This window comes from Erythrolamprus reginae, chromosome 9, assembly GCF_031021105.1.
Source record: "Erythrolamprus reginae isolate rEryReg1 chromosome 9, rEryReg1.hap1, whole genome shotgun sequence".
Lineage (NCBI taxonomy): Eukaryota > Metazoa > Chordata > Lepidosauria > Squamata > Dipsadidae > Erythrolamprus > Erythrolamprus reginae.
In genome coordinates, this window is record NC_091958.1 from 49,504,841 (window position 1) to 49,568,239 (window position 63,399).

The 63,399-nt window shown below is 44.0% G+C and overlaps 2 protein-coding genes across 3 annotated transcripts; one reads left to right on the top strand and one right to left on the bottom strand.

Moving 5' to 3' along the window:
- Positions 1 to 929: 929 nt before the first annotated feature.
- On the bottom strand, positions 930 to 10,743 carry ERI2 (ERI1 exoribonuclease family member 2). The gene is made up of 9 exons (XM_070761226.1): positions 10,609 to 10,743; positions 9,499 to 9,569; positions 8,549 to 8,626; positions 7,730 to 7,857; positions 6,469 to 6,616; positions 5,107 to 5,207; positions 3,748 to 3,829; positions 2,743 to 2,831; positions 930 to 2,595 (listed from the first exon to the last, which is right to left on the bottom strand). The coding sequence occupies exons 1-9, from the start codon at positions 10,629 to 10,631 to the stop codon at positions 1,330 to 1,332; spliced, it is 1,986 nt and encodes a 661-aa protein (XP_070617327.1). The 5' UTR covers positions 10,632 to 10,743; the 3' UTR covers positions 930 to 1,329.
- Positions 10,744 to 10,829: 86 nt separating this feature from the next.
- Positions 10,830 to 48,495, top strand: REXO5 (RNA exonuclease 5). Of its 2 annotated transcripts, XM_070761185.1 has the most exons (20): positions 10,830 to 10,924; positions 12,237 to 12,400; positions 13,336 to 13,454; positions 15,199 to 15,325; positions 19,904 to 19,991; positions 21,991 to 22,098; positions 24,600 to 24,688; positions 25,978 to 26,093; positions 28,323 to 28,461; positions 29,900 to 29,994; positions 32,750 to 32,852; positions 33,990 to 34,114; positions 35,606 to 35,699; positions 37,641 to 37,751; positions 40,359 to 40,496; positions 41,406 to 41,498; positions 41,755 to 41,974; positions 44,434 to 44,609; positions 47,061 to 47,170; positions 48,289 to 48,495. In XM_070761185.1, the coding sequence occupies exons 2-20, from the start codon at positions 12,254 to 12,256 to the stop codon at positions 48,362 to 48,364; spliced, it is 2,274 nt and encodes a 757-aa protein (XP_070617286.1). In that variant the 5' UTR covers positions 10,830 to 10,924; positions 12,237 to 12,253; the 3' UTR covers positions 48,365 to 48,495. The 2 variants fall into 2 exon arrangements, with proteins under 2 accessions (XP_070617286.1, XP_070617287.1); XM_070761186.1 differs by lacking the exons at positions 10,830 to 10,924; positions 12,237 to 12,400 and adding an exon at positions 12,946 to 13,034.
- Positions 48,496 to 63,399: the final 14,904 nt, after the last annotated feature.

Consider the following 63,399-nt stretch of genomic DNA (forward strand, 5'->3'; position numbering starts at 1 on the left):
AACTGGGTATCATCTACGGACTGATACCTCACCCCGTGCCCCTGGATGATCTCACTCAACGGTTTCGTGTAGATATTGAATAGCAGGGGGGAGAGGACCGACCACCAATCCTTTCTTTATCTTTTGGATGCTGAATGCATAATCGTCATTGTTGCAGCGCAGGCAACATCCCCATACCATAATCCGTGCCAGCTCCTTCTGAATTCCAGAAAGATTCACCAAATTTCTACAGTCTGTGCAATGCTTCAGATATAATTGGAGAAAAATGCCCTACCAATACTCCAGTACATGAAAACAGCATCCTGTCTATGACTCCATTAAAGCAGCCGCATTGTTTTCGGGAATTTTATTCGTGCTGTGTGTTAAAAAACATAGAAACATAGAAGTCTGATGGCAGAAAAAGACCTCATGGTCCATCTAGTCTGCCTTTATACTATTTCCTATATTTTATCTTACAATGGATATATGTTTATCCCAGGCATGTTTAAATTCAGTTACTGTGGATTTACCAACCACGTCTGCTGGAAGTTTGTTCCAAGGATCTACTACTCTTTCAGTAAAATATTTTCTCATGTTGCTTCTGATCTTTTCCCCAACTAACTTCAGATTGTGTCCCCTTGTTCTTGTGTTCACTTTCCTATTAAAAACACTTCCCTCCTGAACCTTATTTAACCCTTTAACATATTTAAATGTTTCGATCATGTCCCCCCTTTTCCTTCTGTCCTCCAGACTATACAGATTGGGTTCATGAAGTCTTTCCTAATATGTTTTATGCTTAAGACCTTCCACCATTCTTGTAGCCCGTCTTTGGACCCGTTCAATTTTGTCAATATCTTTTTGTAGGTGAGGTCTCCAGAACTGAACACAGTATTCCAAAAACAGAAGTTTTCCTTCGTGGGAAGCGCCGTATTAAAATGGACAACACTTCATAAAATGAGGAGTTCGTTTTATTTCACTTCTCAGAATCCAAAGACAATTTTTAAAGGATACTTTAAAAGGACGTTTAAAAGCACGATGCAAGTTTTACAAGCCCGCTTTTAAAAAAAGCAATTGCTCAGCAGTCTGGCTTACAGATTTAAAGCATAGACAACATGATTCAAAAATAAAAAATTTAAAAGAAGTCAAAATTAGGAGCGTAGAACTCAGACGAGAAAGTACACACATAAAAGACAAGACAAGTTCGTAGTACTGCATTCAGACGAGACCAGATTCTAAATGCACATGTATTTCGGCGATGCTTCTAAATGTGATTACACTTCGTAGAAAAGACAGCTAACTTTCCATACTCCATTTTCGTAATAAAAGGCAGGGAAAAAAGAACCCTGCCTACTAGGTTCGCATGGAAGGCCGTAGATTCAGGGACTTGGGTTTATCATTTCCCAGGAAGGAATCCTGAGCTTTTAAAGGCTTTAAGCCTCCAGCCCCTAAAGTCGGAGTCCGAATGGCCATTTTCCCCTTTATAAGCGAATGCTCCCATTGGAAATAGTTGCAGCCCTTTGTCTTCCGTTCGCATTTTCTCACCGGGCAGCTATAAAAGGCTCTCCCCTGATTAGGGCCACCGTTCGAAACGTTCAACCTTCGAGCTCTCCGGCCGCAACGGCATAACGGAGGGGTTACCCTCCCGGTTTCCGGTACCCTGAAAGTTGGGTTGAAATTGCCCGAAGAGCTCGAGAGGGCAGGAGAGACGCCAGACGGATTCGCTCCTGGAGTCAGGAACCTATTCAACGTTGGGCTTCCGTCCTTATAGATTCGGAAAGGCGTTTTTTTGCTGGGAGGCCAAGATTTGGGGCTGGAGGGCTTCCGTTTGGTGGCCGGAGGTGCGAGAAGATTTCGGTCCGGTGGGTTGGGAGGAGATGCTTCTGCCGTTACAGCTGGGAGCTTAAACGTAGACACGTCCGAAGGTTTGTCGGGAGCTCGGCCCGCGTTATAAATCGTCGTGTTTGGACTCTTGTAGACAACGCCTTTCGGGAGTTCCCTACTCGGAGGAGCATCCACCCTACTTTCATCTCCCCAAATCATCAATTTGTTCCTATCTTCCGTCACTAATACGCGTTTAGTTGGGGGGTTATCTTTTGAGGAGGGGGATTCTGGATCCGAGTCGTCTTCCTTTTCTGCTATGATGGCGACGTCCTCCCAGTCGGTCAATGTAGACAAGCACTCTGTAGTGGTGCTGATGTCGGTCTCGGATATGTTGATGGTGGGAAGAGTCGTGGGGACCAACACTAGCCTTCGATTGGGCGTCGAAGGGTTTGAAAGGAGTTGGCCCTGTCTTCCCCAACTTTGAAGGCTGGAAGGTCTATAGCAGGAGTGTTGAAGATTACCCAAAAGCCAATGGGGTCTTCCTACGGATGACGTTAGATTCCGCTTGGTGCCACGACGTTCCTCAGTCTTCACGCTCGTTCTAGACGTAAGAGACGTGTCCTCAAACAAGCCCACGTGGACTATCTCTTGTGGTGGTGGTTCTTCCTCCTTCCTCTTGACTTCTGGAGGAACCTCCTTCCCGCTTTCGTCCAAAGGTGATGCTTTGACAAGGCGAGGGATTCCCAAAGGGCCACCACCTCCAAATCTGGCCGGGGAATTCTTCGCTGAAGGCGCCTAAGGGTTCCATAAAGAAAGGAGGTCAACCAAATTCCTAGCCAGCGTGGCTTTCAAACAAGATCCCAAGTCGAAAGTTCTGTCCGTGAAATCTCGCTGGCTCAACGTTGACCAGTCCTACAGGCGCCGAGTAGAGAACCCACTAACCTTATCTAGGGATTTTGTGATTTTCATTACACACCCATCGCAAATCATCTTCCAAGCAAGGCGAGCTGTATTCCGAGAATCGTGCAGGCCTGGGGAAAACAAGTTAGAAAGGACTAATAAAATTATTCATCATTATTCGTGGCAGCACACACACATATTTTTGGCCCGCAAACCAAAAAAGGTTCACCATCACCGGATTATAATATACAGTGATACCTCGTCTTACAAACGCCTCGTCATACAAACTTTTCTTACAAACTATTTTCACCTTACAAACCCACCGCCGCAGCTGGGAAACCCCACCTCCGGACTTCCATGTTTTTGTGATGCTGCAGGGGAATCCCAGCAAAGGAATCCCAGCAGCACAAAAACGGGCACTTCGCTGGCAACGGAAGTCCAAAGGTGGGGTTTCCCAGCGAGGGGAGCCTCAGTGAAATCACAGCATTGCAAAAACACAGAGGTCCAGAGGTGGGGTTTCGAGGACTTCGGTGTTTTTGCGATGCTGCGATTTCACTGATGCTCCCTTTGCTGGGAAACCCCACCTCCGGACTTCCGTTGCCAGTGAAGTGCCCATTATTGCACTGCTGGGATTCCCCTGCAGCATCTCAAAAACACAGAAGTTCAGAGGTGGGGTTTCCCATGGAGGGGAGCCTCAGGAGAATCCCAGCAGTGCAAAAACGAGCGCTTCGGCTGGCAAAATGGGTGAATTTTGGGCTTGCACGCATTAATCGCTTTTCCATTGATTCCTATGGGAAACATTGTTTCGTCTTACAAACTTTTCACCTTAAGAACCTCGTCCCGGAACCAATTAAGTTTGTAAGACAAGGTATCACTGTAGTTACTTGCTGGCAACGTTATGTATTAAAGTCCAGTTAAATTGCATTCGACTCCAATTCATTTTAACTCACTTCTGTGCTTGCCAGCCTTTTTTTCCTGCATAAATACAAGATTCACTTCTCTGGTTTTTTTCAGAGGTTTCCTGTGATACTACACATAAATACTCACCAGAGTGCTCCCGTCCTTCAAAAGTGATACCCACGTCTTTCAATGCGCCATTTAAACCTTGGGGCTTCCTAGAGTAAAAACTCTGAGAAACAAAAGGATGAACATAAAACCCTGGTTATATCTGCCGTTTGGCTCAATTAAATATTTTTATTTATTTATTTATTTTTATTTATTGGATTTGTATGCCTCCCCTCTCCGTAGACTCGGGGCGGCTAACAACAGTAACAAAAAACAGCATGTAAATCCAATACTAAAACAACTAAAAAACCCTTATTGTAAAACCAAACATCCATCCATACAAACATACCATGCATGAATTGTAAAGGCCTAGGGGGAAAGAATACCTCAGTTCCCCCATGCCTGATGGCAGGGGTGGGTTTTAAGGAGCTTACGAAAGGCAAGGAGGGTGGGGGCAATTCTAATCTCCGGGGGGAGTTGGTTCCAGAGGGCCGGGGCCACCACAGAGAAGGCTAAATTAAATTAAATATAAATTGCTGAGGGCTCTCTAGGCCAGTGTTTACTCAGTCTTGACCATGTTAAGATAGCTGGATGTTTCTGGATTAAATTCGACACCCCCCAGAGTCCCTCTTTGAGAGAGCTAGATTGTTAAGAAGTGGGAAATATAAACAAATAACATAGAAACATAGAAGATTGACGGCAGAAAAAGACCTCATAGTCCATCTAGTCTGCCCTTATACTATTTTCTGTATTATTATCTTAGGCTGGATAGATGTTTATCCCAGGCATGTCTAAATTCACTGTGGATTTGCCAACCCCGTCTGCTGGAAGTTTGTTCCAAGCATCTACTACTCTTTCGGTCAAATAATATTTTCTCACGTTGTTTCTGATCTTTCCCCCAACTAACCTCGGATTGTGCCTTGTTCTTGTGTTCACTTTCTATTAAAAACACTTCCCTCTTGAACCTTATTTAACCCTTTGACATATTTAAATGTTTCGATCTTATCCCCACTTTCCCTTCTGTCCTCCAGATTATACAGATAGAAACATAGAAACATAGAATTCTGACAGCAGAAAAAGACCTCCTGGTCCATCTAGTCTGCCCTTATACTATTTTCTGTATTTTGTCTTAGGATGGATATATGTTTATCCCAGGCATGTTTAAATTCAGTTACTGTGGATTTATCTACCACGTCTGCTGGAAGTTTATTCCATGGATCTACTACTCTTTCAGTAAAATAATATTTTCTCATGTTGCTTTTGATCTTTCCCCCGATTGAGTTCCTGAAGTTTTTCCTGATAAGTTTGATGCTTAAGACCTTCCACCATTTTTGTCGCCCATCTTTGGACCAGTTCAATTTTATCAGCGTGAATGTATAGCTTCTTGTTATGAAGGCTCACCTTGTAAGTGGCTCGTAGGTCAATCCAAGAATTTAAAATATTAGGCTTCCTTAGCTGTTTTCTTTTACATTCATAGTGCAGGCAAATTCCCAGGTCCCAATCTGCATAAAAACAAATGTTCATAAAGGCTTTCCATTTCCTTCCTTTCTTCCTTCCTTCCTTCCTTCCTTCTTTATTTATTTATTAGATTTGTATGCCGCCCCTCTCCGTAGACTCGGGGCGGCTCACAACACAATAAAACAGTTCATGACAAATCTAATAATTTACAATTTAAAATATTTTTAAAAATCCATTATTAAGCAGACATACATACAAACATACCAAACATAAATTATATAGGCCCGGGGGAAATATCTCAGTTCCCCCATGCCTGACGACAAAGGTGGGTTTTGAGGAGTTTACGAAAGGCAAGGAGGGTAGGGGCAGTCCCAATCTCTGGGGGGAGCTGGTTCCAGAGAGTCGGGGCCGCCACAGAGAAGGCTCTTCCCCTGGGGCCCGCCAACCGACATTGTTTAGTTTGATTGCCCCCTCCATCGTTTTTCACCCTCAGTGTGAAATTTTCCTTATGTGCAACGAGTCTGCGGAGAGGGGCGGCATACAAATCTAAATAATAAATAAAATAAATGATTCTGTGCAATAGAAACATGAAGACCAAAAGCAAGAGGAAGCGGTCTGATTTAGCCATCTGATTGCCCAGTCCACTTGTGAAGGGTGCACGACAATAATCCAAGTTCATAGAACAATGGAAACCTAAATAAAACCCACCACTTTCTGGGACATAATTCTGGAATTCACAATTCTTAAACCAAAGGTGCTTAGCAATGTAAATTATTTGTTTTCCTTTTTATACTGCACACTTATAGTCCTAATGTCAGATCATGCCATGTCTACAGGGCTAAAGGATTTCTGATTCCCTTGAGCAAGCTTCTAGTCCTTATGAAGGTGGGAAATCCATGAAAATACACAGCAAAGGGGGAATGCAGAGAGCAGCAACAGGGTTTTTACCAGCACCATTCGACGGTGGAACAATTAGTCCATGGAATAATTTTTCTCTAGACCTTTTGAATGCTCCAACATTGAAAGTTTTAAAGAAGATTGGACAAGCAGGGGGTTAGACTAGAAGACCTCCAAGGTCCTTTCCAGAAAAATAACCAATTATGGTTGGTCTCAAAAACTTAAGTGAAAGACAGAACTGGTTATTATTTGAATATTTCAAAATCTCTTTTGGAGTCAAAAGTCAAAAACCATCACAAAATAACAGTTTTTCCATTTTATTATCAGGGAAACCACAGTCTTTAATCTGAGCCTGCTGAGCAAGGAAGAAAGAGCAAAGTTTATCATAGATAAATGTTAGGAATTTACCTGACCACGTAACAAAGGCACATAATTTTTCTTCGGGTGCAGCAGAAGTCAAACCAAAAACAATACTTTTCTCCTGCTGGATCTTGTAAATCCACTTAGAAAATTGGGATAGGCTTATATGCAGTGGGACCCCTTCATCAACTTGATTCTTTATTCAAAGAAAAAAAGGTCATACTGATCACATTTAGAATCTAGATTTAAATTTGGGTTCATCGAGACCGATATTGATATTTCTGACTGGACCATAAAGTAAAGTTTTTCAGACATCGTGTAAGAAGCAAAAACCCCCAACAATCCTCTAATACACAAAATGGTGAAAACAACCAATACATATTGGTAAATAGGTCAGTAAAATGAGGACCCAGATTGTTGGGGGCAATATGCTTATTCTCTGTAAACCCTTAGAGAGGTCTGTAAAGCACTGTGAAGAGGTATATAAATCTAAATAATAATAATAATAATAATAATAATAATAATAATAATTTATTAGATTTGTATGCCGCCCCTCTCCGAAGACTCGGGGCAGCTCACAACAACGATAAAAACAATATTATAATGGCACAAATCTAATATTAAAAAACTAAAAACCCTATCATAATAAAAAACCAAACAGCCCATACATACCAAACATAAATTATAATAAGCCTGGGGGAAAGATGTCTCAAATCCCCCATGCCTGGCGGTATAGGTGGGTCTTAAGTAGTTTACGGAAGACAAGGAGGGTGGGAGCAGTTCTAATCTCCGGGGGGAGTTGATTCCAGAGGGCCAGGGCCGCCACAGATAAGGCTCTTCCCCTGGGGCCTGCCAGACGACATTGTTTAGTCGACAGGACCCAGAGAAGGCCAACTCTGTGGGACCTTATCGGCCGCTGGGATTCGTGCAGTAGCAGGCGGTTCCGGAGGTACTCTGGTCCAATGCCATGTAGGGCTTTAAATGCTAATGCTATTGCTATATCCATTTTTATTTTTATTTCCAAGATCTCAATTAATATAAATTAGGGCCACTTTAATAAAGAGAAATGAACAGCTGAGAATGGAAAGAATTTTAAATCAATTTTGAAAATGAATTAAAAATTAAAACTTTTTCAGTGGTTGCTATAAGCTGGAAGCATCAAGGAAAAGTCATATTGTGATGATAAAAGAAATACATTCAAGCCAGCAAGCAAATTCCTTCAAGAACATTCATCATAATTAAGGAAAGCAAGCTTCAAAATAAAATAAAACTAGCAAACTCTGACCACGATCTATTGAAATGATTATACCTGTTTTATTCCAGTTAGCTCAGTACAAAATTCAGAGAGAGTCGGATGTTCCTGGGGCTGGACGTACATATGAAATTCAGTCTCAATTTCTCCATTTGAGGTGTTCAAGAGAACTGCTGGAAATTCAACTACGAAAGAAAGAAAGAAAGAAAGAAAGAGAGAGAGAGAGAGAAAGGAAAGAAAGAGAGAAAGAAAGAAAGAAAGAAAGAAAGAAAGAGAGAGTGAGAAAGGAAAGAAAGAGAGAGAGAGAGAAAGAAAGAAAGAGAGAGAGAGAAAGGAAAGAAAGAGAGAGAGAAAGAAAGAGAAAGAAAGAAAGAAAGAAAGAAAGAAAGAAAGAAAGAAAGAAAGAAAGAAAGAAAGAAAGAAAGAAAGAAAAAGATTACAGGTAGTTCTCGATTTATGACATTTGTTAAGTTTTACAACTTTTCTTATAACAGTGAACTGAATAACTGCAAATCTTAAGTTAGTAATTTGTTTAAGTGAATCTGGTTTCCCCATTGATTTTACTTGTTCAGAAGGTCGCAAAAAGATATCATATGACCCCAGGAAAACGCAACCGTCGTAAATATAAACCAGCTGCCAAGCATTTAAATTTTGATTGCGTGATCAAGAAGATGCCATAATGGTCATTAAGTGTGAAAAACAGTCATTAAGTCACTTTTTAAAGTGTCATTGTAACTTTGAACGATCAGTAAATGAATGATATGTGTTAATAACTCCCTGCGTTTGCATGAACTACGTTCAAGCCTTCTCTTTCGTTTCTCCCCTCTCCCCAATTCATATGGAAGCAATTATTAAAACAATTAAAGCTTAGCTTACTTATTTCTTGACATCTCCGGACATCCTTCCAGCAGGTAGACTCAAAATCAATAATTATCAAGTAGTCAAACAGCTGCCCTGAAATAGCAATAACATTTAGACTTATATACCATTTCATAGTGCTTTTACAACCCTCTCTAAGCAGTTTACACAACATCATCATCATCATCATCATCATCATCATCATCATAATTTATTGGATTTGTATGCCGCCCCTCTCTGTAGACTCGGGGCGGCTAACAACAATGATAAAAACAGCAGGTGACAATCCAATAATAAAACAACTAAAAACCCTTATTATAAAACCAAACATACACACAGACATACCATGCATAACTTGTAATGGCCTAGGGGGAAGGAATATCTCAACTCCCCCATGCCTGGCGGTATAAATGAGTCTTGAGTAGTTTACGAAAGACAGGGAGGATGGGGGCAATTCAAATCTCCGGGGGGGATTTGTTTCCAGAGGGCCAGGGCCACCACAGAGAAGGCTCTTCCCCTGGGGCCCGCCAAATGACATTGTTTAGTCGACGGGACCCGGAGAAGGCCAACTCTGTGGGACCTTATCAGTCGCTGGGATTCAGACTCACCATATTGCCTCCAACAATCTGGGTCCTCATTTTACCCACCTCGGAAGGATGGAAGGCTGAGTCAACCTTGATTTGTACTTTGTATATTGTATTGTATATTGTATTGCTTTTGTTGGGAGCTACCCCAAGTCTTCGGAGAGGGGCGGCATACAAATCTAATAAAACTTAAACTTGAGCCGGTTCTGAACTGCTAAACTGCTGAACTACAGCTAGTAGTTAGCTGAAGTAGCCTGCAGTGCTGAACTCTAACCACTGCGCCACGCCAGCAACACCCCCCCCCCCCGCCCAAAATCATATTATTTCATTGTCATAACCCACAAAAAACAACAAACACTGGTTTTAAGAAATAAAAATACTCACGCAGCTTGCTTTGGTTGTGACTTTGGCCACCAGGAGAAGGTTTGGAAACACTTTGAATAATGCCTAGTTGCCTATCAAACCAAGAGATAAAATCAGTTATTCCAATTTTACAGCGTTAAAACAAAGTTTCCATCAGGATGCAATTCGAAGCCATTCCTGTTGATATTTTTCCATGGCAATTTTTAAGACCTGTGGACTTCAACTCCCAGAATTCCCCAGTAGCTCTGCTGCCTGGGGAATTCTGGGAATTGAAGTCCACAAGTCTTGCCCGGTTTGAGAAACCCTGCTCTAATGATAGGAGTTGGCTAGGAAGTTCTGGGAGTTTCAGGTCCCTAGTTGCTAAGGTTAGACAGATTAAAATGCAGTAAGGCCATTGCATTTTAATGAATTAGGGTCTGTGCTGCCCTGAGGGGGATTCTGGGAATTGAAGTCCACAAGTCTTAAAGTTGCCAAGAATAGACAACCCGGGTCTAAAAGTACAAAACTTGGCTGGTGAAATTCTGGGAGTGGAAGTCAAGGTTAGACAAGTTCAAATGCAGTAAGACTATTGCAATTGAATGAATTAGGGTCCATACTGTCCAGGGGATTCTGGGAATTGAAGTCCACAAGTCTTAAAAGTTGCCAAGAATAGACAGCGCCTGATCTAAAGTTACAAAACCCAGCTGGGGAAATTCTGGAAGTTGTCCTCAAATCTTAAAGTTGCTAAGTTTAGACAGATTAAAATGCAGTAGGGCTATTGCATTGTAATGAATTAGGGTCCATGCTGCCCGGGGGATTCTGGGAATTGAAGTCCACAAGTCTTAAAAGTGGCCTAGAATAGACAACCCTGGTCTAAAGATACAAAACCCAGCTGGGGAAATTCTGAGAGTTTGAGGTCCCCAAATCCTTAAAGTTGCCAAGATTGGACAAACCCTAATGTAAAGCTACTGCATTTTAATGAATTGGGGTGGGTGGGTTTCTTGCTGTCTGGGGGATTCTGGGAATTGAAGTCCACAGGTCTTAAAGGGCCGACAATTGGACCCTTGTGCCCTACAGCTCGGTCCAAACATGGGGGGGCGGAGGTGTCCCGTCTTCCTTGCAGCCCCAACAGACGCTACCTGAACCCCTTACCTGGCCAGCTGCCTGGTCGCCATGGCAACCGCCTCCCCGAGCCCTGCGCCCCACCCTGCTGGCTGGCTTTACTCCGCCATTTCAAACCTCCCGCCGCCGAGCAGGCCCCGCCTCCTCCTCCTCCTTCCCCTCGATGCTTTCGGCTGATTGACTAAGGAGGTCTGCCCGCCGCTTTTCGAATCCGAAAGGCGCTTCCTCCCCTAAGGCTCGTGAATGGGGAGTGGGGGTGGCTCAGACCCGGGCAGACGATCGCCGAGCAAGGATTCCTTCTCGATTGAGGAAAAGCTTCCTTTAAGAGTAGAGTGGAAGAATACAGGTCAGGCTTCCCATTATTTTCATTTATCCTCCTTTTTTTAAAAATAGGGAGAAAGGGTGTTTGCAAGGAAGGGTTCTCCCAGGTTCAGCGCTCGGAGGCGGTTGCTTTGCAAGGGAGAGAAGGAAGTGCGCAACTTCTCCCTTACACGTGTTTGCAGGCTCCCACATGGTTGCAAACCCCTAAACTAGAGCGTTGCACGGATGCAGCCAAAGGAATGATCCACGTACCAGTTGAAAGCAGCCTGCTTCCAGCTTTAAACCTGCTGCTTTTACAGTGCTGGGCCCTCTACTATCTCCATAAACCCTTAGCCAGATTTTAAAATCAAGAGGAATTTGTTGATCTCCCATCTGGCTGGGGATTATGGGACCTGTTACCCCCGCAGGCGAGGCTGGATGCTGAGAGCTGCTTTTTAAATTTTACATGCTGTATATTCCTCCTTGAAAATCTGGGGGTTTAATGTCCATCTTCTCTTTCCCCCCCCCTTGGCTTCATATTATTTCAAGGAGGTTATGGTCTGTCTGTCTGTCTGTCTGTTTGTCTATCTACCTATCTATCTATCTATCTATCTATCTATCTATCTATCTATCTATCTATCTATCTATCCAATCTATCTATCTATCTATCCTATCTATCTATCTATCTATCTATCTATCTATCTATCTATCTATCTTTAATTCGTCTTCTATGCTGTCCAATCCCGAAGCACCTCATTAAAAATCCATTACAGAACAATCGCTACAACTTTTATACATACCATTCATACGATTTAGCCATGATGGTTATTAGTTCATGGCACCCAGGCCTGCCGGCAAACCAGGTCTTCGTGGCCTTGCGTAAGGCCAGTAGGGTGGGAGCAGTAAGGACATCGGGGGGCAGTTGATTCCATAGAACCGGGGCAGCCCCCAAAAAGGCCCTCTCCTGCGGTCCCGCCAACCTGCATTGCTTAGTCAACGGGACCTGGAGGAGGCCAACTCTGAGATCTTATTGGTCTCTGGAAGATATGCGACAAGATGATTTGATGAAGAAAGTCATATTACTGTATGGAGGGGGAAAAAATATTTGCATCTCTGGTGGGATGGGTGGCAATAAAATTCGATAGGATTAGAGAAGACTAGATATTGATGGATGATATATAGATATGGATGGATGGAGACAAATAGATAGGTATAAATAGATGGTAGATAGATAAATAATTCCCCTTAATTTAAGTGATCCAACATTGCTGGTTGCCTTGCTTACAGATGTTTTCCCTTTAATTTATTCTTTTTTTAAAATCCTTTACTGTGTTGCTCTTTCTGTTTCACACCCGAAGAGAGATTTATAAATAAAATGGCGGCACAAACTCACGGAGTTGTAAAGAAAAGATGTTATGAAGATGAGGAAACTGCAGGAGAGAACCGGAAAGCTAAAAGAAAGAGGAAGATCGACAAAAATGACATTGATTCAAATCTTCAGAAAGTTAAACCTTCCAGTGAGGTAAGGTTTGTTTATGGATATATTATTCCAGAGTATTTGCAATTGTGGCATGTTTTAGTTTATTTTTTTTATATTAATGGGTTTTTAATTGTTTTTAGTATTATTGGATTATTATTGTACGCTGTTTTATGATTGCTGTTAGCCGCCCCGAGTCTTCGGAGAGGGGTGGCATATAAATCCAATAAATATAAATATATATTATATATATATATATATATATATATCCCCCCCATAAATTTTAAAAAATACCAATTTAATTATTAGGTAGAGTTTTCCAAATGTTTTTCTGGCTCTGTTTTAGTTCATGTCTTTTTTTAAAAAAAATGTATTCTTCTAAGTGGTTTGCTGTAGAGGGTTTTAGTCTGTGTTATATTTTTAATGCTTCACTTCATTGTTTATATCCATGAATCATTAAGTTATAATTAGAATGATGTGTTATTCCAGTAGGCTGCTTCTTGTATCTTTCTCAGCTTTGCATTATTTCGCCCACCCCACCCCCAAGTTTAATATCCAGAATTAGGCAGACATTTAATCACTTGAAGATTTGCAACCAAGATGCTAATATTCTTGATCTCAGAGTAGGAGACAAACAAAAAAATACTTACAAAGCTCCAGAAACTTTTAGAAGCTGCTGGTAATCTGTCCATAGCTGAATTTGTCAACGTGGGAGGACTGTTTATATAAAAATAACTTCTGGAACTAAAGTTGTTTGGCATTTGTTGTGTTTGTGTAAATATTGTCCAAGTTTTGTGAAGTTAATGCATGTCTAACGGTTACGACTATTAATTGTGTTTCTCCTTTGCACCTTGACCTGTTTTTTCATGGCATCTTTTTGCCAGAAATGAAGTGGATGTTGTTTGTGGGAACTTTGCCTTCAATCTGACATTTTCTTTGGGAATGTAAACACTCCTAAGTGAATTCTCTTGGTTTCCAAGGTGAAGACGCCCTCTTTGTCTACTCGAATGTTTGGAGAAAACCAAATCAGCTATGAGCAACTCTATGACTTCCTCAAGTATGCCATGCAGGGAAAACATCAAAATGTCACTCAACCCAGGTACTCTAAATCCTTATTTTTTTATTTTATTTTATTTTATTTTATTTGATTGATTGATTGATTGATTGATTGGATTTGTATGCCGCCCCTCTCCGTAGACTCGGGGCGGCTAACAACAGTAATAAAAAACATCATATAAATCCAATACTAAAACAACTAAAAAACCCTTATTGTATAACCAAACGTCCCTACAAACAAACATAACATGCATAAATTGTAAAGGCCAAGGGGGAAAGAATATCTCAGTTCCCCCATGCCTGACGTCAGAGGTGGGTTTTAAGGAGCTTATGAAAGGCAAGGAGGGTGGGGGCAATTCTAATCTCCGGGGGGAGTTGGTTCCAGAGGGTCGGGGCCGCCACAGAGAAGGCTTTTCCCCTGGGCCTGCCAAACGACATTGTTTTGTTGACGGGACCCGGAGAAGGCCCACTCTGTGGGACCTAACCGGTCACTGGGATTCATGCGGCAGAAGGCAGTCTCGTAGATACCCTGGTCCGGTGCCATGAAAGGCTTTATAGGTTATTTATTTATTTATTTTATTTTATTTTATTTGTCAACAAGTTTATTTACCAACAAAATGCATAGGTATGGTATATGTGGTACATTGCTCAACAGTAGTAACTACGAGAGGGACCTTGGAGAACATCCTTAGTAACTGTGAGAGGGACCTTGGAGAACTTCATGGACAACCATTTAAATAGGAGCCAGCCGTGTGCAGCAGCTGCCAAAAAGCCAACACAGTTCTAGGCTGCATTAACAGAGAGATAGAATCGAGATCACGCAAAGGGTTAACACCACTTTATAAGGCCTTGGTAAGGCCACGCTTGGAATACTGCATTCAGATATTCAAGAGCACAGATAATCAGGATCGAGCTGCTGGCAAAGTTAGCCTGCAATACTGCATTCTCACCACTGCGCCCCCACAGCTCTGAGATAGAGATAGATTAGGTAGATGGATAGATAAGATAAATGAGATAGATAAATAAGATAGGAGAAAGAGAGAGGGCACTTAAACTTATATACCACTTCATAGTGCTTTTCATCCCTTTCTAAGCAGTTTACAGAGTCAGCCTCTTGCCCCCAATAATCTGGGTCCTCATTTTACCCACCTCGGAAGGATGGAAGGCTGAGTCAATTTGCAGCCAGTCAAGATCAAGCTACTGGCAGTGGGCAGTGAATTAGCCTACAACAACAACAACAACAACAATAATAATAATAATAATAATAATTTATTGGATTTGTATGCTGCCCCTCTCCGTAGACTCAGGGCAGCTAACAACAATGATAAAAACAGCATGTGACAATCCAATAATAAAACAACTTTAAATAAAAATAAAAATAATAAATAATAATTTATTACAATACTGCATTCTCAACTACTGCCCCATGAGGGAGGGAAGGAAGGAAGGGCAAGAGCACTTAGACCTATATACCGCTTCACAGTGCTTTACAGCTCTTTCTATGCTGTTCCTAGACTCGGCCTATTTCCCCCAACAGTCTGGGTCCTCATTTTATTGACCTCAGAACGATGGATGGCTGAGTCAACCTTGAGCTAGTCAGGATCGAACTGCCCAACTGCTGGTAGCCGGCAGTCGGCAGAAGTAGCCTGCAGTACTGCATTCTAACCACTGCGCCACCACAGCTATAAATGTTTAGAAGCCTATATATTAACCTAGAAATACATTTGCATGGGCTTGGCCTGGTTAAAGGAACATACGAGATAATCTTGTGGGGTTTTTTGGTACAGTTGGTGTCGTCTCCACCACCAAAGGCGCGTGGCTGGCGTCATGGTGATAATTTTACATCACGTGGATCTGGTTCATTTCTACCAGTGCTACCTGCAGTTCAAACATCTCCGAAAGACCTTCAAACACGTAAGTCACCGAAGTTTATTTAACCGGTGGGATGGCTGATGTAGGAAATTTTGTATTATATGACAGACCTCGTAAAACAATGAGTCCAGCATTGGAGCTAAGTAACTCACAGTGGAGCGGAACAGGAGCATAAGAAGAGAAAAGGTCTATATTTATTTATTTAATTTATTTAATTTATTTAATTTATTTAATTTATTTATTTATTTTTATTTATTTATTTATTCATTCATTCATTCATTTATTTATTTATTTATTTATTTATTAGATTTGTGTGCCGCCCCTCTGCGTAGACTCGGGGCGGCTCACAGCAAATCTAATAATTTAAAAGAAACACTAAAAGCCCCATTATTAAAAGCAAACATACACACAAGCATACCATACATAAACTGTATAGGCCCCGGGGAGATGTTTCAATTCCCCCATGCCTGACGGCAAAGGTGGGTTTTAAGGAGTGTACGAAAGGCGAGGAGGGTGGGGGCAGTTCTAATCTCTGGGGGGGAGATGGTTCCAGAGGGTCGGGGCCGCCACAGAGAAGGCTCTTCCCCTGGGTCCCGCCAAGCGGCATTGTTTAGTTGACGGGACCAGGAGAAGGCCAACTCTGTGGGACCTAACCGGTCGCTGGGATTCGTGCAGCAGAAGGCGGTCCCTGAGATAGTCTGGTCCGGTGCCATGAAGGGCTTTATAGGTCATAACCAACACTTTGAATTGTGACCGGAAACTGATCGGCAACCAATGCAGACTGCGGAGTGTTGGTGTGACATGGGCATACCTAGGGGATGTTGTTAGAATCAAGATCACATGAAGTGTTAATACCACTTTATAAGGCCTTGGAAAGGCCACACTTGGAACACGGCATTCACTTTTGGTCGCCAGGATGCAAAAGCGATGTTGAGACTCTAGAAAATATGCAGAGAAGAGCAACAAAGTTGATTAGGAGACTAGAGGCTAAAACATATGAAGAATGGTGGCAGCAACCGATTAGATCCCACAGAGTCAGCCTTCTCCAGGTCCCGTCAACTAGACAATGTTGGTTGGTGGGGCCTAGGGGGAGAACCTTCTCTGTGGAGGCCCCGGCCCTTTGGAATCAGCTCCCTGCAGAGATTCGTACTGCCTCCATATTCCACAAGAGTCTAAAGACTCATTTATGCCACTGGGATTGGGCCCATTAAACTCTAGCACCCTGGCCGGTGAGTGTAGGTATGTTTGCTGTTGAAAGGGAATGAGTGATTTTTAAATGATATTAGGGTTTTTTAATTGAATTTAAATTAATTGGATTTTAGATCTTTGTACTGTGTATTGTGTTTCTCGACACAGTGGTACCACTACCTAGGAACGCCTCTACTTACGAACTTTTCTAGATAAGAACCGGGTGTTCAAGATTTTTTTTGCCTCTTCTCAAGAACCATTTTTCACTTACAAACACGAGCCTCCAAAACTGTAACCGGAAAAGGCAGGGAGAAGCCTCCGTGGGGACTCTCTAGGAATCTCCTGGGAGGAAACAGGGCTGGAAAAGGCAAGGAGAAGCCTCCGTGAGGCCTCTGTAGGAATCTCCTGGGAGGAAACAGGGCTGGAAAAGGCAGCGATAAGCCTCCATATGGTCTCTCTAGGAATCTCTAGGGAGGAAACAGGACCGGAAAAGGCAGGGAGAAGCCTCCATGGGGCCTCTCTAGGAATCTCCTGGGAGGAAACAGGGCCAGAAAAGGCAGGGAGAAGCCTCCGTGGGGCCTCTCTAGGAATCTCCTGGGAGGAAACAGGGCCAGAAAAGGCAGGGAGAAGCCTCCGTGGGGCCTCTCTAGGAATCTCCTGGGAGGAAACAGGGCCAGAAAAGGCGGGGAGAAGCCTCCGTATGGCCTCTCTAGGAATCTCCTGGGAGGAAACAGGGCCTCCACCCTCCCTGTGGTTTCCCCAATCACATGCGTTATTTGCTTTTACATTGATTCCTTTGGGAGAAAATTGCTTCGTCTTACAAACTTTTCTACTTAAGAACCTGATCACGGAACGAATTAAGTTCGTAAGTAGAGGTACCACTGTATGTTGTAAGCCGTCCAAATCCTCAGAGAGGGACGGCATATAAATCCAATCCATCCATCCATCCATCCATCCATCCAAGGGTTAAGTTTACCGGAGGTGGCATGCTTTATCGAGGCAAGCAAAAATTCCTCCTGAAATCACTGCTTCTTTCAGCAGAAGTAAACCCCACTTTTCCCCAACATCGTTATTGATATATATATTTTCCTGCCTCCTTGCCTGCTTTTTCAAGCCTCTGTTTAACAGGATGCTTCAAACCGGGGAGACTGACGGAGTGATGGGGAGGTAAACAACTTCCCTTGGCGCCACCAGGAAACACATGGCTCTGATTTACAGGGCATTCGAGACTTTCCAGGAACCAGTTAGCCTCCAATTCTTCTCAAGAATGAGCTTTCTTTTCTAATTTTTTGTTTCCAGCCGTTTCGTCTTTTTCCTCTCTGGCTGCTGCCTGGAAGCCGAGGTCATTAAAACGATGGCTGGGCTGGCACAAAAATAAGCTTGTTTTTCTTGGGAATTTCCCCCAGAAAGAGTTATCTCCATCTCTCTCACCTTTTCACCCCTTTTAAAACAAATCAGCCCACGGTTTAAGAAGGTTAGGAAAATGTAGAAGGCCACTGTTGTTATGACTGCCGGCTGAGGCTTTTCCAAATGAATTCATTGCTTCTTGGGTCATTTAAAAGGCCTGTTTCCCCCCTTCTCTCACACCCACAAAGGCACAAACACAGCTAAGACTTATCCATCGGAGCTGGCTCGTGTGTGATAACAACTGGCCCTTGCAAAATGCTTGAGAATTTCTCTAAGGAAGAACTGCAACCATAGTTCCCTCTAAGCTGAGCAGTGAGCAATCGCTCACTTAAAAATCATCATCAACTCAGAGTTTTCCAAACCTGCCCAGAAGCCGAGAGGGAAAGAGTGAGAGGGAAGGAGAGAGAGAGGAAGAGAGGAAGAGAGAGAAACAGATAGAAAAAAGAGAGGAAGGAAAAGAGAAAGAAAAAGAATGGGAGTAAGGAAGAGAGAAAGAAAATCAAAATCTAGTTTGAAACTAGCTCAACTATTTAAGTGGCATTTTGATATTGATAGAGTTGCCCTATTATGAGCTCACTGTTATAGACACACAGTACAGTATTTTATTTTGAAATTCTCTCAGGCAAAACAGGGTGGGTTTTTTGTTTGTTGGTTTGTTCGTTCGTTTGTTTGTTTATTTATTTATTTATTTATTTATTTATTTATTTATTTATTTATTTATTTATTATTTCTGTGCCGCCCAGTCCCAAAGGGACTGCCGCTCAGACACTATACTTTTCCGCCCACCCACCCCAAAAAATTAGAGGGAACACTGACTGCAACTATAAAAACAATAGCGGAGGGAGTTGTTAAAACGAAAGGGAAAACAATCCCTCGGAACTTCTAGCAAGAAAATGTTTGGAGCCCGTCTGAACATTGAATTATATCCAGTGCTCCTTAGTCTTAAATTTTTATTTATTTATTTATTTATTGGATTTGTATGCCGCCCTTCTCCATGGACTCGGGAGGGCTCACAACATGTCAATAAAACAATATACAAATTACAATTGGATCCAATTAATATAGATAATTAATTATCTAGATTAATAATATATTAATAATAATTAAGCGCGGGGATTCCCCTGAGGCTCCTCGCTGGGAAACCCCACCTCCAAACTTCCGTTGCTAACCGAAGCAGCGCCGGCAAAAATGAAGGGATTCCCTTCCATTTTTGCCAGTGCTGCTTTGAATCCCAGCGAGGGGAGCCTTAGGAGAATCCCCGCACTTTGGCTGACAGTGGGAGTCCGGAGATGGGGTTTCCCAGTGAGGGGAGCCTCAGGGGAATCCCCGCACTTTGGCTGACAGTGGGAGTCCAGAGATGGGGTTTCCCAGTGAGGGGAGCCTCAGGGGAATCCCCGCACTTTGGCTGACAGTGGGAGTCCGGAGATGGGGTTTCCCAGTGAGGGGAGCCTCAGGGGAATCCCCGCACTTTGGCTGACAGTGGGAGTCCAGAGATGGGGTTTCCCAGTGAGGGGAGCCTCAGGGGAATCCCCGCACTTTGGCTGACAGTGGGAGTCCGGAGATGGGGTTTCCCAGCGAGGGGAGCCTCAGGGGAATCCCCGCACTTTGGCTGACAGTGGGAGTCCGGAGACGGGGTTTCCCAGCGAGGGGAGCCTCAGGGGAATCCCCGCACTTTGGCTGACAGTGGGAGTCCGGAGATGGGGTTTCCCAGTGAGGGGAGCCTCAGGGGAATCCCCGCATTTTGGCTGACAATGGGAGTCCGGAGGCGGGGTTTCCCAGCGAGGGGAGCCTCAGGGGAATCCCCGCGCTTCGGCTGATAACGGAAGTTCGGAGGCGAGAGTAGCTCAGGTTCGTAAGGTGAAAATAGTTCGGAAGAAGAGGCAAAAAAATCTTAAACACTGGGTTCATATCTCGAAAAGATCGTATGAAGAGGCGTTCGTAAGACGAGGTATCACTGTATATGAAAAAGAATATGGTGTTTTGTCATTTTCTCTGTCTTTTTTCTCTCGTTTTGTCTTTTATCAGCGTTTCTTTCTGCCTGCCATTTCTGGAGACTTTATCAAAAAAACTGGTGGATTGGGCACAAACGACCATCAACAGCTCAGCAGGGAAGGTATAGATATATTCCTTTTTCAATTTCCTCATCCATACCTTTGTTATTTTCTGAAAGTCCAGTGGATAAGGCTGGTGTGCAAAGCATACAGCTAATCCTCAACTTATATCTGCAATGGTGGAATTTGGAATTTCTATCGAAAGCCATTGCAGTCATAAACCAAGTTGGACTCCATGGTCGTAAATTTAATATGACCCTGTTTTACGCCATTTGTGCAACAGTGGCAAACTAAATCCTCAGGGTGGTTAAAGCATCACCACGATTGAAAATGTGAGAATGGATCACAAGTAAGAGAACTGGACTTCATATAGCACCGCCGTAGCTTCAGACAGCCACAAAACAAATGGTCATAAGTTGAGGACTAGCTGTGTCGTCTACAATAGATACCTTTGTGCAAATCATTTGGCCGTTCATAAACCACAGGTGACTTTTTCCAGAAATAAAAAATAAAAATCAGCCAAATTGAACGCCTTTGTACAATTGAGCTGCTCTAAAATGGATTCATTTGAAAATTCCCTTATTTCTAAAATGCTTCGTTTCCAAGCAGAGAATAAATGGAATAAACTGTCTTATGCAAAACTTTATTAAATAACAAATATGGCATATGTGAAGAATGAAAATGTGGTATTATTATTACTCTTGTTGTTGTTGTTGTTGTTGTTGTTGTTATTATTATTATTATTATTATTATTATTATTATTGCATTGGCATCCTTCAGTCTCAGAAGACCATGGAATTATTCTCTGGATTCCCAAGACAACGATGATGATGATAATTCATTATTATTATTGTTGTTGTTGTTATTGTTGTTCAGTTGACTGAGTTTCATATTTAATGAATAAAAAAGATAATAATTTCTGACAGTCTCAAAATGGGTGAGCAGTGTGGTCGGGCAGTAGGAAAAGCAAGTAGGATGCTTGGCTGCATAGCTAGAGGTATAACAAGCAGGAAGAGGGAGATTGTGATCCCCTTATATAGAGCGCTGGTGAGACCACATTTGGAGTACTGTGTTCAGTTCTGGAGACCTCACCTACAAAAAGATATTGACAAAATTGAACGGGTCCAAAGACGGGCTACAAGAATGGTGGAAGGTCTTAAGCATAAAACGTATCAGGAAAGACTTCATGGACTCAATCTCTATAGTCTGGAGGACAGAAGGAAAAGGGGGGACATGATCGAAACATTTAAATATGTTCAAGGGTTAAATAAGGTTCAGGAGGGAAGTGTTTTTAATAGGAAAGTGAACACAAGAACAAGGGGACACAATCTGAAGTTAGTTGGGGGAAAGATCAAAGGCAACGTGAGAAAATATTATTTTACTGAAAGAGTAGTAGATCCTTGGAACAAACTTCCAGCAGACGTGGTTGGTCAATCCACAGTAACTGAATTTAAACATGCCTGGGATAAACATAAATCCATCCTAAGATAAAATACAGGAAATAGTATAAGGGCAGACTAGATGGACCATGAGGTCTTTTTCTGCCGTCAGTCTTCTATGTTTCTATGTTTCTATTATTATTGTTATTGTTGTTAGTATTTTATTATTATTATTATTATCATTATTATTATTATTATTATTATCATTATTATTATTATTATTATTATCTCTTTTATTCATTAAATATGAAGCTCAGTCAACTGAACATTTTAAAAAGTGGCACAAATACCACTGACTGGTGCTAATGGTTGCTGTGGGTTGCTGCCAGCATCTTTATTATTATTATTATTATTATTATTATTATTATTATTATTAGTCTTGCAGGTTGAGTTTATTTTAGTTATTTGTTTCACATTTCTAAAAGGCTTTGTGGTTCTATCATGCTTTAATTTTGCTTTTATTATACTGGCAATCTGCCATATAATCGTTGAATTGGTAGATAAGCAGCAGTTATAAATGTAAACCGTAACATCAATCCAATGATGTTGAAGAGACTGATGACAGAAAAGTTGCAAAAATTAATAATACGGATACTTAGAGCAAATGTGTCCTTGATTTCAGAGAGCGATAAAGTCCCCATAATTCAGAAACACGCAAAAAAGAGCCACAATCTCTCAAGTTATATTTTAACTCACAAGGAGATGCACGTCTACGATTATCCTATAGAAGGTAAGCTACCTTAGAATCCACATTGATGATCAAATTCTAGATATCTAGGAGGACAGATCATAACTTCAATAGTTAGAACTAGACTATCTGTGTCCTGTTGGGTCATTGCTTCAGAGATATGTCTTTACCTAAACAAAGAAACAAAATGACAGGCAGGCGAAAAGCAGTGGAAGTAGAAGCAGTGGAAGTAGAAGCTTCCGATTTCCCACTGGCTTCCCCATTGAGTTTTCTTTTGGGGAATCTGGCAGGGAGAATTAGAAATCTCCCCTGCCTTGCAGGCAGCTAAGTAGCAGCTCCTGAATGGTGGAGTGAGGGAGGGATTGCTAGAGTGCCTGGGAAACTGTCACAGAATGTTGAAACTGAAGCCCATTGGAGATACAGTGTTCCCTCGATTTTTGTGGGGGATGCGTTCCGAGACCGCCCGCGAAAGTTGAATTTCCACCAAGTAGAGATGCGGAAGTAAATACACCATTTTTGGCTACGAACAATATCACAAGCCATCCCTTAACACTTTAAACCCCTAAATTACCATTTCCCATTCCCTTAACAACCATTTACTCACCATTATTACTGGTGCTCACCATTGAATAAGACACTTAGTGACCCTGATATTTATAAACATAATTATTTATTAACAATAATTATTATTTTTTGTTATTTATTTGCAAAAAGTATTAGTTTACCGATGATGTATGATGTCATTGCGCGGGGGGAAACGTGGTATAGAAAAAAACCCCCGCGAAGTATTTTTTAATTAATATTTTTTGAAAAACCGTGATATAGGCTATTTGCGAAGTTCGAACCTGCAAAAATCGAGGGAACACTGTACCTTGAATCAAAAGCCGTTGTCCTACCATGGACCATTTCACCCCGTTAAAGGTCACAAGAATGAGAGGTTTAGTAGTACAGTAATACCTCATGATACAAACTTAATTGGTGCAAGGAGGAGGTTCGTATGACGAAAGGTTCGTAAGACGAAACATTGTTTCCCATAGGAAACAATGTAAAGTCAATTAATCCGTGCAACCAAAAAACCCCCGCAAAAAAACGGCTTTCGGCGACTGCTGGGAAGCGGCGCAGCTGTTTTAAAAGGTGACAGCCAGCCTGGGGGGCTTCCCAGCACCCCCGCGAACCCGGGTTTGGGGTTCGAGGGGGTGCTGGGAAGCCCCCCAGGCCGGCTGCGACCTTTTAAAACAGCCGCGCCGTTTCCCAGCTGTCTCCTGAAGCCGAACGCCAAAGCCGAACTTCCGCGTTCGGCTTCAGGAGACAGCTGGGAAGCGGCGCGGCTGTTTTAAAAGGTCGCAGCCGGCCTGGGGGGCTTCCCAGCAACCTCCCGAACCGAACCCGGGGTTCAGAAAAATTTTGCCTCTTCTTACGAACTTTGTTCGAGTTACGAACCGGCGTTCGGGAGGCTTCTGGGAAGCCCCGCCGCCCAGCTGTCACCTTTTAAAACAGCCGCGCGGCTTCCCAGCAGTCTCCGAACGCCGGTTCGTAACTCGAAAAAAGTTCGTAAGAAGAGGCAAAATTTTTCTGAATCCCGGGTTCGTATCACGAGTTGTTCGTAAGACGAGGAGTTCGTATCTTGAGGTACCACTGTATATATAAAGCCCTTCATGGCATCGGACCAGAATATCTCCGGGACCGCCTTCTGCCGCACGAATCCCAGCGACGGATTAGGTCCCACAGAGTCGGCCTTCTCCGGGTCCCGTCGACAAAACAATGCCGTCTGGTGGGACCCAGGGGAAGAGCCTTCTCTGTGGCGGCCCCAACCCTCTGGAACCAGCTCCCCCCTGAGATTAGAACTGCCCCCACCCTCCTTGCCTTTCGTAAACTCCTTAAACCCACCTCTGTCGTCAGGCATGAGGGAACTGATATAACTTCCCCAGGCCTATATTGTTTGATTATGGTATGTTGTGTGCATGTTTTTTTAAATTATGGGTTTTTAGTTTTAATTATTAGATTTGTATTTTACATTGTTTTTTCTATTACTGTTGTGAGCCGCCCCGAGTCTACGGAGAGGGGCAGCATACAAATTTAATAAATAAAAATAAATAAAATAAATAAAAATCGATAAATAAAACTATGCTCTTCATTCAAATTGTCTGTTCCTCTCAAAAACCTTTCGTAAGCTACTTAAAACCCACCTCTGCCGTCAGGCATGGGGGAATTGAGATCCTCTTTCCCCCTAGGCCTTTACAATTCTATGCATGGTATGTATGTATGCATGTTTGGTTTTTTATATTAATGGGTTTTTAAATCGTTTTTAGTATTAGATTACTATTGTACACTGTTTTATTGTTGCTGTTAACCGCCCCGAGTCTCCGGAGAGGAGCGGCATACAAATCCAATAAATAAATAAAATAAATAAATAACAGAATGCTAGTTCTAAGCTGGAGTTTTTTCTTCCCAGTCCACAATTAGCCCAAGAGTCTAAATTTCCACCATCCTTTTTATTTAGCTCACCTTTTGCAGATGTGACATTTGTTTCATTGCCTCTCCAGGTTCTGGTGACCGCAGCCATTTTGTCCACACGCTTTGCAACGGCCCGGTTACGGATACCAGCCCCCTCTTTGGACTGGATTGCGAAATGGTATTTATTTACTGTTGTGTTAACTCTCCTTCCCGTTGCAAAAGTTGGATCTCAGTAAATAAGAAACTATTTCTTACTTAAACATAGAAACATAGAAGACTGACGGCAGAAAAAGACCTCATGGTCCATCTAGTCTGTCCTAATACTATTTCCCGTATTTTATCTTAGGATGAATAGATGTTTATCCCAGGCATGTTTAAATTCAGTTACTGTGGATTTACCAACCACGTCTGCTGGGAGTTTGTTCCAAGGATCTACTACTCTTTCAGTGAAATAATATTTTCTCACGTTGCTGTTGATCTTTCCCCCAACTAACTTCAGATTGTGTCCCCTTGTTCTTGGGTTCACTTTCCTATTAAAAACACTTCCCTCCTGAACCTTATTTAACCCTTTAACATATGTTCTCCCCTTCTGGCTCTTCTCTCCTTCGTTTTACATAGAAATATAGAAGACTGGCGGCAGAAAAAGACCTCCTGGTCCATCTAGTCTGCCCTTATACTATTTCCTGTATTTTATCTTAGGGTAGATATAGTTATAGTTAGTTATAGTTTATTAGATTTGTATGCCGCCCCTTTCCGAAGACTCCGGATATATGTTTATCCCAGGCATGTTTAAATTCAGTTACTGTGGATTTACCAACCACGTCTGCTGGAAGTTTGTTCCAAGCATCTACTACTCTTTCAGTAAAGTTGCTTCTGATCTTTCCCCCCACTAACCTCAGATTGTGTCCCCTTGTTCTTGGGTTCACTTTCCTATTAAAAACACTTCCCTCCTGAACCTTATTTAACCCTTGAACATATTTAAATGTTTCGATCATAAAATACTTATTAAAAATTTAGCGATAACAATTGCATGTAGAGTTACATACCGCTTCATGGTGCTTTTACAGCTCTCTCTAAGTGGCCTCTTGCCCCCAACAATCTGGGTCCTCATTTGACCCACCTCAGAAGGATGGAAGGCTGAGTCAACCTTGAGCCGGTGGTGTGATTTGAACTGTTGAACTACAGCTAGAAGTTAGCTGAAGTAGCCTACAGTGCTGCACTCTGACCACTGACCACTGACCCACCCCGGCTCTTTTACCTTTACTTTTAAGTCTTTAGTTCTTGATTTGGGGTGTAGCACCATGCATGCCAAACTCCCTGACTTCAGCCAGAAAAGAGGAAAAAGACTACATTTGAAGGATGTTATCCTTCCGTAAAAGAATCCTGTCGGTTCACGGTATTGTAGGAGGATGACAAAGGACCACAGAGAACCATCAACCTTTCTTCACTCTTTCTTATTTTGACCAGTGTCTCACCGATAAGGGGTCAGAACTCACTCGAATTGCCGTGGTGGATGCCGCCGGGCACTGCATTATGAATGAGCTCGTCAAGCCGAAACGACCAATCAGGAATTATCTTACCTGGTATGTCACTTAAATAGAAAAGGTTAAGACGCTACCTGTTCTGTCGGGCTCTCTGGTAGAATCCTCCCGAAAATTCAAAGGTACAAATTTCAGACACACACACGTTTGAAAATTCAAAACAATGTTCTTTATAACGAAAATTCACTTAAACCAAGCCCTCTTTTGGTATATCAAGGAGCACTCGTCTCCAAACAAACTGGTGATTTGTACAAGTCCCTTATCAGTTCTGAGATACTTAGCTTGCAGCTGTGAGGCAATTCACAGTCCTTCTTCTTTCACAAAGTGAAACACACTTTGCTCTGGTTTAGTTTCAAAGCGGGGAAAAATCAGCACACAAAAGTCAGCAAGGCAGGCACAAAACACAACGATCAGATAATCCTCCACAATGGCCAAACCCACAGGCTGCTCTTTATAGCAGCCTCACTAATGACCACAGCCCCACCCAACCACAGGTGGCCTCATTTTCTTTGATAATAATCTCTCAGTTGTTGTTGCCTATGCATCACTCTCCGCATGCATGGATGTATCATTAACTCTTGTTCCGAATCCAATGAGGAGCTAGATAATTGATCTCCTTCTGAGCTGTCTGCCACACTCTACTCCTCCCTGTCACTCATGTCTTCTTGGTCAGAGGAGCCTTCATCATCAGATTCCACCGGGAGCAAAACAGGCCTGCGGCATGTAGATGTCTCCCCCACATCCACAGTCCTTGGGGCAGGAGCAGGGCCAGAGCTAACCACAACACTACCCAGAATTTGTAAAAAGTTAAGACGCTACCCAGAATTTTAAATATATATATATTTATATATGTGTGTGTGTGTGTATAGATGTATATATATATTCATATATATTCACCAAACATACACAAACATCCATGTTATATCATATTATTCAAGACATCCATAGTTATATATTTCTGTATGAAATATCATAAACATATATATCTTTGGTTTGTTAATCTGAGGGTCACCTAGAAAGTAATGCACCACATTTTTTTTATTCACCAATTATGTATTGAACACAATGAAACTTACACACAAGAAAGAATAAGGCTTCTTCTACACTCCCTATTTTTCCACGTAATCTCCGTTCTGTTCTATGGCCTTCCTCTAGCGAGACACAATGATGTAGCCGTCCCGAGTCTGCGGAGAGGGGCGGCATACAAATCCAATAAATAATAATAATAATAATAATAATAATTATTATTATTATTATAGTGCATGTTATACAGTGATCCCTCGAGTATCGCGAGGGTTACGTTCCAAGACCCCTCGCGATACTCGATTTTTCGCGATATAGTGGTGCGGAAGTAAAAACACCATCTGCGCATGCGCGCCCTTTTTCCATGGCCGCGCATGCGCAGATGGTGGAGTTTGCGTGGGCGGCGGGGAAGACCCAGGGAAGGTTTCTTCGGCCGCCCAGCAGCTGATCTGCTCGGCAGCGCGGCAGCAGCGAGGAGCCGAAGATCGGGGTTTCCCCGCCGCCCACGCAAAGGGGAAACCCCGATCTTCGGCTCCTCGCTGCTGCCACGCTGCTGAGCAGATCAGCTGCTGGGCGGCCGAAGAAACCTTCCCTGGGTCTTCCCCGCCGCCCACGCAAAGGGGAAACCCCGATCTTCGGCTCCTCGCTGCTGCCCCGCTGCCGAGCAGATCAGCTGCTGGGCGGCTGAAGAAACCTTCCCTGGGTCTTCCCCGCCGCCCAGGCAAAGGGGAAACCCCGATCTTCGGCTCCTCGCTGCTGCCCGCCCGCCGCTCGCCCGCCCGCCCGCCGCTCGAGAGCAAGAGGGGGAGAGATAGAGAAAGAGAGAGAAGGAAAGAAAGAGATGAGAGAGGGAGGAAGAGAGTGTGAGAGAGGAAGAAGCAAGATAGAGAAAGAGAGAAAGAAAGATGAGAAAGGAAGAGAGTGACATCATCGGGTGGGGAAAACCGCGGTATAGCAAAAAAACCGTGGAGTATTTTTTAATTAATATTTTTTGAACAATCGCGATATAGCGTTTCGCGAAGATCGAGATCGCGAAAATCGAGGGATCACTGTACTCCAAAAAATACCGTAATCAAAATTCAGAGACTTGTCAACCGACTCATATTTATGATGGTCACGGTGTCCCAGATCCTTGGGGCAGTCAGATTAGCTTAACAAGCATGTTAAGCAACTGCAGCAGATCAAAGCTCCCCTAACAACTTTCTAAATGAGACGGCCCTCAAATGTTCTCTTTGTTGTGTTTTGAAGTTACTCCGGAATCACGGAAACGCTGCTTAGGCCGGTGCAAACCACCCTCGCAGAAATCCAGAGCCGATTAAAGAATATTCTGCCTCCAGATGCCATTCTAGTGGGCCATTCGTTAGACGCCGACCTCCGAGCTCTGGAAGTGAGTACTCCACAGTATTTCCTTCTCCTCCACCAGATGTTGGCCTAAGGCAGTGGTCACACAAAGTTTTGGCAACTTTTAAGACTTGTGGACTCCAAACATGGAAGGACGCTTGTTAGGACTCCGTCCATAATGGTTAGGTTGGCAATACAGTGATACCTCGTCTTACAAACGCCTCGTCATACAAACTTTTCGAGATACAAACCCAGGGTTTAAGATTTTTTTGCCTCATCTTACAAACTATTTTCACCTTACAAACCCACTGCCGCCGCTGGGAAACCGCACCTCCGGACTTCCGTATTTTTGTGATGCAGCAGGGGAATCCGAGCAATGCAAAAACGGGCGCTTCGCTGGCAACGGAAGTCCAGAGGTGGGGTTTCCCAGCGAGGGGAGCCTCAGGGGAATCCCAGCAGCGCAAAACCACAGAGGTCTGGAGGTGGCGTTTCGAGGACTTCGGTGGTTTTGGGATGCTGCGATTTCACTGAAGATCCCTTCACTGGGAAAACCCACCCCTTTTGCCAGCGAAGCACTCGTTTTTGCGATGCTGGGATTCCCCTGCAGCATCGCAAAAACACAGAAGTCCAGAGGTGGGGTTTCCCGTAGAGAGGAGCCTCAGGGGAATCCCAGCAGCGCAAAAACGGTCGCTTCGGCTGGCAAAAGGGGTGGATTTTGGGCTTGCACGCATTAATCGCTTTTCCATTGATTCCTATGGGAAACATTGTTTCGTCTTACAAACTTTTCACCTTAAGAACCTCGTCCCGGAACCAATTAAGTTTGTAAGACAAGGTATCACTGTATATTGGCTGCAGGTGTTCGCAGGTTATTTCTCTGGAGTTTTCTGTTTGTTTCTCGTTGTCTGGCTATTCACAATTAATGGCTACTCAGTGTTAGGTTAGCTCTGCAATCTCTGTTTATTGTAGTCATGTATTATAGCTAAAATGTGTTCAGGCTTGATATCTTTGTTTGCTGATTACGACAAAGGGAACTGGTAAGAAAGACTTGGTAATATTTGGATTCTTATTCTGACTTATTATGTGTATGACTTTAGACTGTTTATCGGAAGATATTATTTCTCAAAGTAAACTTTAATTCAAGTTAGTATATCTGTGAGGGGCTGAGTAGTTATTCACAACTAATCTCAATCTAAACGTTTCTGTGTGCGCGCAACCTTGATAAACGAGGATTACTCTGCTCATACATGATGAGCACGTGACCCCATAATGCTGCAACTGTCATAAGTACATGCCAGTTTCCAAGCGCCTGAATTTTGATCACGTGACTGGAGGGGTTGTGACTGTTGTAAGTCCGAGGACTGGTCATAAGTCCCAAAAGGAACGGTCATAAGGGACAGTCATCCCTGGAGATGGTCAAAATGTCATTTTTATTTGTTGGTTTGTTTCAAAACGCCTTTCCTTTTTCTCTCTCTCAATATTTCCAGATGATTCACCCGAACGTTATAGACACTTCGATTCTCTACGCCCGGAAAGGGGGGAAAAGGTTCAAGCTGAAATTTTTAGCAGCTGCTGTTTTAGGGTAAGGAGGTTTGGGTTGAGTTTCCACCTAAGGGCATGTCTCCTCGCACTTTTTAATTAAGATATTTCGGAATGGCTCCGCCTGAGAGGGAACTCCTTTCCAAGGAAGGGTAGGGTTGTTGGCAGAGAATTCAAGAATTGCCAAGTCCTCCAAGTAAGTGTTGGTCATGACCTTTAAAGCCCTACATGGCATTGGACCAGAGTACCTCCGGAACCACCTGCTACCGCACGAATCCCAGCGGCCGATAAGGTCCCGCAGAGTTGGCCTTCTCCGGGTCCCGTCGACTAAACAATGTCGTCTGGCGGGCCCCAGGGGAAGAGCCTTCTCTGTGGCGGCCCCGGCCCTCTGGAATCAACTCCCCCCGGAGATTAGAACTGCTCCCACTCTCCTTGTCTTCCGTAAACTACTTAAGACCCACCTATACCGCCAGGCATGGGGGATTTGAGACATCTTTCCCCCAGGCTTATTATAATTTATGTTTGGTATGTATGTGCTGTTTGGTTTTTAATTATGATAGGGTTTTTAGGTTTTTTTAATATTAGATTTGTGCCATTATAATGTTGTTTTTATCGTTGTTGTGAGCCGCACCGAGTCTTCGGAGAGGGGCGGCATACAAATCTAATAAATTATTATTATTATTAATTATTATTATATCTGCTTAGGGCAAAGATGTCCAGCCTTGGCAATTTTAAGATCTGTAGACCAGTGTTTCCCAACCTTGGCAACTTGAAGATATCTGGACTTCAACTCCCAGAATTCCCCAGCCAGCGAATGCTGGCTGGGGAATTCTGGGAGTTGAAGTCCAGATATCTTCAAGTTGCCAAGGTTGGGAAACACTGCTGTAGGCTTCTAGAATTCCCCAGATTGAAATTGGCATGTGGGGTCCTTGAGGGTCTTTGGGTTTGGTTATTTCCTTGCAGACATTTCGTTACCAAACTAGGTAACATCATCAGTGCTGTACTTACCATAGTTTCAACTGGGAAAGTGTGATTATTCTAGACCAAGCTGTGTCTAAAAATACTAAAGAGTTCCTTGAAACAGTCAGAGAAATCAGCCATCAACAGGCACATAGAGATAGAGGGGAGCGTTTGCCCAGGTTCTCCTGGTGCACCAGTTGCGGCCCTACCTGGACCGGGAGTCCCTGCTCACAGTCACTCATGCCCTCATCACCTCGAGGCTCGACTACTGTAACGCTCTCTACATGGGGCTACCTTTGAAAAGTGTTCCGAAACTTCAGGTCGTGCAGAATGCAGCTGCGAGAGCAATCATGGGCTTCCCCAAATATGCCCATGTTACACCAACACTCCGCAGTCTGCGTTGGTTGCCGGTCACAATTCAAAGTGTTGGTTATGACCTATAAAGCCCTTCATGGCATCAGACCATAATACCGGCGGGAATGCCTTCTGCTGCACGAATCCCAGCGACTGATTAGGTCCCACAGAATTGGCCTTCTCTGGATCCCGTTGACAAAACTATGTCGTCTGGCAGGACCCAGAAGAAGAGCCTTCTCTTTGGTGACCCCGACACTCTGGAATCAACTCCCCCCGGAGATTAGGACTGCCCCCACTCTCCTTGCCTTTTGCAAACTGCTAAAAACCCACCTTTGTCGCCAGGCATGGGGGAATTGATTCCCCTCGGCCGCTCTTTTTTCTGTTTGGTTTTTTTGGGTTGCAGGAGTGTTTTTAATCAAGGGTTTTTAACTGTTTTGCTTTTTTAATCATTGGATTTGTATTTTGTATTCCTGTTCTGAGCTGCTCCGAGTCTTCGGAGAGGGGCGGCATACAAATTAAAGGAAGGAAGGAAGGAAGGAAGGAAGGAAGGAAGGAAGGAAGGAAGGAAGGAAGGAAGGAAGGAAGGAAAGGAGGGAAGATTAGATTTATTGGATTTATATGCCGCCCATCTCCGCAGACTCGGGGCGGCTCACAGCAATGGCAAAAACAGTACATAGTGACAAATCCAATACCCACCAATCCAATTACAGTTTTAAGTTAAGAATTCATAAAAACAACCCCAATATATATAAAGAACAAGCACACAATCAATCAAACACCAAAAACAACATGGGCAAGGGGGAGATGTTTCAGTTCCCCCATGCCTGACAGCAGAGGTGGGTTTTAAGGAGTTTACGAAAGGCAAGGAGGGTGGGGCCAATCCTAATCTCAGGGGGGAGCTGGTTCCAGAGGGTCGGAGCCACCACAGAGAAGGCTCTTCCCCTGGGTCCCGCCAGACGACATTGTTTAGTCGACGGGACCCGGAGAAGACCCACTCTGTGGGACCTAACTGGTCGCTGGGATTCGTGCAGCAGAAGGCGGTCCCTGAGATATTCTGCTCCGGTGCCATGAAGGGCTTTATAGGTCATAACCAACACTTTGAATTGTGACCGGAAACTGATCGGCAACCAATGCAGACTGCGGAGTGTTGGTGTGACATGGGCATATTTATGAAAGCCCATGATTGCTCTCGCAGCTGCATTCTGCACGATCTGAAGTTTCCGAACACTTTTCAAAGGTAGCCCCATGTAGAGAGCGTTACAGTAGTCGAGCCTCGAGGTGATGAGGGCATGGAAGGAAGGAAGGAAGGAAAGAAAGGAAGGAAGAAAGGAAGGAAGAAAGAACATCTACATACTATTCAAAAAAAAGTCAGAAAAACAAAGACGCCCAAATATTCTCCCTAAACCCACCTGCTGCTTTGCTAGACAATAGAGTATGTAAATGTTTGTGGATATACCAGTTGCATGGTTCCTTCTCCTCATTAGGAAAGAAATTCAGAACAAGGCCCAATTGGGTCACAACCCCACCGAAGATGCCCAGTGCGCCCTGGAACTGGCCCAGTACTTCATCGAACACGGACCCAGGAAAGTAGGTACCTTGGCTCTTTTAAGACAGTCGTTTAAGAACAGGAATAAATGCAGCTTTACCACTGACAGTGTCCTAACAGTGAAGACCAGCTTGACTCCAGAAACCGTGGGCACTCCACATGTGTGCCGAAAACCAGATGAGCAGCTGGCAACGGTGCCCCGCCCACCAGGGATGGGTTCTGTTGTGATTCAGCCTGAGGCTGCTCAGGGACCAGCTGTGTCTCTGCTGGCTCCATGCCCAGAGGAGGATGACAGTGCAGAGGAGGGGGCTGAACAGTCGGACGGAGGAGAGGAAAGTCAGGAATGGGATGAAGGAGAACAGCATGAGAGCCCCGGGGGGGGGGGGGGGGCCCTCTCCCCAGCCAGTAGCTTGGAGTCATTAGGTGATGAAGCACAAGCCGTCATTGACATGAGACAGAGACGTTCACAGCAACGAAAGGAGCAGTTAAAGAAATATTTTCACCATTGAATTAGAAACAGCTGGGTTTGGGTGTGGTCCTCATCAGCAGGGTTTAAAAGGCAGGCAAGGCCTTGAAGCCATGTGGGGTGTTATCAATTGGAGTTGCGGTGACCTGTTTTGGTTCTCAGCGTCTCTGATCTTGGCTTGTGGCCTCGCAGTCTGGAAGACTCGTGGGAGGCGTCTTTTTGCTATCTACAGCTTCGTCTTGGCAGCAAGAATCTGGTATTGCTTTATGGACTATTCCCTTCGTGTATATATTTGAAGTTCCAGCGTTTTTCCTGTTTGTAAGGACATTTTCTGTTACCTGTGTTTTCCTTGAATTATATAAACTGCCTTTGCCTTTTACCAGTGTGTCTGGCTTCTCTTTTTGGGTTGGTATTGGCTTCTGGAGTGACCCAGACAGAGCAGGTTCTAAATATTTTTACTCCTGGTTCGGTGGGAGTTTCTTATTTTGTGGGAGTGGCTTGATGGTCATGTGGTGAGCATAGCTTTGTGGTCAGGTGACTGAGCGGGCTTAGCTTCCTGGTCATGTGACTCGACAGGCGTGGCTTTGTGATCATGTGACTGGGTGAGTGTAGCTGGGTGATCTTGCAGTTCCCCAAACCACCAGCAGCTCCCGCTACCTGTTTGCCCAAACTGATAGTATTTAACCCCTGTTCTCTCCCCGCCCCTCCCCAGGTTGCAGAATTGAATCTGGAAGCCAAATTTTCAGAGCAAAGGAAGATGGAAGAGGCAGAGACCAGGGTCAGGGATCTAACGGCGGGATCCAACGACGGGATCCAGACGGGGGTACCAAACTCCAGGTGAGGGTAAATATATCGTGGCTGGAGAAAATTCCTGCAAATAAAAAATACCTGAAATTTGGTTATACTTATGACCGAATAATATCCGCTGCTAGTATTCACCGTAAGATAAACTAATGAGTTTAAACTAAGCTGTCAATAAGGCAGCGGGGGGGGGTGTTATGTAGAGTTTGTTTTTGTATTGTCTATGGTTTTCTCTTTCATTTACCTTTCATTGATTGTTTGGATGATGAATGTAAAGATGCTATGATCGAGAAAATGTTCTTTTAAATGTATAGAGCGGTATTTGAAATAAAATTCTTTTTTGTAAATTTTTATAAAAAGAGAAAATTCCTGCGGCGGCGTCTTCTCCAAAGTGTTAAAAAACCCAGGCAGCCACTGCTGGAAAGAAGATTATTATTATTATTATTATTATTATTATTATTATTATTATTATTATTATTTTATTGATTGATTGATTGATTGATTGATTGATTGGATTTGTATGCCGCCCCTCTCCGTAGACTCGGGGCGGCTAACAACAGTGGTAAAAACAACATGTGACAATCCAATACTAAAACAGCTAAAAAACCTTGTTCTAAAACCAATCATACATACAAACATACCATGCATAAATTGTAGAAGCCTAGGGGGAAAGAATATCTCAGTTCCCCCATGCCTGATGGCAGAGGTGGGTTTTAAGGAGCTTACGAAAGGCAAGGAACGTGGGGGCTATTCTAATTTCTGGGGGGAGTTGGTGCCAGAGGGCCGGGGCCGCCACAGAGAAGGCTCTTCCCCTGGGTCCCGCCAAATGACATTGTTTAGTTGACAGGACTCGGAGAAGTCCACTCTGTGGGGCCAAACTGGTCGCTGGGATTCGTGCGGCAGAAGGCGGTCCCGGAGATAATCTGGTCTGGTGCCATGAAGGGCTTTATAGCTCATAACCAACACTTTGAATTGTGACCGGAAACTGATCGGCAACCAATGTTATTATTATTATTTATTAAATTTGTATGCCGCCCCTCTCCGGAGACTCGGGGCGGCTAACAACAGTAATAAAACAATGTACAATAATAATCCAATAAATACTAAAAATGATTTAAAAAACCCATTAATATAAAAAAACCAAACATACATACAGACATACCACACATGAAATTGTAAAGGCCCAGGGGGAAAGAGCATCTCAATTCCCCCATGCCTGGCGGCAGAGGTGGGTTTTAAGGAGCTTACGAAAGGCAAGGAGGGTGGGGGCAATTCTAATCTCTGGGGGGAGTTGGTTCCAGAGGGCCGGGGCCGCCACAGAGAAGGCTGTTCCCCTGGGTCCCGCCAAGCGGCATTGTTTAGTTGACGGGACCCGGAGAAGACCCACTCTGTGGGACCTAAACGGTCGCTGTATGTAAAGGTTGTTAAAAATTGTCATTTCAACTTCAAATGATCACTGAATCAACTGTCGTTAAGTCGAGGGATTCAGGTTTGATTTAAAATCAGTTTTTCCTCTTTCCTTTTTAGCCTTTTAGAGAACGTACAGTGTGCCGGCGCAAAAACACTGCTTCCGGGAGAACAAAATAATGCTCACAATCATACCGCCTCCTTAAACGAGCAAGTGAGTTATGATTCGGTTGTTTTTATCTACCGTAGTTTTTAATTTTAAAAAGCTGATAGACCGGTGGCTCTGGTTCTTCTCGTTGAAAACCAAGTTATTGTGGATAATTTTGGGGTATAAGATTATTGTGAATAATCTTTTCCAACTCTACAAACTGTTTATATACACTGCTGAAAAAAAATAAAGGGAATATTCAAAGAACACATCCTAGATCTGAATGAATGAAATATTCTCCCAACTATTCCATTTGCACAACAGCATGTGGAATTGATTGTCAATCAGTGTTGCTTCCTAAGTGGACAGTTTGATTTCACAGAAGATTGATTGACTTGGAGTTATATTGTGTTGTTTAAATATTCCCTTTATTTTTTTGAAATATATATATATATATATATATATATATATATATATATATATATATATATATATATATGTGTGTGTGTCACATGTTTAAGCTGAATTTGAAAATTAAGGGAGACTAGGATAGATCTATTTCGGCCTTATTTTGGCCTCATCAGCTAGCCATATATATATATATGTTTTTTTATGTCAGATCACCCTCGTATATTTGAAGGAACGTCACAGCTCCTTTTTGCCTCTAGGCCCAACCCAGGGCCACTTCAAGGCAGTTAATTTATTTATAGCCGACAACTATATTCTGTATGTGTCAGCTAAAAAAAACATGTGACATATATATATATGTGTGTGTTTTCGTAGATTTTCACGGGTATATGTATGTAGATTGTTCTGAGTTTGGGTTTTGCCCCGTGTAATATTTTGAATGTCTATGCGACGTTTCGGTGAAATCACATTCACCATCATCAGGCTGAAGTTGTAAGCTTCGTGCTGCTATAAATATAGTTTGTTTGCAACTGCCATTTGTTCCTTATATATAGTGGTGGGGGTGGAGATCAATGTGATTCCACCAACCAATCAAATCATTAAAACATAGCCACCCAATCTATTTGCTACATTCAAACCAAATCTCCACCTTGTTCATATTTTGGGGATGTTTTTCTATCTCGAGATAGAAAAACAGTGTATAGAAAGAGATAGAAAAACATCCCCAAAATATGAACAAGCGGGATGATACCTCCCGCCTACCAGACATCTGGAAACCAGCCCTCAAACATAACCCAGCCATAAAAACTGAAACCAGACTCAGAACACACATTGCAAAACAATCAAGTAGCCTGCAAGCTCCAACTACTCAGGATATCATGCCTGATCTACAACCATTAACTAATCAGCATACCTCAGCTACATCAACGACCCCAGGTGTTACCCCACTGACTCACCAGGAAGTTTCTACACAGCAGGCAATTGCTGAGCCATCAAACCACACCCAGCCACCAGTATTTATAGAAGGAAGGCAGCTCAGGTCTCGCTGTGTTCGCCCTAGAACAAGGACAGACGCACCAGCCTGAAGATGACGAGTGGGACCTCGTCGAAGGGGGGGGGCTTGTGGAGAAGGGGGTAGAGGGGAGGAAGAGAAAGAGGAGGGGGAGAAAAAGGAGGAGAGGAAAAGGAAGGAGAACTGAAGGATTCTTGGAGCTCTCTGAACATAGTTGTCTTCTTGCAGATGTTTCGTGACATCAGTGCTAACACTATATACACTGCTCAGAAAAATAAAAATAAAGGAAACACTCAAATAACACATCCTAGACCCGAAGGAATGAAATATTCTCATTGAATATTTCATTCGCTCAACTCTTCCATTTGCACAACAGCGTGTGACATAGATTGTCAATCAGTGTAGCTTCCTAAGTGGACAGTTTGATTTCACAGAAGTTTGGTTTACTGGGAGTTACAGTGTGTTGTTTAAGGGTTTCCTTTATTATTATTTTTTTGAGCAGTATATATGTTTTCGAAGCATCTCGCCTTCCTTCAATGCACAGGTGTCCCAAAATATCACCCAATTCCATTGTTACTCTTTTCCAGATTCTCCAGAAAGCCCTGGAAGAGATCCCTAAATCTGCCCTTAACGTAATTCAATTGGTTTTGGATTCGAATTACGTCACGGCTGACCTCTATACGGAAACCACTTCAAAGGTGAGCAGATTTTCCCAGATCCCCAAAACAGGGCAAAGCTCACTTAAAAAACGTCTTGCTTAGCAACAGATGTTTGGGGCTTTAAGTCGAGGACTGCCGGCAACCTGGTTGGTTCCATCTTCTTTTGTCAGAAATAAGTTTGTTTCTGGAGATAATATTACAATGGTTTGGAACCATAGGAAAGCCTGATGTAAGCCATGATCAGTATGTAATCATGGGTTTGCTAACTGTGCTGCAACCTGATTGGCTGTAACCTATATAGAAACATAGAAGTCTGACGGCAGAAAAAGACCTCATGGTCCATCTAGTCTGCCCTTATACTTTTTCTGTGTTTTATCTTAGGATGGATATATGTTTATCCCAGGCATGTTTAAATTCAGTTACTGTGGATTTATCTACCACGTCTGCTGGAAGTTTGTTCCAAGGATCTACTACTCTTTCAGTCAAATAATATTTTCTCATGTTACATAGAAACATAGAAGTCTGACGGCAGAAAAAGACCTCATGGTCCATCTAGTCTGCCCTTATACTTTTTCTGTATTTTATCTTAGGATGGATAGATGTTTATCCCAGGCATGTTTAAAATTCAGTTACTGTGGATTTATCTACCACGTCTGCTGGAAGTTTGTTCCAAGGATCTACTACTCTTTCAATAAAATAATATTTTCTCATGTTGCTTTTGATCTTTCCCCCAACTAACTTCAGATTGTGTCCCCTTGTTCTTGTGTTCAGTTTTCTATTAAAAACACTTCCCTCCTGGACCTTATTTAACCCTTTAATATATTTAAATGTTTCGATCATGTCCCCCCTTTTCCTTCTGTCCTCCAGACTATACAGATTGAGTTCATTAAGTCTTTCCTGATACGTTTTATGCTTAAGACCTTCCACCATTCTTGTAGCCCGTCTTTGGACCCGTTCAATTTTGTCAATATCTTTTTGTAGGTGAGGTCTCCAGAACTGAACACAGTATTCCAAATGTGGTCTCACCAGCACTCTATATAGCGGGATCATAATCTCCCTCTTCCTGCTTGTTATACCTCTAGCTATGCAGCCAAGCATCCTACTTGCTTTCCCTACCGCCTGACTGAGTAACACCCTTGCATGAGTGTGGTTTCTTATAGAGTGGTTTGTGCTGTGTGGTTTTGTAATGAGTGGTTTGTTACAGTGATTTTGTGACTTGGCGGTTTAGTGCTTAGTGGTTTGCGGGTGGTTGCGGTGGCGGATGTAATACTAGTGTATGATAATACAGTGGTGCCTCTACTTGCGAACTTAATTCGTTCCGTGACCAGGTTCTTAAGTAGAAAAGTTTGTAAGAAGAAGCAATTTTTCCCATAGGAATCAATGTAAAAACAAATAATGTCTGTGATTGGGGAAACCACAGGGAGGGTGAAGGCCCTGTTTCTTCCCAGGAGAGGCCCCACAGAGGCTTCTCCCTGCCTTTTCCGGCTCTGTTTCCTTCCAGGAGATTCCTAGAGAGACCTCACGGAGGCTTCTCCCCGCCTTTTCTGGCCCTGTTTCCTCCCTGGAGATTCCTAGAGAGGCCCCACGGAGGCTTCTCCCTGCCTTTTCCGGCCCTGTTTCCTTCCAGGAGATTCCTAGAGAGGCCCCACGGAGGTTTCTCCCCGCCTTTTCCGGCCCTGTTTCCTCCCTGGAGATTCCTAGAGAGGCCCCACGGAGGCTTCTCCCTGCCTTTTCCAGCCCTGTTTCCTCCCTGGAGATTCCTAGAGAGGCCCCACAGAGGCTTCTCCCCGCCTTTTCCGGCCCTGTTTCCTCCCTGGAGATTCTTAGAAGAGGCCCCATGGAGGCTTGTCTCTGCCTTTTCTGGCCCTGTTTCCTCCCAGGAGATTCCTAGAGAGGCCCCACGGAGGCTTCTCCCTGCCTTTTCCAGCCCTGTTTCCTCCCTGGAGATTCTTAGAAGAGGCCCCAAGGAGGCTTCTCCCTGCCTTTTCTGGCCCTGTTTCCTCCCAGGAGATTCCTACAGAGGCCCCACAGAGGTTTCTTCCTGCCTTTTCCGGCCCTGTTTCCTCCCTGGAGATTCCTAGAGAGGCCCCACGGAGGCTTCTCCTTGCCTTTTCTGGCCCTGTTTCCTCCCTGGAGATTCTTAGAAGAGGCCCCACGGAGGCTTCTCCTTGCCTTTTCTGGCCCTGTTTCCTCCCTGGAGATTCTTAGAAGAGGCCCCACGGAGGCTTCTCCTTGCCTTTTCCGGCCCTGTTTCCTCCCAGGAGATTCCTAGAGAGGCCCCACGGAGGCTTCTCCCTGCCTTTTCCGGCCCTGTTTCCTCCCAGGAGATTCCTAGAGAGGCCCCACGGAGGCTTCTCCCTGCCTTTTCCAATTATTGTTTTGGAGGCTCGGTTTTGTAAGTGAAAAATGGTTCTTGAGAAGAGGCAAAAAAATCTTGAACACCTGGTTCTTATCAAGAAAAGTTCGTAAGTAGAGGCCTTCGTAGGTAGAGGTACCACTGTATTGTGATAATTTATTTAGAGACGTCTTTTGCTAAGAAGAAAAGTAAAATATATTTTTACAAGAAAGCCTGCTGCAGTATTTTTCATTGAAGACTTCAACTAGGTATAGTGCGCGCAAAACTCTCCCCCAACATCTTTTTCCTAGATGAGGGCCAAGCTTTCGGACCTGCTGACCGTCTACGTAGGCCCTTTGACCAAAGACGTTTGTCTGGAGACTGTGGACGAAGCCTTTAGGAAATGTGGCCCCATTCAGACGATCCGGGTCATTTCAGAAACGTTGAAGGCAAGTAGTCAAAACTATTTTTGCTCTTCCGGGACCGCGGCTGGGGCAAATCTCAGGAGGGGAAGCGAGGCTGCCGAATTCCTCTGTCCACCCTCCCATCTCTGGTTGATCTTCGGTTTCCTAAAACAGGTTCTTGAACTTTTTTCTGACTTGGGATTCCCCAAACCACGAAGCAGCCTCTCCTTGTCCCGACAAAAAAACCCTTTTTGTTAAGTGACTGTAAATTCTTCTCTTTAAAAAAAAATATTGAAATTTAAACATTAAAAAATAATAATACACGAAAAAGACATAAACAAATATTAACAGAAGCACATCTGCAAAACAAATAGGAGGGGGAAAGAAGGAGAGGAAGGAAGGGGGGAAAGGAAGGAAGGAATTTAGCGGAAGGAAGGGAAAAATTATAAAGGAAGGAAAAGAAAGGAAGGAATTTAACAGGAGGAAGGAAGGAAGGAGAAGAAGGAAGGAAGGGGGAAAAGGAAGGAAGGAATTTAGCAGGAAGGAAGGAAAAAATTATAAAGGAAGGAAAAGGAAGGAAGGAATTTAACAGGAGGAAGGAAGGAAGGGGGAAAAGGAAGGAAGGAATTTAGCAGGAAGGAAGGAAAAAATTATAAAGGAAGGAAAAGGAAGGAAGGAATTTAACAGGAAAAGGAAGGCAGGAGAAGAAGGAAGGAAGGGAAGGAAGGAAGGAAGGAATTTAGCAGGAAGGAAAAAATTATAAAGGAAGGAAAAGGAAGGAAGGAATTTAACAGGAGGAAGGAAGGAAGGAAGGGGGAAAGGAAGGAAGGAATTTAGCAGGAAAGAGGGAGGGAGGGAGGAAGGAATTTAGCAGGATGAAAAGAAGCATTAAAGTATTGGGAAGCACCAAACCCCTCATTTAACTGCTGGGGGCTGTTTTTGTCTCTCCTAAAGCCTCATCTCTGTATTCAATACGAAGTCTTGGAAAGTGTCCAGCTGGCTTTGGAAGGCCTGAACGGAGCAGAAATCGGAGGCTCTGCCCTCAAGGTAGGCTCAGAGCTCACCTTGATCAATTCCAGAGTGGAGAGAGAACGAAGTCTGCAAAAATCTCAGGCCTTTCATTTCTTTCTGTCCTCTAATTCAGTGTTTCCCAACCTTGGCAGCTTGAAGATATCTGGACTTCAACTCCCAGAATTCCCCAGCCAGCATTCGCTGGCTGGGGAATTCTGGGAGTTGAAGTCCAAATATCTTCAAGTTTCCACGGTTGGGAAACACTGCTCTATTTTGGTTTCCTCTGTCTCAGGTTCAGAGGCCGGTCACTGAGATGACCCTCGAAGGGGAGATGCTGCTGCGAGAGCTGGAAAGAGATCCCGAAAACGAAGGCGTCCTCTACGTGGCCGGCTTCAGGGAATGCCAGGGGGAGACGGAACTGCAGGAACAGCTGGGCCCTTTGGAAGGCTTGCGGTCCATTTTCTGGCCCAAAGATCAGCAGACTGGAAGGCAGAGGAACGACTGCTTTCTGAGTAAGCGTGGCCCCCAATAAGGCCTCTTCTCCAAAGACGATGTTCTCCTCTTCTGGCTCTTCTCTCCTTCGTTTTACATAGAAACATAGAAGGTTGGCGGCAGAAAAAGACCTCCTGGTCCATCTAGTCTGCCCTTATACTATTTCCTGTATTTTATCTTAGGGTGGATATAGTTATAGTTAGTTATAGTTTATTAGATTTGTATGCCGCCCCCTCTCCCAAGACTCTGGATCTATGTTTATCCCAGGCACGTTTAAATTCAGTTACTGTGGATTTACCAACCACGTCTGCTGGAAGTTTGTTCCAAGCATCTACTACTCTTTCAGTAAAGTAATATTTTCTCACGTTGCTTCTGATCTTTCCCCCCACTAACCTCAGGTTGTGTCCCCTTGTTCTTGTGTTCACTTTCCTATTAAAAACACTTCCCTCCTGAACCTTATTTAACCCTTTAACATATTTAAATGTTTTGATCATGTCCCCCCTTTCCCTTCTGTCCTCCAGACCAGTGATTTTCAACCTTTTTTTGAGCTGCGGCACATTTTTTACATATACAAAATCATGGGGCACATTGAGCGGGGGGGGGGGAGTGTGTGTGGGCTAAAAAAAGTTTGGACAAAAAAATTCTCTCTCTCTCTCTTCCTCCCTTTCTCTCTATTTCTCTCCCTCTTTCTCTCTCTTCCTTCCTTCCTCTCTCTCTCCATCCCTCTTCCTTTCTCTTATTCCTTCCTCTCTTTTTTGCTCTTTCTATCGCTCCCTCCTTCCCTGCCACTCTTTCTCTCTCTCTCTCTCTTGCTTTCTTTCTCTCTCTTTCTCTCTTTCTCTCTCTTTCTCTTGCTTTCTCTCTCTCCCTCCTTCCCTGCCTCTCTTTCTCTCTCTCTCGCTTTCTTTTTCTCTTTCTCTCTTTCTCTCTTTCTCTTGCTTTCTCTCTCTCCCTCCTTCCCTGCCTTTCTTTCTCTCTCTTTATCTCTTTCTCTTGCTTTCTCTCTCTCTCTCTTTTGCTGAACTTCGCGGCACACCTGACCATGTCTCGCGGCACACTAGTGTGCCATGGCACACTGGTTGAAAAACACTGCTCCAGACTATGCAGATTGAGTTCATTAAGCCTTACGTTTTCTCTTTGGGTTCCCTCCTCCCCTGGTTTGACAGCCCCCCAAAGTACCCTCACTCTTACAGCTAGTCCTAGACCTTCAGGACCCATCTGATGGCCTTTTTGTGTTGGTCATAAGGAAGGAAAGGGAAGATGGGGAATGGAGAAGGGAGGGGAGAGAAGGGAAGGGAGCGGAGGAAGGAAGGAAGCAGAAGGAAAGGAAAGGAAAGAAAAAAGAAAAAAGGTGGTGAATGGAGAAGAAAAGGAGGGGAGGGGAAAGAAAGGAAAGGAAGGAGGGAGGAAAAAAGGAAAGTTGATGAATGGATAAGGAGAGGGGAAGAAAGGAAAGGAAAAGAAAAGAAAGGTGAATGGATAAGAGAGGGAAGGGAGGGGAAGGAAAAGGAAGCAAGCTGGCAAGGGAAAGGAAGGGAAGGAAGGAGGGAGGAAAAAAGGAAAAGGAAGAATTAATGGATAAAGGAGGGGGAGGGGAGGGAGGAAAAGAAAGGAAAAACGTAAAGTTGGGGAATGGATAAGAGGGGGTGGGGAGGAAGAAGGAAAAGAGAGGAAAGGACAAGAAAGGAAAGAGGAAAGGGAAAAAAGGAAAAGAGAAGGAAAGGGAAAGAAGAAAGGAACGAGAAAAGCAAGAAGGGAAAGGAAAAAGGAAGGAAAGGAAAGGACAGGAAATGAGGAAAGCAGGAAAGGAAAAGAAAAGAAAGGAAAAGAAAAGAAAGGGAAAAAAAGAAAGGAAAGGAAAAGAAAGGAAAAGAAAGGAAAGGAAAAGAAAGGAAAAGAAAGGAAAGGAAAAGAAAAGAAAGGGAAAAAAAGAAAGGAAAGGAAAAGAAAGGAAAGGAAAAGAAAGGAAAAGAAAGGAAAGGAAAAGAAAGGAAAAGAAAGGAAAGGAAAGGAAAGGAAAAGAAAGGAAAAGAAAAGAAAAGAAAGGAAAGGAAAAGAAAGAAAAAGAAAAGAAAGGGGAAAAAAGAAAGGAAAGGAAAAGAAAGGAAAAGAAAAGAAAGGGGGTGAATGGATAAGAGGGGGAAGGAAAGGAAGCAAGCAAGGGAGTGGAAAAAAGAAAACTTGGTGAATGATAACAGGGGGAGGAGAAGGAAAGGAAGCAAGGGAAGAAAAGGAGGGAGGAGAGGAAAGCTGGTGAACAGTTAAGCAGGGTAAGGAAAGGAAAGGAAGCAAGGGAAGGAAGCAGGGAGGGAAAGAAAAAAGAAAGGCGAATGGATAAAGGAGGAAGGAAAGGGAAGCAATTACAAGGAAGGTCTTAACTTAAACCGTTTTCTCCGGGGCTGCCCCTGCACGATTCTCAAGGCCACCGGTCTCATTCCCCAGCGCATTAATTGGCATTATTTGGGGGTCTCCCTGCCAGGATTCCAGAGCCCGGAATGTGCCTCCAAGGCCCTCCAAGCCCTCCACGGGAGCCCCTTCCGAAGCCGGAGAGCCCTCACGTCTCCCACCTTCCTCCAGGGGGCCTGCCTGGTGAACGAAAAGGACCACGCAGGGGCAGAAGTGCCGGAGACGCAGCGGCAGCAAAGCTTGGATCGGGTGAGCGCCTGGCCTTGAAGCGAGCCAAGGTTACAAGGGGCGGAAGAAGGAAGGCGAGAGCCGGAGCCTCTCCCCTTTCAGTTCCGGGACGAGTGAAGCTTTAGCTGATCGCTGCAGGGTGCAGTGGTTAAAACGCAGGACGGTAGTCCTCACTGCACGAGCACAAACTGACACACACACACAGCAAATTTCCATCGCTGAGTAAGAAGATAGTTGAGTTTTGCAACAGTCATCAGTGTTAGTACTGCGGTTGATGGAGAGGAGGAGGAGGGGGAGAGGAAGGAGGCGGCCCGAAGGGTCCTTGGTGCTCTCGGAGCACGGTGGTTTTCATGCAGATGTTTCATTATTATTTATTTATTAGGTTTGTATGCCGCCCCTCTCCGCTGACTCGGAGCGGCTAACAGCAGTAAAAAAAGACAAATATAACAAATCTAATATAAAAACTAATTTTAAAAACCCCAATTTAAGAGACCAATCATACAAACAGACATTCCATGCATAAATTTTATAAGCCTAGGGGGGGAGGGAATATCTCAGTTCCCCCATGCCTGACGACAGAGGTGGGTTTTAAGCAGCTTACTAAAGGCAAGGAGGGTGGGGGCAACCCTGAGATTGATTGATTGATTGGATTTGTATGCCACCCCTCTCCAGAGACACGGGGCAGCTAACAGCAATAATAAAACAGCATATAACAATAATCCAATACTAAAAACGATTAAAAACCCATTAATATAAAAACCAAACATACATACAGACATACCATGCATAAAATTGTAAAGGCCTAGGGGGAAAGAGTATCTCAATTCCCCCATGCCTGGTGGCAGAGGTGGGTTTTAAGTAGCTTACGAAAGGCAAGGAGGGTGGGGGCAACCCTGATATCCAGGGGGAGTTGGTTCCAGAGGGTCGGGGCTGCCACAGAGAAGGCTCTTCCCCTGGGTCCCGCCAAATGACATTGTTTAGTCGACGGGACCCGGAGAACGCCAACTCTGTGGGACCTAACCAGTCGCTGGGATTCGTGCAGCAGAAGGCGGTCTCGGAGATATTCTGGTCCGATGCCATGAAGGGCTTTATAGGTCATAACTCGGGGCAACTCACAACATATCAGAACAACATAACAATGCAACTAAAAATCCAATTAATATAGATAAAAAGACTTAAAGACTCTAAAAAGCATTCATCACCATTCATTCAACCAAACATACTAAACGTTCGTTGATCAGGGGCTAAGATCTAGTGGCCCCAAGCCTGGCGGCATAAATGGGTCTTTTTTACGGAAGGCGAGGAGGATGGGAGCAGTATGAATCTCCAGGAGGAGCTGATTCCAGAGGGCCAGGCCCCCACAGAGAAGGCTCTTTCCCTAGGTCCCGCCAAGCGACATTGTCTAGTTGACGGGACCGGGAGAAGGCCAACTCTGTGGGACCTGAGCGGTCGCTGGGACTCATGCGGCAGAAGACGGTCCCGTAGATATTCTTGGTGGAGAGGAGGCAAAGGGGAGTAAAAGATGAAGGAGGAGGATTGAGGAGATCTTTTGTCCTGTCTGAGCTTGCTTGTTTTCTTGATGACGTTTCATTACCCAACTAGGCAACATCATCAAGGCTAGGAGTAGGGTTGGTGGAGAGGAAGAGGAGGAGGAAGGGAAGGAGGAGGACTGAGGGGTCCTTGGCCCTCTCTGAGTTTGGATGGTTTTTGTTGTGGTTAGCTCTGGCCCAGCTCCTGCCCCAAGGACTGTGGATGTGGGGGAGACATCCACATGCTGCAGGCCTGTTTTGCCCCCGGTGGAATCGGCTGATGAAGGCTCCTCTGACCAAGAAGACAGGAGTGACAGGGAGGAGGAGAGTGTGGCAGACAGCTCAGAAGGAGATCAATTATCTAGCTCCTCCTTGGCTTCAGAACAAGAGTTAATGATACAGCCACGCATGCGGAGAGCGATGCATGGGCAACAACAACTGAGAGATTATTATCAAAGAAAATGAGGCCACCTGTGGTTGGGTGGGGCTGTGGTCATTAGTGAGGCTGCTATAAATAGCAGCCTGTGGGTTTGGCCATTGTGGAGGATTATCTGATCGTTGTGTTTCCTGACTGCTTTACTGACTTTGACCTTTTGTGTGCTGATGTTTCCCCGCTTTGAAACTAAACCAGAGCAAAGTGTGTGTCACTTTGTGAAAGAAGAAGGACTGTGAATTGCCTCACAGCTGCAAGCTAAGTATCACAGGACTGATCAGGGACTTGTACAAATTACCAGTTTGTTTGGAGACAGTGCTCTTTGCTATACCAAAAGAGGGCTTGGTTTAAGTGAATTTTCATTATAAAGAACATTGTTTTGAATTTTCAAACGTGTGTGTGTCTGAAATTTGTACCTGTGAATTTTTGGGAGGAGTCTACTAGAGAGTTCGACAGAACAGCTTGCTTTGCTCTCTCTCAACAAAAGCCTTTGCCTCGATTTCTCTGCAGGAATTTGGTTTCAAGAAAGCCATCAAGAAACTGGACCGTACCGTCAAAACACTCTATGAACGGGTCCCGGAGAATACACTTTGCCTCGTTCTGTTACCAGGCACCGACAGGTGAACACAAACCTTATGATTTCTCTCTTCTCTCACCCTACACACAAAGGAGTCACAACAACAGCCAAATTGTATGAATATTTAGTATGCATGTTGGGTTAGTTTATTATGTTTATTAGGGTTTTTAATGAATGGTTTTATAACTTAGTTTTTATATTTGACTTCTTTTTATTGTCTCATAGTTTATATAGTTGTAAGCTGCCCCGAGTCTTTGGAGAGGGGCGGCATACAAATCTAATAAATAATAATAATAATAATAATAATAATAATTATTATTATTATTATTATTATTATTATTATTATTATTATTATTATTATTATTATAGAAATAAAGAAGATTGACGGCAGAAAAAGACCTCATGGTCCATCTAGTCTGCCCTTATACTACTTTCTGTATTTTATCTTAGGATGGATCTATGTTTATCCCAGGCATGTTTAAATTCAGTTACTGTGGATTTATCTACCAAGTCTGCTGGAAGTTTGTTCCAAGGATCTACTACTCTTTCAGTAAAATATTATTTTCTCATGCTGCTTCTGATCTTTCCCCCAACTAACTTCAGATTGTGCCCCCTTGCTCTTGGCTTCACTTTCCTATCTAAAACACTTCCCTCCTGAACCTTATTTAACCCTTTAACATATTTAAATGTTTCGATCCTGTCCCCTCTTTCCCTTCTGTCCTCCAGACTCTACAGATGGAGTCCATGAAGTCTTTCCTGATACGTTTTATGCTCAAGACCTTCCACCATTCTTGTAGCCCGTCTTTGGACCCGTTCAATTTTATCAATGTCTCTTTGTAGGCGAGGTCTCCAGAACTGAACACAGTATTATTCCAAATGTGGTCTCACCAGCGCTCCATACAGCGGGATCACAATCTCCCTCTTCCTGCTTGTTGTACCTCTAGCTATGCAGCCAAGCATTCAACTCGCTTTCCCCTACCGCCTGACCGCACTGAATGAATGAATGAATGACTAACTAACTAACTATAGTTAGTCGAGGATCACCTGTAATTCAAATTAACCTGCTCAGTTTTCTCTGTTCCTGCAATTCACGTGATTAATAATAAGCGACATTCCCTAAAGAAAAATAACACACATTTTTTTTCTCTCTTTGTCTTGCAGGCTCTCAGGCTCTTTAAACAGCCTCAGCCTTTTGGGAATCAAAGGCAGAAAAAAGAACATTTCTACCTCCTGCTAAAAATTTTTATTTGGGGGGGAGGGAAGAAAACTCCCCATCTCGCTCAAGCCTCCTGAACACCTCCGAGCGATGCCAAGCATCTTCTTTTAAAAAAAACAAAAACCAGGCATTAAATTATTTTTTTAAGGCAACCAACCCTCTGAAGAATTCAATTCCATTGTTAAGGCAGGAAACAATTTTTTTTTTTTAAAGGTCTCCCTGCAGACTGCCAGATGTCGGTGGAATTTCTGGAAGTGTGGGAGGGAGGGCAGCAGAAAAGAGGGTAGTTGGCACCGAATTCAGCCACGAAGCCTGACTTTGGAAAAGTTTCCGTGCCGTTTCTTGGACACCAACATTTTAAAGGGTTGGCTTTAGATATATTTTTTATTATTTTTTTATTTTTTAAAAAAGAGAGGACAGAATGGTTCAACCCAGTATCAGATTGCTACCCGTACGGATAAGGTACAAGTAGCGAAAATTGAGCTCCATGTGCAATGTTGCTTCTGCTTTGGCTGTGCGTGCGAGAATTTCTGAAAACTCATGCGCGTTTGTGTCCACTCATGCCCTCATCACCTCGAGGCTCGACTACTGTAACGCTCTCTACATGGGGCTACCTTTGAAAAGTGTTCGGAAACTTCAGATCGTGCAGAATGCAGCTGCAAGAGCAGTCATGGGCTTTCCCAAATATGCCCATGTTACACCAACAATTCAAAGTGTTGGTTATGACCTATAAAGCCCTTCATGGCACCGGACCAGATTATCTCAGGGACGGCCTTCTGCTGCACGAATCCCAGCGACCAGTTAGGTCCCACAGAGTGGGTCTTCTCCGGGTCCCGTCGACTAAACAATGCCGCTTGGCGGGACCCAGGGGAAGAGCCTTCTCTGTGGCGGCCCCGACCCTTTGGAACCAACTCCCCCCAGATATCAGAGTTGCCCCCACCCTCCTAGCCTTTCGTAAGCTCCTTAAAACCCACCTCTGTCGTCAGGCATGGGGGAATTGACATTTTCCCTCCCCATAGGCTTATAAAATTTATGCATGGTATGCTAGTATGTATGATTGGTTTCTAAATTGGGTTTTTTAAAATTAACTTAAATATTAGATTCGTTTACATTGTATTATTGTTGCTGTGAGCCGCCCCGAGTCTGCGGAGAGGGGCGGCATACAAATCTGATAAATAAATAAATAAATAAATAAATTGGTTGCCAGTCAGTTTCCGGTCACAATTCAAAGTGTTGGTTATGACCTATAAAGCCCTTCATGGCACCGGACCAGATTATCTCAGGGACCGCCTTCTGCCGCACAAATACCAGCGACCAGGTTAGGTCCCACAGAGTGGGTCTTCTCCGGGTCCCGTCAACTAAACAATGCCGCTTGGTGGGACCCAGGGGAAGAGCCTTCTCTGTGGCGGCCCCGGCCCTCTGGAACCAACTCCCCCCAGAGATTAGAATTGCCCCCACCCTCCTTGCCTTTCGTAAGCTGCTTAAAAACCCACCTCTGCCGACAGGCATGGGGGAATTGAGATATTCTTTCCCCTAGGCATTTACAATTTTATGCATGGTATGTCTGTATGTATGTTTGGTTTTTTATAATAATGGGTTTTTAATTGTTTTTAGTATTGGATTATTATTATATGCTGTTTTATTATTGCTGTTAGCCACCCCTAGCCTCTGGAGAGGGGCGGCATACAAATCCAATAAATAAACAAACAAACAAATAAATAAATAAATAAATAAGAAGCAAAATCTTGCGGGGGCGCACGGGCACGCCCATAGCGAAAGCAAAGCTGCGTTCACAGTGCATAGATAGCAGCGGAATCGGAAATCCACCCCTGGTTCAACCCCTGCCAAATTTAGTCCTCGATTTACGACCACAATTGAGCCCCAATTTCCATTGCCAGGCGAGAGACGGTTCTTAAGTGAGGTTTGCTTCATTTTAACACCTTTCTTGCCACAGTGGTTCGGTGAATCACCGCAGTGGTTAAATCAGTGACACCGTCGTTAAGTGAATCTGGCTTCTAAGTTGGCTTTGCTTGTCCAAAGATCGCTAAAGGGGATTACGTGACCAACCCACCCACCCCGGGCCACAACAAACCCATCGTAATAAATAGGAGTCGGTGGCCAAGCGCATTCATTTTGACCCAAAATGGCCATGGGGATGTCGCTTAGAGTCGTTAAGCATGAAAAACAGTCATGTTACTTTTTTTCCAGCGCCGTTGTAACTTCGGTCACTAAATAAACTGTTGTAAGTCGAGGACTAGCCATGAAACAGAAACTATAGCTTCACATCCCACAGATGAAACATTTAAATATGTTAAAGGGTTAAATAAGGCTCAGGAGGGAAGTATTTTTAATAGAAAGTGAACCCAAGAACAAGGGGACACAATCTGAGGTGAGTTGGGGGAAAGATCAGAAGCAACGTGAGAAAATATTCTTTCACTGAAAGAGTCATAGATACTTGGAACAAACTTCCAGCAGACGTGGTTGGTAAATCCACAGTCACTGAATCTAAACATGCCTGGGATGAACATATATGACCTATAGGTTATGACCTATAAAGCCCTTCATGGCACTGGACCAGATTATCTCAGGGACCGTCTTCTGCTGCACGAATCCCAGGGACCAGTTAGGTCCCACAGAGGATCTTCTCCGGGTCCTGTCAACTAAACAATGTCGCTTGGCGGGACCCAGGGGAAGAGCCTTCTCTGTGGCGGCCCCGGCCCTCTGGAACCAACTCCCCCCCGGAGATTAGAACTGCTCCCACCCTCCTTGTCTTTCGTAAACTACTCAAGACCCTCCTATACGGCCAGGCATGGGGGATTTGAGACATCTTTTCCCCAGGCTCCTTATAATTTATGTTTGGTATGTATGTGTTGTTTGGTTTTAATATGACCCACCATTATTATAGCAAAGACATATTCTTTTGTCATGTTTCAATAACATCTCAGAAATAGAAGAAATATTTTGGTCTGCAAGGTTTAATTTTAATTGTTTTCAACCAAGTTTCTAGTATCCTCAAGAAAAATGCTTGAAGATTCCTCCCAGATGGAATATATTAATGGTTTAAGTTAGAAGGGTTTACCCTTTCAGTCAAATGTGGGAGCTGATTGCAAGGTCAAACCAAACATCTCTTGTCATCATCATCATCATTTATTAGATTTGTATGCTGCCCCTCTCCAAGGACTCGGAGCCCAGGGGAAGAGCCTTCTCTGTGGCGGCCCTGGACCTCTGGAACCAACTCCCCCCAGATATCAGAGTTGCCCCCACCCTCCTTGCCTTTCGTAAGCTACTTAACACCCACCTCTGCCGTCAGGCATGGGGGAATTGAGATCCTCTTTCCCCCTAGGCCTTTACAATTCTATGCAAATGTATGTATGTATGTTTGGTTTTTATATTAATGGATTTTTAATCGTTTTAGTATTGGATTACTATTGTACACTGTTTTATTGTTGCTGTTAGCCGCCCCGAGTCTCTGGAGAGGGGCGGCATACAAATCCAATAAATAAATAAATAAATCCATCCTAAGATAAAATACAGGAAATATATAAGGGCAGACTAGATGGACCAGGAGGTCTTTTTCTGCCGTCAATCAAGAGAGAGAGAGAAAGCATGGTGAACTTTTGTCTGAAAAAACAGCAAAAGATGGCAGATTCTTTTATTATTAATGGGTATAGTTGGGGATGGTGGCTGTGAAAACATTTTGCCAGATATTCTGCTAAGAAAGGACAGGATCTAGCAATTCAAGGGGGGGGGGATTCCCAGAACACGTGGTGTATTGCAGGGGCGGGAATTCTTCCAATTCAGTTCAAGGTCAGAGATAATCTCTGTGTTGGTGACATTCAATTCCAAAAATGGTGAATGACTTTGATTTTTGCCCTGGTTCCTGACAGCGGTTGGATGGGAAGGCTGGTCAGGCCCCTGGTACAGGCAATGTATAATATCCCATCAATCTTTTTAAATGTAACTTTTAATCTAATGCCAACCGTATCTCGATGAATACTACCTATTTACATGTGGTAAGCTGCCCCGAGTCCTCGGAAAGGGGCGGCATATAAATCTAATTAATAGTAATAATAATAACTGTAATAAGTGCTAACTGTAGATCTGTAGGTCAGCAGTTCAAATCTCATCACCAGCTCAAGGTTGACTCAGCCTTCCATCCTTCCGAGGTGGGTAAAATGAGGACCTGGATTGTGGGGGCAATATGTTGGCTCTGTTCAAAAGTGCTATTGCTAACATGTAAGTTACCCTGAGTCTAAGGAGAAGGGCAGCATAAAAACTGAATGAATTAATTATTATTATTATTATTAATAGTAATAATAATAACAACAACAATAACAATAATAATAAAAAAACCAAGAAGAGAAGGCGCAGAAGCAAAAAACATTTTGGCAGTTTTTTGCTTTGCACCTCTTTTTAAATTATTATTATTATTATTATTATTATTATTATTATTATTATTATTATTATTATTATTATGTCAATACAACACAGCAAATGAGATCACTATGCTGGATTTCGTATTTCATCACCAGTCAGGTGCTTCCCAAGCATCTAGGACTGCGTGATGTAGCGGCGAATTATATTTGCCGATCCCAGTAAAGCGGCCTTTTGCAATTGACAGATGGAGATTTTGTCAATTCCGATGGTTTTCAAATGTCCGCTGAGATCCTTTGGCACTGCGCCCAGCGTGCCAAGTACCACTGGGACCCCTTTCACTGGCTTATGCCAGAGTCGTTGCAGCTCGATTTTTAGATCTTCGTATTTCATTAATTTCTCTAGCTGCTTCTCCTCAATTCTGCTGTCCCCTGGGATTACGATGTCGATGATCCATACTTTCTTTTTCTCCACGATCACAATGTCTGGTGTGTTATGCTTCAGAATTCGGTCAGTCTGAAGTCGGAAGTCCCACAGTAGTTTTGCCTGCACATTTTCGACCACTTTTTCGGGCTTATGATCCCACCAAAAAAAAGGGGGTCAAAAATGAGCAAGCATATTATTATTATTATTATTATTATTATTATTATTATTATTATTATTATTATTATTATCTCATGCACGCACATCCCCTCATAAGATTGCAGGAGAACAGAAGCAGTGCACGCAGCGCAACTTTCACTACTGGTGTGCAGTCCTAAACTACCAGTAGCAACCCACTACCGGTTCTGGAGGTTCTGACGGCCCTGACCGAATCTCTTCTTCTGGCACCGAATCCTCTCCAGCCTTCTCACTGTTCCAGCTCAGATGCCCACTGCGCATCGATTTACGAGATAAATGGTCAAAGCAATGGAAACTGCAGTTTAATGTTACCAAATGTGAAATAATGCACTTGGGGAAAAGGAATCCTCAGTCCGAGTATTGTATTGGCAGTTCTGCGTTAGCAAAAACTTCAGAAGAGAAGGATTTAGGGGTAGTGATTTCTGACAGTCTCAAAATGGGTGAGCAGTGTGGTCGGGCAGTAGGAAAAGCAAGTAGGATGCTTGGCTGCATAGCAAGAGCTATAACAAGCAGGAAGAGGGAGATTATGATCCCGCTATATAGAGTGCTGGTGAGACCACATTTGGAATACTGTGTTCAGTTCTGGAGACCTCACCTACAAAAAGATATTGACAAAATTGAACGGGTCCAAAGACGGGCTACAAGAATGGTGGAAGGTCTTAAGCATAAAACGTATCAGGAAAGACTGAATGAACTCAATCTGTATAGTCTGGAGGACAGAAGGAAAAGGGGGGACATGATCGAAACATTTAAATATGTTAAAGGGTTAAATAAGGTCCAGGAGGGAAGTGTTTTTAATAGGAAAGTGAACACAAGAACAAAGGGACACAATCTGAAGTTAGTTGAGGGAAAGATCAAAAGCAACATGAGAAAATATTATAGTAGTAGAGTAGTAGATCCTTGGAACAAACTTCCAGCAGACGTGGTAGATAAATCCACAGTAACTGAATTTAAACATGCCTGGGATAAACATATATCCATCCTAAGATAAAATACAGAAAATAGTATAAGGGCAGACTAGATGGACCATGAGGTCTTTTTCTGCCGTCAGTCTTCTATGTTTCTATCACCACATCAGCCTCTCCGCTGTCGGAATCCACTACCAGCCGCACGGGCCACAACAACCCTTGAGTTTGCCACCTCTGCAACAGCTCCAAACTATTGTCCCCCGAAAGCCACAATACACAAAAAGCAGATTGTGTATTCCTAAAGGCATCCCTCTCTCTCTTTCTCTCTCGGGCCCACCGGGTTCTCATAATTGAGCTTTTCATAAACCCGTGGCCATGCTGCTTTTCCCTGCCGCCTAACAGGGAAGACGAAGCGTATACCGTTTGGTCTGGAGGAGGCGTCAGGCTTTACTTGACCCCCTGGAAAAAATAGAACCTCTGAATCACTCCTCTTGGTGGCTTTCCATTTTCTTCATAAAAGGCAAAAGATTTCAGCTGGAAGCTGGCAGGGGAAGGATGCAGGAATGCACCCAGATGGGAAATCTTGACAAATGCCGGATGGGGTTTGCTCGTGTCATCCTGTTCCCTGCTTGGCACAGAGGAGGTTCTGGAGACCTCACCTACAAAAAGATATTGACAAAATTGAACGGGTCCAAAGACGGGCTACAAGAATGGTGGAAGGTCTTCAGCATAAAACGTATCAGGAAAGACTGAATGAACTCAATCTGTATAGTCTGGAGGACAGAAGGAAAAAGAGGGACATGATCGAAACATTTAAATATGTTAAAGGGTTTTAAATAAGGTTCAGGAGGGAAGTGTTTTTAGTAGGAAAGTGAACACAAGAACAAGGGGACACAATCTGAAGTTAGTTGGAGGAAAGATCAAAAGCAACATGAGAAAATATTATTTCACTGAAAGAGTAGTAGATCCTTGGAACAAACTTCCAGCAGACGTGGTTGGTAAATCCACAGTAACTGAAATTAAACATGCCTGGGATAAACATAGATCCATCCTAAGATAAAATACAGGAAATAGTATAAGGGCAGGCTAGATGGACCATGAGGTCTTTTTCTGCCATGAGGTCTTTTTCTTCCAAAAAAACTGGCATTCATACACTGAAAAGTCCAGGCGATCATCCTTCCAAGGGTTAATTGCAGGAACAGACCTTATCGGATATTTGCCAGGCCAGGAGCTTCCGGTGGCAAAGCGGTAAATTAATTCCTGGCAAGAACTCTGGAGGTGACGAACCAGGGTTAGCAAATCTTCCCACGGAGTTTTGTCTCCGGCAACTACCTCTCCCCTTTTGTTTCTAGGGATGGGAGAGGCCTTTCGTCATTGTTCACATGTGCCTTGCTTCCCAAATCAGCTCCATGTCCTCAGCTGTCTCCTCTCTTAACAGCTGTGTGTATGCCTGCATTGGAACAGGCCCCAGCTGTTCCTCTCCTCCACGTACAGTGGTACCTCTACCTAAGAATGCCTCTACTTGGAGTTATATTGTGTTGTTTTAAGTGTTCCCCCTTTTTTTTTTTGAGCAATGTATTTATATTGCTGTATTTGGTTGTAAGCCATCCAGAGTTTTTCAGGAACGGGGTGGCAAATAAATGCAAATTATAAATAAATGAATAAACGCACACAAGGGACGGTGTGTTGCTGACGGCAGAAAAAAGACCTCATGGTCCATCTAGTCTGCCCTTATACTATTTTCTGTATTTTATCTTAGGATGGATATGTTTATCCCAGGCATGTTTAAATTCAGTTACTGTGGATTTATCTACCACGTCTGCTGGAAGTTTGTTCTACTCTTTCAGTAAAATAATATTTTCTCATGTTGCTTTTGATCTTTCCCCCAACTAACCTCAGATTGTGTCCCCTTGTTCTTGGGTTCACTTTCCTATTAAAAACACTTCCCTCCTGGACCTTATTTAACCCTTTAATATATTTAAATGTTTTGACCATGTCCCCCCTTTTCCTTCTGCCCTCCAGACTATACAGATTGAGTTCATGAAGTCTTTCCTGATAGGTTTTATGCTTAAGACCTTCCACCATTCTTGTAGCCCATCTGTGGACCCGTTCAATCTCTCTCCATCTCTGGGTGTATGTATGTGTGATGGGGAGTGTGTGTTTCTTGCACACCCTTCTTTCCCTTGGAACAAAGGCTGGAGTTTATAGTCACCGGCAGTCGCTCTTCCCAGACTGTTTTAGCTGATTGGAATTTAATGTGATTCCCATTAATGTTCCTCTCTCTCCCTTTGAGGTCTCGGAACGGCGGTTGAAAATTTTATATTAAGGGATCTATTACCCTTGGCCTCCTGGGAACGCCATCGTTGCAACCGCATTGTAATTTGGAGGTGATAGAAGGCAGCATTGGTTACATGCACCCGCCTTTTTAATTAATGCATTCTTAATTCAATTAAGCCCTGCCTGGCCCAACAGACTTGCTGGCGGAAGAGAGGGCTCCTGGCTTCAACCCGTTGTAAATTAGGGTTTCAAGGAAGGTAAGGTACTTGCAAATCTCTCTCACTTCCCCCCACATACAGACACAAAGTTGAGTCCCACTCCAACCAAGGAGAAAACCAAGCTGCCCTCAACACTGGTAGATAAATGTAAATAAACAAGGAGTAAACCCCACACTCCACTAGCACTTATGCTGCTGCATCAAACAACCAGCGTCGGGGAGCATTCAGTACCCCACAATCCTTCTCTCTATAAACTTCACTCCTTTCTAGCACTGATGATGCTACCTAGCTGGGTAACGAAACGTCTAAACGCAAGCAACCAACTTGGAGCGCACCAAGGTGGTTTATTTTCAGCTTCTATCCTAGAAACCTGTTGTGGTTCAGCCTGAGGCTGCTCAGGGACCGGCTGTGTCTCTGCTGGCTCCATGCCCGGAGGAGGATGACAGCGAAGAGGAGGGGGCTGAACAGTCGGACGGGGGAGAGGAAAGTCAGGAATGGGATGAAGGAGAACAGCATGAGAGCCCCGGGGGGGGGGGGCTCTCCCCAGCCAGTAGCTTGGAGTCATTAGGTGATGAAGCACAAGCCGTCATTGACGTGCGACAGAGACGTTCAGATCAGAGAAAGGAGCAATTAAAGAAGTATTATCAGCACTGAATTAGGAACAGCTGGGCTTGGGTGTGGTCCTCCTTAGCAGGGTTTAAAAGGCAGGCAAGCCCTTGAAGCCATGTGGAGTGTTATCGATTGGAGTTACGGTGTCCTGCTTTGTTCTCGGCGTCTCTGTTCCTGGCTTGTGGCCCAGCAGTTTGGAAGACCCGTGGGAGGTGTAGGTCTGATATCTACAGCCTCGTCTTGGCAGCAAGAATCCTGTATTGCTGCATGGACTTTTGTCTTCGTGGATATATCTGAAGATACAGCGTTTTCCTGTTTGTAAGGACATTTTCTGTTACCTGTGTTTTCCTTGAATTTTATAAACTGCCTTTGCCTTTTATCGGTGTGTCTGGCTTTTCTTTTTGGGTTGGTATTGGCTTCCGGAGTGACCCAGACAGAACAGAAACCTTTCTGGAATTTTAATTTAAAACAATTGCACCCATGTCCACTATCCCAAAAGAGAGGTGGAAGGAGACACATCCTAGTCTAGGATGGTGCTAGTGCTAACATCATTGGTGCTCATGGGTGTGCCCTAAGTATATAAGGTATACCTGCCAGGGGGTGGTTTTTCCCTTGAGAAGTCCTTAAATTAAGCAACAGAATAGACTTTTTAATTGGCCAAGTGTGATTTGACACACTGTGTTCAGTTCTGGAGACCTCACCTACCAAAAGATATTGACAAAATTGAACGGGTCCAAAGACGGGCTACAAGAATGGTGGAAGGTCTTAAGCATAAAACGTATCAGGAAAGACTTCATGAACTCAATCTGTATAGTCTGGAGGACAGAAGGAAAAGGGGGGACACGATCGAAACATTTAAATATGTTAAAGGGTTAAATAAGGTCCAGGAGGGAAGTGTTTTTAATAGGAAAGTGAACACAAGAACAAGGGGACACAATCTGAAATTAGTTGGGGGAAAGATCAAAAGCAACGTGAGAAAATATTATTTCACTGAAAGAGTAGTAGATCCTTGGAACAAACTTCCAGCAGACGTGGTTGGTAAATCCACAGTAACTGATTTTAAACATGCCTGGGATAAACATATATCCGTCCTAAGATAAAATGCAGGAAATAGTATAAGGGCAGACTAGATGGACCATGAGGTCTTTTTCTGCCGTCAGACTTCTATGTTTCTATGTTTCTAAGATATTTGTCTTTGTGCCTATTGTTTGTGGGCTGCTTTGTTGTTTGTCCGATGTCTCTACCCAAGAGAGAAGCAGGCCCTCACCAGCAGAGTAAGCTCCTATATATAAACAAGGGGCAAACCCTACGCTAGGTAGCCCTGATTTATTTATTTATTTATTTATTAGTTGGACTTGTATGCCGCCCCTCTCCGAAGACTCGTGGCGGCTCACAACAAGTAAAAACAGTCACAACAATCCAATTAATTAAAATATTTAACGATTTAAGAAAAACCCCATGTAGTAGCAAACACACACACAAGCATACCATGTATAAATTAACATGCCCAGGGGAGATGTTTAGTTTCCCCATGCCTGACGGCAAAGGTGGGTCTTAAGGAGTTTTCGGAAGGCAGGAAGAGTAGGGGCAGTTCTAATCTCCGGGGGGAGTTGGTTCCAGAGAGCCGGCGCCACCACAGAGAAGGCTCTTCCCCCGGGACCCGCCAACCGACATTGTTTAGTTGACGGGACCCGGAGAAGGCCCACTCTGTGGGACCTAATCGGTCGCTGGGATTCGTGCGGCAGGAGGCGGTCTCGGAGATACTCTGGTCCGATGCCATGAAGGGCTTTAAAGGTCATAACCAACACTTTGAATTGTGACCGGAAATTGATCGGCAGCCAATGCAGACTGCGGAGTGATGGTGAAACATGGGCGTACCTAGGTAAGCCCATGACTGCTCTCGCATCTGCATTCTGCACGATCTGAAGTTTCCGAACACTTTTCAGAGGTAGCCCCATGTAGAGAGCTGCTGCTACCTAGTTGGGTAATGAAACGCCTGCAAACAAATACCAAAGCTGAGAGAACACCAGAGATTCTACATCTTGCTCCAACCGTGTGAAAAAGCCATCTGTTTTAACAGCAGACAGGGACACTTTAGCAGTCTTTGGGTGAGAAGCTGTCTACAGAGATAGGTTTTTTTTTCATCGACTTCCAATTTTTTATTATTTTTTATTTTGCTGGTGCGATTCCTCCCCCCCCCACAAGCCCTTCACTTCAGCTGCTCCTACGTTAAAGACTCAAACGATCTCAATGTTCTTTTTCCACTACCCTACCAAAAGGATAAGACAGAGCATACAAATCAGAAATGTCTGATTTGACAGACATTTGAAAGAGGAAGGCGGGGAGAAAGGAAAGAGAAAGAAGGGAAGTTGGGGGAAGGGGAGGGGAGGAGAGGAAAGGAAAAAAGGAAAGGGGAAGGGAAAAGGAAGGGGAAGGACAAGAAAGGAAAGAGGGAAGGAAAAAGGAAGAAAAGGAAAGAGGAAAGGAAAGGAAGAAGGGGATGGGGAAGTAAAGGAAAAAGGAAAGGGCAAGAAAGGAAAGAGGAAAGAAAGAAAGGAAAGGACAGGAAAGGAAGGAAGGACAGGAAAGAGGAAAGAAAGGAAGGAAATAGGAAAGGAAAGAGGAAAGCAAGAAAGAAAAGGAAAAGGAAGAAAGGAAAGGAAGAAAGGACAGGAAAGGAAATGAAAGTAAGAAAGAAAAGGAAAAGGAAGGAAAGGAAAGGAAGAGAGGACAGGAAAGAGGAAAGAAAGGAAGGGAAAAGGAAAGGAAAGAGGAAAGCAAGAAAGAAAAAGGGAAAGGAAAGGAAAGAGGAAAGCAAGAAAGAAAATAAAAAAGGAAGGAAAGAGGAAAGCAAGAAAGAAAAAGGGAAAGGAAGGAAAGAGGAAAGCAAGAAAGAAAAAGGGAAAGGAAAGGAAAGAGGAAAGCAAGAAAGAAAATAAAAAAGGAAGGAAAGAGGAAAGCAAGAAAGAAAAAGGGAAAGGAAAGAGGAAAGCAAGAAAGAAAATAAAAAAGGAAGGAAAGAGGAAAGCAAGAAAGAAAAGGAAGAAAGGAAAGGAAAGAGGAAAGCAAGAAAGAAAAAGGAAAAAGGAAGGAAAGAGGAGAGGAGAGGAAAGGCAGAAAATGAATAAAGACCAGAAAGATAAACAGAGGGAAAGGGAAAGAAAGTGAAGGGAAGCAAAACCCGTGGAATCCGAGCCTTATCCATCCTCGCTTTCTAGCAGGGGAGCAGACAGTGGCCCACAGTGCTGGAGGGAGAGGAACGAAGCAAGGCAGGGGCCCGATTCTCTTTTGAAGGTCAAAAACATTCATCTTGCAACGAAAAAAACCCCCGGCAGGGCTGGAGGAAAAACAAATCCTGAGAGCAGCATTAAGCAACAGCTTCATTCCATTCTGTTTGTTTTTCCATTCTCTCTCTCCCCCCCCCCCTTTCCTAAATAAAGGGAATTCTTTGGATTGCATCACCAGGGCGGATCGGTATTTGCTCTGCAACGGAAATGAGAGGCAGCAGGTTTCCTACGTGGTGCCAGGCTGCAATGTGGCAAAAGCCTTTTGGCCCAGGGGCGGTTTGTTGAGCCAATATCGGAGGTGAGCAAAAACCTCATGCCACAAATCCCTCAAGGGGGCATTTGGGGGCACGTTGACGGTCTGACACCCCCCCTCCCCTTCCATCGGTTACATATGACCAGCTGGGAAGGATCTGGATGGCCTGTATTTCCATTTATTTCTTGGAGAGACACTGAAAGCGCTGGGAAGAGCATTTTTGAAAGGAGGAAGGGAAGGGAAGAGACAGAGGGGAGGGGAGAGAAGGGGGAAGGGAGGAGAGAAGAGACAGAGATAGAGGGGGAGAAGAGGCAGAGGGAAGGGAGAGGAGAAGGAAGGGAAGGGAGAGAGGCAAAGGGGAGGGAGAGAAGAGGGGAGGGAAGGGAAGGGAGAGAAGGAAAGGAAGGGAGAAAGACAGAGGGAAGGGAAGAGAGAGAAGAAGGGGAGGGAGAGAAGGAAGGGGAGGGAGAAAGAGAGAGAGGGAAGGGGAAAGAGAGAAGAAGGAAGGAGAGGGAGGAGAGGGAGGAGAGGAGAAGGAAGGGGAGGGAGAGAAGGGAGGGAAGAGAAGAGAGGAGAAGGAAAGGAAGGGAGAGAGGCAAAGGGGAGGGAGAGAAGAGGGAAGGGGAGGGAGAAAGACAGGGAAGGAAAGAGAGAGAAGGGGAGGGAGAGAAGGAAGGGAAGGGAGAGAGGCAAAGGGAAGGGAAAAGAGAGAAGAAGGAAGGGGAGGGAGAGAAGGAAGGGAAGAGAGGAGAGGAGAAGGAAGGGAGAGAGGCAAAGGGAAGGGAAGAGAAAGAAAGGAGAGAAGGAAGGGAAGGGAAGAGAAAGAAAGAGGGAGAGAAAGAAGGGAAGGGAGAGAGACCGAGGGAAGGGAAGGGAGAAAAGAGGGAAGGGAAGGGAAAGAGACAGAGGGAAGGGCAGAGAAGAGATAGACAAGGGAAGGGAAGGGAGAGAAGAGGCAAAGGGAAGGGAAGGGAGAGAAGGAAGGGAAGGGAGAGAGGCAGAGGGAAAGGGAGAGAAGAGCAGAAGGAAGGGAAAGGAAGAGGAGAAGTGAAGTGAAGAAACAGATGGGAGGGAAGGGAGAGGGGAGGGCAGGGAAAGAATAGAGAAGGGGAAGGAGGGAGGAAAATAAAGAGAGTGGAGGGAAGAAAAGAGAAAGGAAGGGGACAAAACCCCCACACTTTTCAAGCGCTACCCTCTAAATCAGGGGTGGGAAAGGACTCAATAAATCACTTGGGAAAAGCCCAAATCGCATCAGCCGCTCAGCGGGAAGGATTAATGCATCCCAAGGAATCATTAGAGAAGCGAGAAACCAAACGCAGCAGGAATAATTGTTTCCGTGGCATCTCTCTCATTTGGAGAACACCCTGGGCCAGTTTGGACAGACAAATAAGAACGCAAATTTTGCAGAGAAGGGAGAGGAAGACGATACAAGAACGAAAAGAGGAAGGGCATCGGCTTCCCCCAAACATCACCCTGCACAGCCGTCAAATTACTAGGAATCTCTTCGCTAAAACACGTCAGAATGTCAAACACAAAACTCTGCAGGGTGTGTTTAGCAAAATATGCACCTCTCTCCATGTTTTGCCAAGACACGCCAGTGTATTTGATAAAACTGAGCAGGAGGTATCTATATATATATAAAAGCCAATAACACTCACTCATCCCGAAATCTCCAGAACTGTAAAGCTTAAAACTTGAAACTTGACATGTATGTGCTAGGTTGCTTGCTAAGAAAGGATTTTTTTTAAATGACCATCAGATTATTAGTATTTCTTACACAGTATTATATTAATTAACACATTCTGATGCTAAGGAATTAGATGTTCTACTCCCCCTCCCCACCTGAAAAGAACTCTGCTCCAACTGCCAGTTGCCTCATATTAATACAACTCTGATGCTACCCTTTCGCTAAGGTGTGGCCATAGCCAGCATATTTGGACCGGGACTCACTGCTCACAGTCACTCATGCCCTCATCACCTCGAGGTTCGACTACTGTAACGCTCTCTACATGGGGCTACCTTTGAAAAGTGTTCGGAAACTTCAGATCATGCAGAATGCGGCTGCGAGAGCAGTCATGGGCTTCCCCAGGTATGCCCATGTTACACCAACACTCCGCAGTCTGCATTGGTTGCCGATCAATTTCCGGTCACAATTTAAAGTGTTGGTTATGACCTATAAAGCCCTTCATGGCATCGGACCAGAGTATCTCCAGGACCGCCTTCTGCTGCACGAATCCCAGCGACCGATTAGGTCCCACAGAGTGGGCCTTCTCCGGGTCCCGTCAACTAAACAATGTCGGTTGGCGGGCCCCAAGGGAAGACCCTTCTCTGTGGCGGCCCCGAATCTCTGGAACCAGCTCCCCCCAGAGATTAGAACTGCCCCTACCCTCCTTGCCTTTCGTAAACTCCTCAAAACCCACCTTTGTCGTCAGGCATGGGGGAACTGAGATATTTCCCCGGGGCCTATATAATTTATGTATGGTATGTTTGTATGTATGTCTGCTTAATA

Bases quoted from the DNA above. Each gene is read 5' to 3' on its own strand.
- ERI2 (XM_070761226.1), bottom strand. From the start codon at position 10,631: ATGGCGACCAGGCAGCTGGCCAG. The intron at 7,858-8,548 runs GTAAGCTAAGCT...TTTCTTTCGTAG, and splicing joins CCGGAGATGTCAAGAAATAA to TTGAATTTCCAGCAGTTCTC. The intron at 6,617-7,729 runs GTATAATCATTT...CTTTGAATAAAG, and splicing joins AGCTAACTGGAATAAAACAG to AATCAAGTTGATGAAGGGGT.
- REXO5 (XM_070761185.1), top strand. From the start codon at position 12,254: ATGGCGGCACAAACTCACGGAGTTGTAAAGAAAAGATGTTATGAAGAT. The intron at 19,992-21,990 runs GTATAGATATAT...CCTTGATTTCAG, and splicing joins TCAACAGCTCAGCAGGGAAG to AGAGCGATAAAGTCCCCATA. The intron at 44,610-47,060 runs GTGAGCGCCTGG...ATTTCTCTGCAG, and splicing joins GGCAGCAAAGCTTGGATCGG to GAATTTGGTTTCAAGAAAGC.